The sequence below is a fragment of the Triticum aestivum genome, chromosome 4B, assembly GCF_018294505.1.
Source record: "Triticum aestivum cultivar Chinese Spring chromosome 4B, IWGSC CS RefSeq v2.1, whole genome shotgun sequence".
In the NCBI taxonomy this organism is placed as follows: domain Eukaryota; kingdom Viridiplantae; phylum Streptophyta; class Magnoliopsida; order Poales; family Poaceae; genus Triticum; species Triticum aestivum.
In genome coordinates this window covers 54,660,278-54,732,366 of record NC_057804.1, presented here as the reverse complement: position 1 = coordinate 54,732,366, position 72,089 = coordinate 54,660,278, and positions in this window count along the sequence as shown.

Sequence of the window (72,089 nt, the reverse complement as noted above, 5' to 3'; positions counted from 1 at the left end):
TATCTTCCATACTACATGCATTATAGGCAGTTCCCACGCAGAATGGTAAAAGTTTATACTCCCTCCCCACCAACAAGCATCAATCCATGGCTTGCTCGAAACAATGAGTGCCTCCAACTAACAACAGCCCTGGGGGAGTTTTGTTTAATTATATTGATTTGCTTTGATCTTTTTGGATCATGGGACTGGGCATCCCAGTTACCGGCCCTTTATCGTGAATGAGGAGCGGAGTCCACTTCTCTTGAGAATAACCCACCTAGCATGGAAGATATAGGCAGCCCTAGTTGAAACATGAGCTGCTTGAGCATACAAAACAGAATTTCATTTGAAGGTTTGGAGTTTGGCACATACAAATTTACTTGGAACGGCAGGTAGATACCGCATATAGGAAGGTATGGTGGACTCATTGGAATAACTTTGGGGTTTAAGGAGTTTGGATGCACAAGCAGTATTCCCGCTTAGTACAGGTGAAGGCTAGCAAAAGACTGGGAAGCGACCAACTGAGAGAGCGAAAATAGTCATAAACATGCATTAAAACTAATTCACACCGAGTACAAGCATGAGTAGGATATAATCCACCATGAACATAAATATCATGAAGGCTATGTTGATTTTGTTTCAACTACATGCGTGAACATGTGCCAAGTCGAGTCACTCAATTCATTCAAAGGAGGATACCATCCCAGCATACCACATCATAATCATTTTAATAGCATGTTGGCACGCAAGGTAAACCATTATAACTCATAGCTAATCAAGCATGGCACAAGAAACTATAATCTCTAAATGTCATTGCAAATATGTTTACTTCATAATAAGCTGAATCAGGAATGAAGAACTCATCATATTTACAAAAACAAGAGAGGTCGAGTTCATACCAGCTTTTCTCATCTCAATCAGTCCATCATATATCATCATTATTGCCTTTCACTTGCACGACCGAACGATGTGTATATGTATAATAATAAGAGTGCACGTGCATTGGACTAAGCTGGAATCTGCAAGCATTCAACTCAAGAGAGAAGACAAAGTAATATGGGCTCTAAGTTAAATAAACAATCATGCATATGAGAGCCACTAAACATTTTTAATATGGTCTTCTACTCTCAACCCCCAAAGGAAAGAAGAGAAAATAAAACTATTTACACGGGAAAGCTCCCAACAAGTAAAAGAAGAACAAGAAATCTTTTTGGGTTTTCATTTTAATTTCTACTACAATCATGGAAATTAAACTAACTAATTTTTTGGTTTTTCTTAAGGTTTATCAAACACACAAGAAGAAAACTAGAAAAAGAAAATTAAACTAGCATGGATAATACAATGAAAGAGTATGAGCACCGACGACTAGAATAGTGTGTGAACATGAATGTAAAGTCGGTGAGAAATACGTACTCCTCCAAGCTTAGGCTTTTGTCCTAAGTTGTTTTATGGCCAAGGGTAGCCTGGCTGATATCCGTAGTTGTAACTGGGGTCGTACTGAGATGCAGCAGTAAATGCCTCCTGAGCTGCGGCATGTTGGCGAGCCGCCTCCGCTCTCCCTTCGTGTTCAGCTGCTTCCTCCCTGGTAACAACTTATCTTCCTTTTGCCTGGTAATCAAAAAGGAAAGGAGCAGGAAGAGTAACATGGACAGAGCTATGTTTGTCAAAGATTAGTCGATACTGGAGGAATTGTTCATTCCTCTTAAGAAAATGATGTTTGACCATAGCGTCATCATCTAAATAAGCAGGAGGTAACATCATATCACCCTCTTGTGGGGCTATACCAAGATAATTTGCCAGACGGGTTGCATGAATTCCTCCAAATAAATCTCCAGCTCTACCATTTTTATGCAACCTACGTGCAACGATTGCCCCCAAGTTATAATCTTTATAACCTAACACAACACTCTTGAGGACGCAAAGATCAGGGACACACATATGCCATTGCCTCATCTTTACCATTAATGCATCTACCAATGAAGAGAGCAAAATAATGTATAACAGGAAAATGAATGCTCCCTATGGTAACTTGTGTAATATTCCTAGATTCTCCCACAGTAATACTAGCAAGGAAATCTCTAAATTCAGATTTGTGGGGATCATTAACACTTCCCCACTACGGGAGTTTGCAAGCAGTAGTAAAATCTTCCAGGTCCATGGTATATGATTTATCATAAATATCAAACAGGACACTATGAGAATTACGCGAATATGAAAATTTAAACCTTCTCACGAACGAATCAGTTAGATAGTAGTACTGAGGACACTTATCTTGCATGAAGTCCTCAAGATCGGTATTACGCACATATGTATCAAATTCATCCTTAATGCCTGCATTGACCATAAACTCTTCTGACGGCCATTCGCAAGACCACACTTTAGCTTCCCTTGGTGGTTCATTGTCTTGCTCACACATAGCAATACTGGGTCCTTTCTTTACCTAGGAACCACCTTGGTATATTTTCCTGAACATATTTCTTTTTCTGCAATATTTCTGAAATTTTTAATAACTTCAAAATAAAAGTAAATAAAACTAAACAAGATTGGTAGCAACTACTCCTACAAGTGCCTAGAGCCTATATCATGCATTGGAATTACTTGGGACCTCATAAATTTAACATGCAAACTCAAGAACAGGGTCACCAAGGCAGCAAGGATTTGCAATGAATAAAGCACTAGAACAAAAACTAATTGGACCAATGGAGGAGTCACATACCAAGCAACAATCTCCCAAAGCAGTTTTGTGAATGGAGCTTTGAGCAAGGAGATTGAAAATCACAGCAAAATGAGCTAGAACTCGTGCTTGAGATGGATAGGGATTTTTTGGGAAGAAGATGGAGTGTGTGGGTGCTGGCATAAGTGGAGTGGGGCCACCAGGGGCCCACGAGACAGGGGGGCGCGCCCAGAGGGGGTGGGCGCGCCCTCCACTCTTGTGCCCTGGTGCTTTCCCCTCCTGCAGTGATTTCAGTGCCTAAAATCTTCAAATATTCCATAAAAAATCATACTTAATTTGCAGGGCATTTGGAGCACTTTTATTTTCAGGATATTTTTTATTGCACGGGTAATTCAAAAAACAGATAGATAATACTATTTTTGCTTTATTTATTTTAAATAACAAAAAGTAAAAAGAGGGTACAGAAGGTTGTGCCCTCTAGTTTCATCCATCTCATGATCATCAAAATGAATCCACTAACAAGGTTGATCAAGTCTTGTTAACAAACTCATTCCGAATAACACGGAACCGAAGAAATTTTGAAGTGACACTAGGTCACCTCAACGGGGATATGAACATCCCCAACAATAAGAATATCATACTTTTTCTTGACAGTAGGGAGAGGAAATTCAAAACCTCCAATAATGATTGATGGAATTTTCTCAATAGAATTTATGCTATGAACTTGAGGTTGTTTCCTCGGAAAATGTACCGTATGCTCATTTCCATTAACATGAAAGGTGACATTGCCTTTGTTGCAATCAATAACAACGCCTGCAGTATTTAAAAAGGGTCTACCGAGGATAATTGACATACCGTCGTCCTCAGGAATATCAAGAATGACAAAGTCTGTTAAGATAGTAACGTTCACAACAACAACAAGGACGTCCTCACAAATGCCGACAGGTATAGCAGTTGATTTATCAGCCATTTGCAAGGATATCTCAGTGGGTGTCAACTTACTTAATTCTAGTCTACGGTATAAGGAAAGAGGCATAACACTAACACCGGCTCCTAAATCACATAAAGTAGTTTTAACAGAATTTCTTTTTATGGAGCATGGTGTAGTTGGTACTCCGGGATCACCAAGTTTCTTAGGTATTCCTCCCTTAAAGGTATAGTTGGCAAGCATGGTGGAAATCTCAGCTTCAGGTATTTTCCTCTTATTAGTGATGATATATTTCATATATTTAGAATAAGGGTTTGTTTTAAGCATATCAGTTAAGCGCATGCGTAAGAAAATATGTCTAATCATTTCAGCAAAATGCTCAAAGTTCTCATCATCCTTTGTCTTGGATGGTTTAGGAGGAAAGGGCATGGGTTTCTGAACCCATGGTTCTCTTTCTCTACCATGCTTCCTAGCAACAAAATCTCTCTTATCATAACATCGGTTTCTTGATTCTGGGTTATGAAGACCAACAGCAGGTTCAATTTCTATATCATTGTTATTACTAGGTTGAGCATCTACATGAACATCATTATTAGCATTATTATCAGGTTCATGTTCATCTCCGGATTGTGCTTCAGCATCAGAGATAGAAGTATTATTAGGATTCTCAGGTGTTTCTACATTAGGTTCACTAGAAGCATGCAAAGTCCTATCATTCTTCTTTTTCTTCTTCTTAGAAGAACTAGGAGCATCTAGATTATTATTCTAAGAATCTTATTCAATTCTCCTAGGGTGGCCTTCCAGATACAAAGGTTCCTGAGTCATTTTACCAGTTCTAGTAGCCACTCTAACAGCAAAGTCATGTTTATTATTTAGTTCATCTAGCAATTCATTCTGAGCCTTAAGTACTTGTTCAGCTTGAGTGGTGACCATAGAAACATGTTTACTAGTAAGTTTAAATTCACCCTTAACTCTAGACATATAATCACTCAAGCGTCCCATCATATAAGCATTATTTTTCAATTGTCTACTAACATAATCATTGAAATTTGCTTGTTTATCCATAAAGTCATCAAATTCATCTAAGCATGGGCTATGAAATTTAGTAGAGAGAATTTAAACTTTATCATATCTATAGAGAGAATTTACCTTCACTACCTGTGTCGGGTTATCAAGACAATGTGTTTCTTCAACAGGCGGTATATTAAGACCATGTATTTCTTCAATAGGAGGTAAATTCTTAACATCTTCAGCTTTTATACCCTTTTCTTTCACTGATTTCTTTGCCTCTTGCATATCTTCAGGACAGAGAAATAGAACACCTCGCTTCTTCGGAGTGGGTTTAGGAATAGGCTCAGGAGTTGGCTCAATTGGTTCAGGAATTGCCTCAGGAATTGGCTTAGGAAGAGTCCAATTATTTTCATTAGCAAACATATTGTTCAATAATAATTCAGCTTGGTCGACTGTTCTTTCCCTGAAAACACAACCAGCACAACTATCCAAGTGGTCCTTGGAAGCATCAGGTAGTCCATTATAAAAGATATCAAGTATTTCATTTTTCTTAAGTGGATGATCACACAAAGCATTAAATAATCGGAGAAGCCTCCCCGAAGCATGTGGGAGACTCTCTTCTTCGATTTTCATAAAGTTATATATTTCCCGCAAGGCAGCTTGTTTCTTATGAGCAGGAAAATATTTAGCAGAGAAGTAATAAATCATATCCTGGGGACTATGCACACAACCAGGATCAAGAGAATTAAACCAAGTCTTAGCATCACCCTTTCATGAGAACGGAAATATCTTAAGGATATAATAATAGCGAGATGTCTCATCATTAGTAAACAGGGTGGCTATATCATTTAACTTGGTGAGATGTGCCACAACAGTTTCAGATTCAGTGCCATAGAAAGGATCGGATTCAATCAAAATCCCAGGGTCAACAAAGAATTCATATTCCTTATCAGTAACAAAGATAGGTGAAGTGGCAAAAGCAGGGTCATGTTTCATTCTAGCATTTAGAGTCTTTTGTTTTAGCTTAGCTAGTAATTTCTTAAGATCCGATCTATCATTGCAAGCAAGAAAATCTTCATAATTAGGAGGAGAACCTTCATCATCACTTTCATCAATAATTTCATTTTCAATAATTTCATTCTCCCTAGCCTTAGTAAGTTTTTCATCAAGAAATTCACCTAATGGCACAGTAGTATCAAGCATAGAAGTAGTTTCATCATAAGTATCATGCATAGCAGAAGTGGCATCATCAATAAGATGCGACATATCAGAATTCATAGTAGTAGCAGGTTTAGGTGTCGCAAGCTTATTCATAATAGAAGGAGAATCTAGTGCATAGCTAGATGGCAGTTCCTTACCTCCCCTCGTAGTTGAGGGATAAATTTAGTTCTTTGATCTTTCAAGTTCTTCATAGTGATCAGCAGATATAAATCCCAAGTGACTCAGAGAATAGAGCTATGATCCCCGGCAACGACGCCAGCAATTAGTCTTGATAACCCACAAGTGTAGGGGATCGCAACAGCTTTCGAGGGTAGAGTATTCAACCCAAATTTATTGATTCGACACAAGGGGAGCCAAAGAATATTCTTGAGTATTAGCAGTTGAGTTGTCAATTCAACCACACCTGGATAACTTAGTATCTGCAACAAAATATTTAGTAGCAAAGTAGTATGATAGTAATGGTAATGATAGCAAAAGTAATATTTTTGGGTTTTGTAGTGATTGTAACAATAGCAGCAGAAAAGTAAATAAGCGAAGCACAGTATATGAAAAGCTCGTAGGCAATGGATCAGTGATGGATAATTATGTCGGATGTGATTCCTCATTTAATAGCTATAACATAGGGTGACACAGAACTAGCTCCAGTTCATCAATGTAATGTAGGCATGTATTCCGAATATAGTCATACGTGCTTACGGAAAAGAACTTGCATGACATCTTTTGTCCTACCCTCCCATGGCAGCGGGGTCCTAGTGGAAACTATGGGATATTAAGACCTCCTTTTAATAGAGACCCGGACCAAAGCATTAACACATAGTGAATACATGAACTCCTCAAACTACGGTGATCACCGAGATGTATCCCGATTATTGTCACTTCAGGGTTGTCGGATCATAACACATAATAGGTGACTATAGACTTGCAAGATAGGATCAAGAACACACATATATTCATGAAAACATAATAGGTTCAGATCTGAAATCATGGCACTCGGGCCCTAGTGACAAGCATTAAGCATAGCAAAGTCATAGCAACATCAATCTCATAACATAGTGGATACTAGGGATCAAACCCTAACAAAACTGACTTGATTACATGGTAAATCTCATCCAACCCATCATCGTCCAGCAAGCCTACGATGGAATTACTCACGCACGGCGGTGAGCATCATGAAATTGGTGATGGAGGATGGTTGATGATGACGATGGTGACAAATCCCCCTCTCCATAGCCCCGAACGGACTCCAAATCAGCCCTCACGAGAGAGATTAGGGCTTGGCGGCGGCTCCGTTTTGTAAAACGCGATGAAACTTCCTCTGTGATTTTTCTCTCCATGAAACGGAATATATGGAGTTGGAGTTGAGGTCGGCGGAGCTGTAGGGGGTCCACGAGATAGGGGGTGTGCCTAGAGGGGGTGGGCGCGCCCCCCACCCTCGTGGACAGGGTGTGTGCCCCCTGGTCTTCATCTTTTGCCAGTATTTTTTATATTTTCTGAAACTTGTCTCCGAGGATTTTCGGGTCATTCTGAGAACTTTTGTTTTCACATAAAACAACATCATGGCAGTTCTGCTGAAAACAGCGTTAGTCCGGGTTAGTTTCATTCAAATCATGCAAGTTAGAGTCCAAAACAAGGGCAAAAGTGTTTGGAAAAGTAGATACATTTGGAAAAGTGTTTGTATCTCTTTGATGATTTGTCCTTCCTTTCTGAATCCTTGCTTCTCCGGGATGTTCTGCATTCATAACGATCATCTCTACTCTTCCTTTCTCTTGGTGGTGATTCTTCTATTCTACTTCTTCTTTTTGGAGAATCTTCTCTTCTTTTGTAGGGAGCCGTACACTTATTGGAGTAGTGTCCGGGTCTTCCACAATTGTAGCAATTACGCTCACGACTCGAAGATCTTTTGTCATTGTAGGACCTTGACTTGGAACTTCTTTCCTTACTTCTACTCTTGTAGAACTTGTTGAAGTTCTTCACCATTAGGCTCAATTCTTCATTGAAGGTTTGTTTCTCACTTGATAATGTGGGAGCTTCACATGAGGCTTAGTAAGCACCACTTGACTTGTTGTGGAGCTCTTCCTTATTCTTGAGTGACATCTCATGAGTAACAATTCTTCCAATGACCTTCGTTGGCTTGAGATTCTTGTAATTGGGCATCATTTGGATCAATGTGCACACAGTATCATATTTTCCATCCAAGGCTCTTAGGATCTTCTTGATGATGAATTTTGTCATCTCTTCACTTCCTAAGCTGGCAATCTCATATGTGATGAGAGCAAGCCTAGAGTACATTTCAGCGACGCCTTCACCATCCTTTATTTTGAACTTGTCAACTTGACTTTGAAGCACATCCACTTTGGATTCCTTGACGGAGTTGGTACCTTCGTGCATGTCAATCAAAGTATCCCAAATTACCTTTGCATTCTCAAGCCGGCTGATTTTGTTGAATTCTTCGAGGCATAATCCGTTGAAGAGAATATCACAAGCTTGAGCATTGTATTGCAGCATCTTCAACTCTTCCGCGGTAGCTTCACGGTTCGGTTCTCTCCCGTCAAAGAATTCACCTTGCAAGCCAATACACACAATAGCCCAAACGGTGGGGTTATGTCCAAGAATATGCATTTTCATCTTATGCTTCCAACTAGCAAAATTTGTACCATCAAAGTAAGGACCTCTATGGTGGTAATTTCCCTCGCTAGACGCCATACTCTCCTAGGTTGTGAGACCAAGGCTATGACCACCAAAAGCTATGGAAATCAAAGCAAATGGAGACCAAAGCTCTTATACTAATTGTAGGATCGAAAGTATGTCTAGAGGGTGGTGATTAGACTACTTGACCAAATAAAAATCTAGCCTTTTCCCAATTTTAGTTCTTGGCAGATTTTAGCAACTTAGCACAAGTCAAGCAATCAACCTACACATGCAATTCTAAGAGTATAGTAGTAGAATGTAAACAATTGCATATGAAGGTAAAGGGAGGAGTTTGAGGAAGAAAATGCAATGGTGACACAGAGATTTTTTTATCCGTGGTTCCGATAGGTGGTGCTATCGTAAAATCCACGTTGATGGAGACTTCAACCCATGAAGGGTAATGGTTGCATGAGTCCACGAAGGCTCCACCCATGAAGGATCCATGAAGAAGCAACCTTGACTATCCCACCATGGCCATCGCCCACGAAGGACTTGCCTCACTCGGGTAGATCTTCATGAAGTAGGCGATCTCCTTGCCCTTACAAACTCCTTGGTTCAACTCCACAATCTTGACGGAGGCTCCCAAGTGACACCTAACCAATCTAGGAGACACCACTCTCCAAAAGGTAATAAATGGTGTGTTAATGATGAACTCTTTGCTCTTGTGCTTCAAATGATAGTCTCCCCAACACTCAACTCTCTCTCACAGGATTTGGATTTGGTGGAAAGAAGATTTGAATGGAAAGCAACTTGGGGAAGGCTAGAGATCATGATTTATGTGGTAGGAATGGAAGATCTTGATCTCAACACAAGTGTAGGTGGTTCTCTCTCAAAAAATGGATAGTGGAAGTGTAGGCATGTTCAGATGGCTCTCTTCACGAATGAAGAGTGGGTGGAGGGGTATTTATAGCCTCGACACAAAATCTAACCGTTACACACAAGTTACCAAACTTGGTGAGACCGAATCGTTAAACTCGGTCAGACCAATTTAGTTCATAATGTGACTGAGGGAGTCCCGGATTAGGGGGTGTCCGGATGGCCGTACTATGACCTTTGGCCGGACTCCCGGACTATGAAGATACAAGATTGAAGACTTCGTCCCGTGTCCGGATAGGACTTTCCTTGGCGTGGAAGGCAAGCTTGGCGATACGATATGTAGATCTCCTCCCATTGTAACCGACTCTGTGTAACCCTAGCCCTCTCCGGTGTCTATATAAACTGGAGGGTTTTAGTCCGTAGGACGAACAACAATCATACCATAGGCTAGCTTCTAGGGTTTAGCCTCTCTGATCTCGTGGTAGATCTACTCTTGTACTACCCATATCATCAATATTAATCAAGCAAGAGTAGGGTTTTACATCCATCGAGAGGGCCCGAACCTGGGTAAAAACATCGTGTCCCTTGTCTCCTGTTACCATCCGCCTAGACGCACAGTTCGGGACCCTCTACCCGAGATCCGCCAGTTTTGACACCGACATTGGTGCTTTCATTGAGAGTTCCACTGTGCCGTCGCCATTAGGAAGGACGCCACGTCCCGTCTTTAAAGATGGCACTCTTGCTAAAGGAGCTTTGGCTATCGGCCAAACTCTCCGGCTAGGCGGTTTCCTTACGACCGCCTGTTCGGCCGCCGCGCCGACAATGACTTCTCGGGTCATTAAAAGCAATCTCCACGTCGACTCGGAACTCGCCGAGCAGTTAGATCCGATGGAGCTCTCTTCCTTAAATGAGCTCTTGGATCGCATCGCCGCCCTGGGAGTCGCTGCAGACTATGATTAGATTGGGCTTAAACCCGATCCAAGAGAAATTGACTCTCCCCAGGTCACCCACCACGTCGAAGTGGTGGAGGAACAATGTGGCGAATCTATACCCATCTTAAGGACCCAATATGTCTGGATTCCCGATCCCCCCAAGCCGGATACCCGCGGAGGGGAGGACGTCACTCAAGCCCTGAACCTAAAGTCAGGCAGTAGGCCAGATTCATTGGACAGCATCCAAGAACCCAAGCTTCCGAATTCGGAAACTCCTTGGCTCCTGAGCCTCAGATCGGGCGAGGTTACGGACTTAACTCCACCCGCCCACCCTATCATAAGGGATCTATCCCAAGTTCGGCAGGAGCCCACGGAAACAGTACATCATTACTGGGCCAGATTCCTCCTGGTTATGAACAGGATAGAGGACTGCCGTGAGGAGGATGCAATTTCATCCTTCTGCAATAATTGCACGGACATCAAAATCCTCAACGCCATAAGTCGCCGTGATATTACACGCTTCACTGACTTGGCATCCATGGTACGAAAATACTGTGCGATGGAAAGCGTCCGGAAAACCGAAATAAAATTCTGGGATGATCCGGCCCTAAATACAACCCCAGTCCGAAATAAAAGGGCGCATTATCGCCATGCACAGGGGTTAATCACCAAAAAACAAAAACCTTCTATAGGGTATGGAACCGTAATGGAGGGATGGCTCAATGGACTCTGTAAAATTCATAGTACAGAGGGCGTCACACCAACTCATAGCCTTAGAGCATGTTGGATACTCCGGCAGGTGGCCAGAAGTGGCGAGGAGCTTCTAACTCCAGAATCCGCAGAGCACCACACCAGGAATACCAGTACGGTATCAACAGTCTTCGAGACTTTCGCATCAAACAATGTGCGGAAACGAACACTCCGCAACCTTACCGAAGTCTACCAGGTAGCAACAATAAACCCATGGAGTGACACGGCTATTACCTTTAATGCCAGTGACGAACCTAAATTCCGAACAACCCGAGCACCAGCCGCATTGGTCCTCAGTCCGATAGTGGACGACTTTCGACTTACCAAGGTACTCATGGACGGTGGCAGCGGATTGAACCTCATTTATGAGGAAACCCTTCGAAAAATGGAAATAGACTGGAGCCGCATTGAGCGAAGCAACACAACCTTTAGAGGAATAATCCCCAGTCGGAAAGCGTGTTGTATAGGAAAAATCACACTGGATGTGGTGTTCGGCACGCCGGATAATTACAGGTCCGAGGAGGTCACATTTCAAGTGGCCCCGTTTAGCAGCGGATACCACGCTCTGTTAGGGCGCGAGGCGTTCACAATTTTTCAAGCTATACCCCATTACGGGTACATGAAGCTCAAAATTCCCGGACCCAACGGAATCATCACTCTTGCTAGTGACCCGGACATAGCACTCCGCGCCGAAAACAAGACAGCCGCACTGGCCCTTGAGGCATTATCCGAAGCCCTAACGGCCGAGGAACTAACTACGCTGCGCTCCACGGTGGACAGGGACGACGTGATACTCGACAAAAGATCCAAGTCCACCTCCTTTAAACCGACAGACGAAATAGTCAAATACCAAGTCCATCCAACGGACCCTACAAAAACAGCCTCCATCGGGGCATAATTAAACCCTGATGTAGACTCCGCACTACGAGAATTCCTACGCGAAAATTGGGACATCTTTGCCTGGCACCCTTCAGACATGCCAAGAATCCCACGCAGGCTGGCCGAGCACAGCCTAAACATCCTAAAAGGATTCAAGCCTGTTAAGCAGGCTCTTCGGCGTTTCTCCGAACCTAAGAGACAAGCCATGGGAGAGGAGCTAGCCAAACTACTGGAAGCCGAATTCATCAGAGATATAAAACATACGGACTGGCTAGCAAACCTGGTGATGGTACCAAAGAAGGACAAATCCTGGCGCCTATGCGTCGATTTCAAGGACCTTAACAAGGCTTGCCCAAAGGATCCCTTCCCCCTCCCACGCATTGATCAAATCATCGACGCTACCGCAGGACACGATTCATTGTGTTTCCTTGATGCATACTCTGGCTACCATAAAATTAAGATGGCAGAGCCAGACCAAGCCACAACAGCATTTATCACCCCATACGGCCCATTCTGCTTCAACACAATACCCTTCGGGCTCAAAAACGCCGGCGCAACATATCAGCGCATGATTCAGACATGTCTGCCTAACCAGATCGGCAAAACAGTTGAAGCATACGTGGATGACGTGGTCGTCAAAACCAAGCATGTCGAAACTCTAATAGACGACTTGAGGCTCATGTTCGATAACCTCCGAACATATGACATCAAGCTTAACCCGTGTAAGTGCATCTAGTGCCCCTTAGTGATTTTGGTGTATTGAAGACTTATAGGTTAAGGGACTAATGCGTTTGTGAGTATACACAGGTCTATAAGTCTATGAGGAGTTTGATATTTACAGAGAAAGTCGACCCCTAAAAATGAAGTTCTTCAACTGAAGACTTTGATATTCTGAAGACTTTCTGAAGACTTTGAAAGTGAAGAAATTGGTGTATCCGTGAAGACTTGATATTCATGCGAGGAATATGAAGCTTGAAGACTTTCGTTTTCATAGTTTTGTTTTTCTCTTTCTTGAGTCATAGGAAACACCGTACTGTTAAAGGGGGTCGAGGAAATACTAAGGAAAAATTTCCATGTGATGCTCAACTCAAAATCCTACACCTACCAATCCCTTCGAGTGAAGCCATTGGAAATCTCATACAGTTCAGTCACTTTCTTCAGTGACAGAGACGAAGTTCTTCTGGTCGCTGATGAATTTGCTCTGACTGAGGAGTTAGGAATTCGCCAGTGCGGATTGCCTACACAGTGAGGAACATGATAGCCCTGAGGAATTTGAGAGTCAAATTTCCGACCGTTGCTGTGCTGCGCGCCAGCTGTCCCAAAATATCTTATCCACCTAACGGTCATATCATTGAGGGGCATTTATGTCTTATCATGTCGGGCTGCTCCCTAGGCTATAAATAGCCGCCCCCTACAACCACTAGCTGGTTGGCTGCTCCGAGAGAACTTGACACTTGTCATTTGAGAGCAACCCATCCTCCGAGGACTTTGAGCGAAAATCATCGAGTGAGGAAAATCCCAAAAAACCCAAACACCTCCAAACCCAAAGTGATTGAGCATCACTGAAGAAATTGATCCTGCGTGGATCCGACGCTTGTTACCTTTGAAGACTGTGCTTCTTCCAGACGGTTAGGCGTCAAGGTCTAGAGCATCCAAGAGGAATTGTGGATTGCCGAGTGACCAAGTCTGTGAAGGTTTGGAAGTCGCCTGAAGACTTACCACGAGTGATTGGACGAGATCTGCGTGATCTTAGTTCAAGGAGAATACGGTGAGGACTGGGTGTCCTGAGCTGCGTGCTCAGAGACTGGGTGTCCGGGACTGCGTGTCCTCGAGTTTAAATACCCAGCCGCTCCAACCAGACGTACAACTGAGGCAGCAATTGGAACTGGTCTACCAAATCATTGTCTTCACCAACCTAACTGGTTCTATTTCCTCAACCCTTTCATTTCCTCATTACTATGTTGAGTGTTTGTTCATATCTGTGTTTGAAGACTTTGACTGAAGACTTTCTCAATTTCTTCATTTCAATTTCTTCAGTCTGTTTGTCTTCATCTTGTGTTATCCTGTGATTACGCTTTCTGTACTCTGTGCTAGTCTTCATTTCATCATGATGACCATGCTTGTATTCTGTTATGCTTACTTGTGAGTACTTATTCCGCTGCTAATAGTTCTTCGCTTAGGAATTTCCTCACCGGCAAATTCCTCAGTGAAGAATTCATAAAAATCGCCTATTCACCCCCCCTCTAGTCGACATAACGCACTTTCAACCCAGAAAAATGCGTTTTTGACGTTCCAGCCGGAAAGCTCTTGGGCTTCATTGTATTCGGTAGAGGAATCGAAGCAAACCCAGCCAATATCCAAGCTCTGTCACAATTGGATATTCCAAAGGGCCTCAAACAAATACAAAAATTGACTGGATGCGTGGCGGCTCTAAGCCGCTTCATCTCCCGCTTGGGAGAAAAGGCATTACCCCTTTATTGCCTCCTCCGGCGCACCGAACACTTTGAGTGGACGGATGCTGCCACGGCCGGACTCGAAGAAATAAAAGCCATATTGGCAACCAACCCGGTCCTGGCCGCGCCTAACATCGGCGAACCGATGCTATTATACATTGCGGCAACTCATCAAGTTGTAAGCGCAGTGCTCGTCGTCGAACGAGAAACGAACGGACACAAATCCCCCCTTCAAAAACCAGTCTACTACGTGTCCACTGTCCTCACTCCATGCAAGTCACGGTACCCGCATTACCAAAAGATAGCGTACGCAGTGTTCAAGGCGTCCCGGAAGCTACGACATTACTTTCAAGAGTGTTCAATAACAGTAGCCTCCGAAGTGCCTCTTAATGATATTATAAACAACTGCGACGCGACTGGCCGGATTGCCAAATGGGCCATTGAGCTCCTCCCGTTCGACATAACCTATAAGCCACGGCTAGCTATCAAGTCACAAGTTTTGGCCAACTTTGTCGCTGAATGGACTGAAGCCGAACTCCCTAAAGAGTACGGCACATATTCCAACTGGATCATGCACTTCGACGGCTCCAAAATGCTAGTGGGTTTGGGGGCTGGCGTCGTTCTGACGTTCCCAACAGGAGATACAGTTCAATATGTACTCCAGATAATGTATACGGACTCTAACAATGCAACCGAATATGAGGCCCTTCTACATGGTCTCCGGATGGCAGTTTCCATGGGCATTCAACGCCTAGAGGTGCGTGGGGATTCGAACCTCGCGATATCCCAAATAAATGGACATTTTGATGCCAAGGATCCAACATTGGCAGCTTATCTCAATGCCGTCCTAAAAATGTCAGCTCGGTTCGAAGGGCTCGAATTTCACCATATAGCCCGGGAAAACAATCAGGCAGCAGACATCTTGGAACACATCGGCGCAAAGCGCGATGCAGTCCCTCCCAACATTTTCTTGGAGAGGCTATTCAAGCCTTCCGTAGAATGGGAAGGGGAGTCCAGAAATAACAACCCGGACTCAGCCGCACCACCTGACGCCAAACATTCTGACACAACGGGAGGCTCTGCCAATGAAGTAACATCCTCAGCCCACGTAATAATGGCAGTCATTGCCCCGTGGACAGAACCATTCTTAGCCTACCTAACTAGGCAGGAACTCCCCGAGGACCAAAACGAGGCACGCTGCATAGTGCGGCGATCTAAAGCCTACAAAGTCCATGAAGGAGAGTTTTATAAGAAAAGCACCACCGGAGTCCTTCAAAGGTGTATCTCCGAAGAGGAAGGGCGGAACCTTCTGGCTGAAATTCATGCCGGACTCGGCGGGCACCATGCCGCAGCCCGGCCCCTCGTAAGAAAGGCCTTCCGTACGGGATTTTATTGGCCTACGGCCCGGACAGATGCTCAGGATTTAGTCCAACGATGCGTCGGCTGCCAATTATTCGCTAACCAAAGCCATATGGCACCTACCGCCCTCCAGACTATACCCATTACCTGGCCCTTTGCGGTCTGGGGGCTTGACATGGTTGGACCCCTTAAAGGAGGAACCCACAAGCAAAAATATCTACTGGTCATGGTGGACAAATTCACCAAATGGATAGAGGCCAAGCCTGTGAAGATGGCCGAATCTGGACTGGTGATATACTTCATATCAGGGGTCATACACCGTTACGTCGTCCCCCACAGCATCATCACTGATAACGGCATGAACTTTACGGCCGACAAGGTTAAACTCTGGTGCAAAAACATGGGCATCAAGCTCGACTATGCTTCAATCTATCACCCACAAACTAACGGTCAAGTCGAGTGAGCAAATGGTCTAATCATGAGCGGCATCAAACCTAGATTAGCGCGATCCCTCAAGGAATCTCACACACACTGGGTAGAGGAGCTCGACTCCGTACTCTGGGGGCTGCGGACCATGCCGAATCGCACTACCAGATTCACACCATTTTTATGGTATAGGGCGCAGAGGCAGTCTTGCCCTGCGACATAATTCATGAATCACCTCGCGTGCGCATGTACGAAGAAAGAGAAGCCGAGCTCGATCGGCAGGACATTTTGGATGCATTGAAGGAGGAGCCCGACGTGGCAAAAGCCCGTTCCGCATTCTATCAACAACAGGCTCGAAGATATCAAAGCAGAGAAGTACGGGCCAAAACATACAATGTTGGCGAACTAGTTCTACGCCTGTCGGACATGAAAAAAGACAAACTCAAGCCCAAATGGGAAGGTCCCTTCATAATCGACCAAGTCCTGACTGGTGGAGCGTATCGCCTGCGAAATGCATCGGATAACCGACTCGAGCCGAACCCATGGAATGCAGCACGCCTACGAAGATTCTACGCCTAGCGCCGGACTCTGTGTTCGTCTCCTTCCTCTGTCTATTTTTTACACATTAGCTGTCTTTTATTTCTCTCCTTCTCCCTCCTTTTTTCTTACAAGCCTTTAAGGGCTCGCTTGCGCATTGTTCGCAGATAATTGACGCGCTACCCGTGCTCATTATACCTGGGGGCTTCTTTATCAGAGGCTTGTATATACGGGCCTCATGCCCAACACATGTGTCACACTTCCGCATGTAACTTTTACTAACCATTATATGCATCGATATGACTTAAGTTTTGGCCAAGATGGGTTGCCCGGCTCCTGTACTTACCCCTACGTTCCCGATTGTTCGGCTAGGTGGTAAAGGGAGCACCTCTACGATTGTTACTGCCGAGTCAGCCGGATGTGTACCTCAGACTGGGTGAAGCCGAAAGCTAGCGTTCTTAAGGGAATATTCGGTCGGTGAACTAAAAGATGATTTTTCACTTGTTTATTTATCTGCCCCCAGATGCTTTTCTGCCTTTTTCGCAGTCCGGACATGCACTTTAGGGCATGCCTCCCAGGGAAAGGAACCCCTAACGGAACTATTCTCCCTGGAAGATGTTTGTTACTAACCATGTAATATAACATAACTAGTTGGGCACTTGTCTGCTAAAGCACTAATGACCCCTACACCTAGTCTCCATGCATGCCCCGGTTCTTACATAACCGAGAGGGTATTCGGACACACTCCGGACTATTGGGTCCAGAGGTTGAAGCGAAAAGGTCCGCAATGACAAATGATCTACAATCCGACTAGAAGGCATTTTACATGTCGTTTTAAATTACATAGTCAATTTGACTGGGTATATTCTTCTTCAATACCATCCAACAGGCTGTCCAATTTACAGTCCTGTTGGGAATACTTGGCGGCCAACTCTACCTGGCCGTACACTAAACTGACAGGGATCTCTTTCCCATCGGGCCCCACATGTCCAACCTCGGTCATGTGGTTTGGGTCAGCCTTCGTGTACCGCGTCTTCACCATGGCCCAGGCCTCCCTGGCGCCTTGACGGCAGGCCGATATCTTCCATAATCGGAAGCGCCACCGTGCTCCCTTCAGCTTCTCTGCAAGCTCTCCAAGGCCTTCGGGCATGGAGACGGATGGCCACAGAGCCTGGGCGACGCCTTGCATCACCTGCCGAACTCGTTCGTGCAGTTGTGAGAGCTCAGGAAGAAGGTCGCCCATAGAACCGGGCATTTCTTCAGCATACCTACAGACATAACTCTGTCAATTCGACTTCCTCGCCGAACTCTTATTTTCATAGTTCGTTCAAGCATACTAAAAATGCCGCGTCGAAGCCGCCGATTCTCCTTTACGGAGTCCGACAGCTGAGCACGAACATCCTTTAGTTCCTCGCCCAGCTGGGTGTTGGCATCTTGAAGCTTGTTCTTCTCTTGCCTCACCCTCGTAAGCACGCTCTCGCCGGCCTTTAACTGGCGCAAGAGTTTCTGCTTGTCCGGATCCACGCCGGCGCCATCTACACTGTTATTGTCAGAATTGCACACATGCCGCACTTCACAACATACTTATCTTTCGAAGCGTATATTACCAGAGGGGGTCTCATTGGCCTTCCCTGTTGCGGCTAGTGCGGCCTCAAGTTGGGCTTTGCACTCTTCCAACTCCTAGGATAGCTGGGTATTCTTTTCTGTAAGATCCTACATAACAAATGATCCTTAAATCAGCTATTCTAAATGTTTCAAGTCTCGGGGGCTACTGACATATATAACCATCAAATTTTCTCACCTGTATGTCTTTTACATACTGCGCTGTGGCTCTGGCTAGACCATTTTGAGCGGCACGGAGGTACGCATCTCCCGTATTAAAGGCGTCCAACGCCTCTTGGAAAAAACAAGCGTCACGAAGAACAGTCCGGCCACGCCTGTGGTTCATGGCACTCTCCACCTCAGAATTGGTGGCAGATAGCCCGTCCGCGTCCTCTGTCGGTGGAGCGTTCGGTGCGCATCCCGTGTTCGCCTCCGCTTCCGGACCCGGCCTTGAATCCTGGCCGGTGGATATAGTCCGGCGGGCGTTCTTCTTCCTAAAGAGAGCATGAGCGTTAGTATGCCTTGAGGGCATAAACCCGGGACATTAAAGTTGCACGCCGTACCGTTGCGCCGGCGTCTCGATCCGGTCCACACTTATTTTTAGCCCGCTGGGCCTCGATGGCCCTTGTTGGCTAGCCACCGCGGGCTCTGCCCTCCGCCTCAAGGACTTCCCCTGCAAAAAACGCCATTGGTATACGGCGATCAAAAATAAGCACTGATGGATCCTCTTGAAAGTACTGGGACTTCGGTCTCGGTTACCTTTGAGGCTGGAAGTAGTCCGGGATAATCGGCCGTAATGGCCACTAAGGTGTTGTCCTTACTCAATTGATGAAACACCCCATCAATCAGCTCCACACATAAGTCCGGGTCCTCGGGTTGTGGAGGAGGGATGTTTATCTCCTTTACAGTCTGGCGTAGCTCCTGCATTGAAATTGCTAGACTAAGTACTTAACTATAGGAATATAAAAACGGATGGGCAAGTGAACGTATTCGCTTACCCATCTTGGAGGATTGTACATAGAAAATCCGCCCCGTGGGTTGACGCGGAGGAATTCCTCCTCTTCTCCCTTGTACAAAGCGGACAAGATCTTCGCTAGAGTGGCAGCCGAATCCGGCCCCTTACGGCCGCACCGGGTGGCGTCGTCCTCCCCGTTGAAATCCCACATGGGGTGGCCTCGGTATTGAAGCAGCTGCACCCCCCGCGTAATGCATATGGCCATGACCTCGATCATGGTCAGTCCGGAATGAGCTAACAACCTTATCCGGCTCATCAGGTAAAGGACGTCCCTGTCATTTTCCTTCTGAGGGCTCCGTGGGCGCCAGCTCAGGCGTTTCTTCAAGGGAGCATTATCAAACTCAGGGAGGCCGATCCGTACAGGGTCCGACAGAGGGACATCTTCTATATAAAACCATTCTGAAGGCCAGTCTTCGGACGCCTTCTTTGGGGTTCCGGATAGATATCCGGTCCCAGCGATGCGCCATAGTTCGGCTCCGCCCACTTGATATATCGACCCCTCCTGAGAACGGGGCACGAGGCAGAACAACCTCTTCCACAGAGCGAAATGGGCCTCGATGCCCAAAAACAGCTCGCAAAGGGCTACGAAGCCCGCAATATGCAATATGGAGGCAGGCGTAAGGTTGTGCAACTGGAGGCCGTAGAACTCCAGGAGTCCCCGGAGAAACAGATGAACTAGAAATCCGAGCCCTCTTATTAAATAAGGGACAAGGCATACCCGCTCTCCTTTGGAGGGATGGGGGACGCTCTTCACTTGCTCTCCGCCATTATAAGTGGCAATCCCGGCTCGAACTGGGACCATGTAAGCTGGGGGGAGAAGCCCCTTGGCTTGGAGCGCTACTAGCTCGCTGTGCGGGACGGAACACCTCTCCCAATCTCCAGGCTGAGGGCTAGGAGCATGAGAGGAGGAGCCGCATCGACTGGCCATGATGGAATGGATCTCTATCAAAAGCGCTCTGATGAATGCTCGGGAGGAAAGATGGTGTGAGTTGGATCTAAATCCCCGTCTCTTTTATGGGCAGCTCATTTATGCAGCTAGGGGGGTAAATGAAAAAACACCCTGGCTTTTCGCATTCGTTTGTCACGTGGAAGAAGGCCATTATTGGGCCCGGAAGCAAAGAAGCGCAACATTCACCAGAAGCCGGACATTATTCAACAGCTATATGGTATTTGGAGAAGAACCCGCCTTGCAATGCCGAAGACAAATCTGCGCGTCAGACTCATCGTCATTGAAGCCCGGTTCGGGGGCTACTGAGGGAGTCCTAGATTTGGGGGTGTCCGGATGGCCGGACTATGACCTTTGGCCGGACTCCCGGACTATGAAGATACAAGATTGAAGACTTCGTCCCGTGTCCGGATAGGACTTTCCTTGGTGTGGAAGGCAAGCTTGGCGATACGATATGTAGATCTCCTCCCATTGTAACCGACTCTGTGTAACCCTAGCCCTCTCCGGTGTCTATATAAACCGGAGGGTTTTAGTCCATAGGACGAACAACAATCATACCATAGGCTAGCTTCTAGGGTTTAGCCTCTCTGATCTCGTGGTAGATCTACTCTTGTACTACCCATATCATCAATATTAATCAAGCAGGAGTAGGGTTTTACCTCCATCGAGAGGGCCCGAACCTGGGTAAAAACATCGTGTCCCTTGTCTCCTGTTACCATCCGCCTAGACGCACAGTTCGGGACCCCCTACCCGAGATCCGCCAGTTTTGACACCGACAGTGACCGTTAGGCATTTTGGTGGGACCGACATGTCAACTTGGTCGGACCGATATCATTAGGGTTAGGGCATAACGTAATCTCGGTGAGACTGATTACACAAACTCGGTGAGACTGATTTTGGTAATAAGCTAACCAGAGAGTTGGTCAGGCAAACTCGGTGGGACCGATTTGCTCATCTCGGTTGGACCGAAATGTTACGAAAGGGAAACAGAGAGTTTGCATTGCAATCTCGGTGGGACCGATCGCTCATCTCGGTTTGACCAAAACGTTGCAAAGGGAAACAGAGAGATTACAATCCCATCTCGGTGAGACCGAGATCCCTATCGGTGAGACCGAAAAGACTAGGGTTTCTGGCAGTGGCTATGTCAATTGAACTCGGTGGCGCCAGATAGAAAGTTTTGGTAGGGCCGAGTTTGACTTTTGGTTTGGGACATTTGTGGATGTGAGAAAATAGTTGAGGGCTTTGGAGCATATCACTAAGCACTTTGAGCAAGCAACTGATTAAACAACACCTCACCCCTCTTAATAGTATTGGCTTTCATATGGACTCAATGTGATCTTGGATCACTAAAAGTAAACTGTAGAGTCTTGTGCTTTGAGCTTGAGCCAATCCTTTTGTCCTTAGCATTTTGAGGAGTCCACATTTCTCATCCATGCCATGCCAACCATTGAGCTTTCCTGAAATATTTATCTTGAAATAGCATTAGCTCAATGAGATATATGTTGTTATGAATTACCAAAACCACCCAGGGATAGTTGCACTTTCGCAGGGCGGCGTCCCCGTCATCCTTGGAGAAGAGGCAGATTCCGCCGGATCTCTACGACCTCTCCTTTCGGTGTTTCAAAGATGGTCACACGCGCCAGGACTGCACCAACGACCCCCTGTGCATCCGCTACGGGGGAACTGGCCATGTATCCTCATAGTGCAGGGAGGCCCGTAGCCCAATCTCGGCGGACGAGCTGCGCTGCGTGGTGATTGCGGAGGTGGCCAGGAAGGCGGCGCTCCTGCAACAGGCGCCAGCCATGTAGAGGAGGTTGTCGGATCCTAGGAAGAGCGCGCCGGTGGTGCCGCTCTTGCCAGTTGCACCCAACCTCTTTCCCATGACGTCGGGCACTCTACCAACGAGGACATCGTCGAAAATCTTTGTCCTGCAGCAGTCGGAGGGTATGGATGACCTTGAGCGTAGGCTCTAGCTTGCTGTGGTCATGTACGTTGGAGGAGCCAGGCCACCGGTCTCTTGTGAGGAGGCGGCCGTGGCGATCTCAGTGCAATTGGACATTCCAAGGTTCTACTTTTCCGTCCACAAGTCGCATCCGGAGGATTTCTTGGTGGTTTTCACTTCGCACGAGTTCAGGAACAGGGCGTTGGAGGTCCCTTTAGTTGAGCACCTAGGCTTCAAGTTGTTCCCTAGGCCTTGGCTGCGGTAGGCACATGCGACTTCCACGCTGATGTGGAGCCAGGTCGATATCTTGATCGAGGGGGTGCCGTCCCATGCGTGGTCTAGGGACACGACAGCGGAGTTACTGGGCAGTGCTTGCTTGATCGACAGCCTGGCCCCGGAGATGTCGAGCAGGGAGGACCTGTCTCTGTTCAAGCTCAGGGCATGGTGTGTCGACCTTGATGATGTTCCGGTGTTCCGTAGGCTCTGGGTGCCGGAGCCACCGGAAGTGATGGCGAATCCGGGTGGGTGCCGGCCATTGTTCGCCCAGCTGCTGGAGTATCCTACCTTCATTCACATCGGGCGGATGAGAGACTTCATGCCACTGGACCTATGGCGAAGGGCGTCAGGGTCTAACAGTGGAAGTGAGCAGAGCGGGCTGCCTGATAGCTCGAGCGGCGCTTCCATGGGTGGTGACTGGGTGGTGCAGCCATGGACACGCGGAGTTCGTGACAACAAGGGAGAGGGCCGATACCAGCAAAATCCAGCAGCCAGCACCGGCGGAGGAGCCGACCGGTCGTACCGGGCAGTTCTGGAAGGTAGGGTGGGCCCATCCAGCTGGAGGCTCCCGCACATGGGTTTGGTCAGGGAGGCTGACGAGATGGATCACGTGGGGATACAGGAAGACCGGTGAGTCGTGGTTCTGAGGCATTCAAATTAGATGACCGTGGTTCCAGCCATGCCAGATGCCATGGTGGAGACAACTGGAGGGAGGGGTACCGATACCCAGCAAGACCTAGCAACAGAGAGGATTACCATGCCGACCTTGATGGCAGATTTGGAGACCATACCGGATCCCAATGGAATTAGGTAGACGGACAAGTCAGGAGAGCCGTTGGTGGCAACTAGCGACAAGGCCAACAATAAAGGCAAAGAGGTGGTGGTGGGGCCGCTTGAGCCAGTGGTGTTGGAAGAGCCACAGCGGACGGCCCCGAATGTGATGGGCGAGGGGCAGGACCAGGTAGATCCGGTGTGCGACGACATCCAGAACCGGCATGGCACTTTGGAGGGAGCAAGCAAGGAACGGGCGCAAGGGATCCTGGATGGGGGGACGAGGGGTCGTGCGGTCATTAGTTCTAATAGGCCATCGACTGAGGGTTGGGCGCCTGTGAAAGAGCTGATTGGAGCAAATGCCATGTAGGTGGAGCCAGCTTAGGTAGACGGGGTGACCACTAGGGAGGAGCAGCAGGTGGGCCAGGAGCACATGGACCCATGGTGGATGATGGGACTATGTTGAGGGCCCATGCACCTGAGGAGCCACAACTGCATGGCACCGAGATTGTAGTGCATGGGCAGGTTCTAAACAGTACTAGCTGAGGATAGAAGCTCGTCTGAGAAGGAAGTAGAGTTGCTTAGTAACATAAAATCCTTTTGTTCTGGGATTCTGAAGAAACTTGCACCATCGTTGCTAAAGGAAATCGAAGGTGCACGGGGAGTGCGCGCGGGCCAAGACTCGTTCACACCATGGCGCACCACCAGATCGATGTGCGCGACAGGTGCATCGAAGTCGAAGGCTACGATGGCCGAGACCGTTCTACTCAAAGCTTTGGGGATTTCTAGTGATGATCTGGCGGTCTTGATGACTCGCTAGGTTAGCTGAAGGCCATTTTTAATTCCCTCGTGCAGGAGAAGCAGCTTCGAGCGATAGCAGCCACTTTGGGAAGATCATGCCCACCAACCTCATATGCGAGATGGAGCAGACGGTGAGGTTGTCTGCATAGTGGGAGCGTTTCGTGACACAGGAGTTGATCTTATCCTGATTTCATACGTACCGATGGAGATGGTGTGCTGGAATGTTAGGGGGCTAAACAACCCGGCTAAGAAAAAATGCTTAGGGGGTTTGTGGACCCGGTGCGTGTTGCCATTATCTATATCCTGGAGGCGAAACTAGAGAGGGTGGATCAATTCACCATAATGCAATGCCTTGGACCATCATATGATGGCTTTATCTATCTCCCTGCTTCTGGCACGTGAGGCGACATCTTCGTGGGATGGGATTCCACGAGGGTACAGAGCTCTAACTACGTCCGCAACACCAACTTTATTACGGGATATGTCACACCTATCGATGGGCCAAGTTGGTGGCTTTCAGTGGTCTATGGGCTGCAGGAAGATGGGCATAAAAGTCTCTTTATGGAAGAGCTATTGGATCGGCGGTTGCTATGCACGGGGCCGTGACTGGCCATAGGAGACTTTAACCTAATCCATGATGCTTCTGACAAGAGTAACAATCGGATCGATCATAGAATGATGGGGAGATTCAAATGGTTCATGGACAACACTGCACTCAAGGAGCTGTTCCTGCATGGGCGGGAGTACACGCGGAGCAGCGAGTGGGTGACGCCAACACTCACCAAGATTGATAGGGCCTTTGTTTCGGTAGACTGGGAGGTAGTACATCCAGACTATTTGTTGCAAGCCTTGTCCACATCGGTGTCTGATCACTGCCCGCTATTCCTGTCTCTTGAGGAGCATCTACAAACTAAGAAAAGATTTAGATTCGAGATGTTCTGGGTCAAGCTGGAGGGTTTTTTGGAGGAAGCTAAGGAAGCTTGAGTTTGCTTGGAGGAGATCTCTGATGTCTACTACACAACCTTCTTCTTGTAGACGTTGTTGGGCCTCCAAGTGCAGAGGTTTGTAGGATAGTAGCAAATTTCCCTCAAGTGGATGACCTAAGGTTTATCAATCCGTGGGAGGCGTAGGATGAAGATGGTCTCTCTCAAACAACCCTGCAACCAAATAACAAAGAGTCTCTTGTGTCCCCAACACACCCAATACAATGGTAAATTGTATAGGTGCACTAGTTCGGCGAAGAGATGGTGATACAAGTGCAATATGGATAGTAGAAATATGTTTTTGTAATATGAAATTATAAAAACAGCAAGGTAGCAAGCGATAAAAGTGAGCACAAACGGTATTACAATGCTAGGAAACAAGGCCTAAGGTTCATACTTTCACTAGTGCAAGTTCTCTCAACAATAATAACATAATTGGATCATATAACTATCCCTCAACATGCAACAAAGAGTCACTCCAAAGCCACTAATAGTGGAGAATAAATGAAGAGATTATGGTAGGGTACAAAACCACCTCAAAGTTATCCTTTCTGTTCTATCTATTCAAGAGTCCATTGTAAAATAACACGAAGCTATTCTTTCCGTTCAATCTATCATAGAGTTTGTACTAGAATAACACCTTAAGACACAAATCAACCAAAACCCTAATGTCACCTAGATACTCCATTGTCACCTCAAGTATCCGTGGGCATGATTATACGATATGCATCACACAATCTCAGATTCATCTATTCAACCAACACAAAGTACTTCAAAGAGTGCCCCAAAGTTTCTACCGGAGAGTCAAGATGAAAACATGTGCCAACCCCTATGCATAGGTTCATGGGCAGAACCCGCAAGTTGATCACCAAAACATACATCAAGTGGATCACGTGAATATCCCATTGTCACCACAGATAAGCACGGCAAGACATACATCAACTGTTCTCAAATCCTTAAAGACTCAATCCGATAAGATAACTTCAAAGGGAAAACTCAATCCATTACAAGAGAGTAGAGGGGGAGAAACATCATAAGATCCAACTATAATAGCAAAGCTCGCGATACATCAAGATCATGCCATAGAGAGAACACAAGAGATAGAGATCAAACACATAGCTACTGGTACATACCCTCAGCCCCGAGGGTGAACTACTCCCTCCTCGTCATGGAGAGCGCCAGGATGATGAAGATGGCCACTGGTGAGGAATCCCCCCTCCTGCAGGGTGCCGGAACAGGGTCCCGATTGGTTTTTGGTGGCTATAGAGGCTTGCGGCAGTGGAACTCCCGATCTATCTTCTCCCTCAATTTTTTAGGGTATATGGGAAAATATAGGTGAAAGAAGTCGGTCGGGGGATGGTCGAGGGGGCCACGAGACAGGGGGGCGCGCCAAGTAGGGGGGGGGGGGCGGCGCCCCCCACCCTCTTGTCTTCCTCGAAGCTTCTCTGACGTGAACTCCAAGTCTCCTGGATCATGTTCGTTTCAAAAATATCGCTCCCGAAGGTTTCATTCCGTTTGGACTCTATTTGATATTCCTTTTCTTTGAAACACTGAAATAGGCAAGAAAACAACAATATGGGCTAGGCCTCCGGTTAATAGGTTAGTCCCAAAAGAAATATAAAAGTGTATAATAAAGCCCATAATCATTCAAAACAAATAATATAATAGCATGAATGCTTCATAAATTATAGATACGTTGGAGACGTATCAACATCCCCAAGCTTAATTCCTACTCGTCCTCGAGTAGGTAAATGATAAAAGAAAGAATTTATGACATGTGAATGCTAGTAGGTGCAAAAGTTTGATCAATTATAATTTCAATCACCTTTTCTAGCATGATTATATGTCATAACAGTAGTTCATCTCATAAAACTTCTCACGGTCAAGTAACAAGCTATTCACATGTTAAAGCATAGACCATAAACTTTCTTGAAAACTAGCAAACTTCATTCTCAGTCATCAAACAATTGCAATTCATCTTATTTTCAGGAAGGGTCCATGTCAGAGCTTTGATTTGGCAAACTCCACATACTCAACTATCATATAGTCTTCTATAATTGCTAACACTCACACAATACTTATGGTTATGGAGTTTTAATCGGACAATGAGAAAGATAGGGGCTTACAGTGTTGCCTCCCAATGTATTCACCTTTGGGTGATGTCAACAATAATAGTTCATGCTAACTTACATCCAATTGGATATATATATATATATATATATATATATATCAGGATCTTTCCAACACGAGGTGCTTGCCAAAGGATAAAATGAAAAAGGGAAAGGTGAAGATCACCTTGACTCTTGCATAAAGTAAATAACATAAAGTAAAAGATAATCCCTTCATAGAGGGAAGAAGAGGTTTTCATGCACTTTTATGGTTGGATGCACAAAATCTTAATGCAAAAGAACATCACTTTATATTGCCACTTGTATATGGACCTTTATTATGCAGTCCGTCGCTTTTATTGCTTCCATAACAAGATCGTATAAAGCTTATTTTCTTCACACTAATAGATCATACATATTTAGAGAGCAATTTTTATTGCATGCACCGATGACAACTTACTTGAAGGATCTTACTCAATACATAGGTAGGTATGGTGGACTCTCATGGCAAAAACTGGGTTTAAGGATATTTGGAAGCACAAGTAGTATCTCTACCTGGTGCAAGGAATTTTGGCTAGCATGAGGGGGAAAGGCAAGCTCAACATGTTTGAATGATCCATGACAATATACTTTAGTTGAGATGTGAGAAAACATAACCCATTACGTTGTCTTCCTTGTCCAACATCAACTCTTTAGCATGTCATACTTAATGATTGCTCAGAATTATAAAAGATGTCTAAGATAGTATATTTATATGTGAAATCTCTCTTCCTTCAATATTCTTTCATGAATTGTTCAAATCTAACCTTCAATAAATTTACAACCTCTACTTCTTAGATGTGAAGTCATTACTCCCCATGGGATAAGAAAATGAGACATATATAATTTCAGATTTTTACGACATTCAACCCATTCAACCATTTACTCATAGGATATAAGTGAAGCACACGAGTAAATGACAAACTACTCCAAAAAGATATAAGTGAAGATCAATGAGTAGTTAAATAATTACATAACTATGTGAAGACTCTATCTCATTTAAGAATTTTAGATCTTGGTATTTTATTCAAACAACAAGCAAAGCAAAATAAAATGACATTGCAAGGATAGCACAACTCATGTGAAGAAGCAAAAACTTAGGTTCAACCGATACTAACCGATAATTGTTGAAGAAGAAAGGTGGGATGCCTACCGGGGCATCCCCAAGCTTGGATGCTTGAGACTTCTTGAAATATTATCTTGGGGTGCCTTGGTCATCCCCAAGCTTGAGCTTTCGTGTCTCCTTAATTCCTTTTATATCTCGGTTTCCTAAATCTCGAAAGCTTCATCCACACCAAACTCAACAAGAACTCGTGAGATAAGTTAGTATAAACCAATGCAAAGCCTTATCATTCTCTACTGTAGCAAAACATTAAAATTATTATTCAACATTGCATACTAAATGTCTCTGCATATTTAATACTCCTATCATCAAATAGAATCATTAAGAAAGCAAACATATGCAAACAATGCAAACATAACAACAATATGACAAAACATTATAGTCTGTAAAGAATGCAAGATTCATCATACTTCCCTAACTCCAAACATTATAACAAAAAATACTACGCTGTAGAAGATTTATCAGAGCTCATTATGCAAAAAGATTCAACATTATATCATTCTCTTACTTTTCTAGGGAATTTTTGCAACAGGGGTAAACTTTCTGTTTTGAAACAGCAACATGTATACTTGCAAAATAAGCATGGTAAAGGCTAAGCATGGCAATTTTACCCATGGGTACGGGTACCCGCGGATACCATACCCGCATGGGCAGGGTATGGGCACAATTTTATACCCATGGGTAGTACCCATACCCTACCCATTAAGTCATGGGTAGGGCAAGGGTATAGCCTTTTACCCATGGATATACCAATACCCTACCCGTTTATATTGACATACGGACCTTACCCGTGATTCACAAATGTACCTATGTTAAAGTTGTGTCGTGGGCTTGTGAACCTATGTTAAAGTTGTCACCCATTGTTAATTTGAATTGAGATAATTGACATGTACTCATCTATTTGTTATTGAGTTGAGACCAATGTTTTTTTGTCAAATGTGCTATATGAACGTAAAATTACAAATAACTTGTGTACTGTTTGATCTACCCTTTGGGTACCCAATGGGTATGGATACCCATCGAGTATGGGTACGGGTAAAGTTTCATACCTATGGGTACGGGTATGGGTAGAATTGTGTACCCATTGACGACATGGGTATGGGTATGGTATTGCTCTACCCGCCCATACCCTACCCATTGCCATCCTTAGTAAAGGCTATCCTTGACATTTTTATTGAAAATATAGATGAAAAACATTATTCTAAATAACAGCAAGCAAATACTCACAAAAGAAAATGACGTTCCAAGCAAAACACATATCATGTGGTGAATAAAAATATAGCTCCAAGTAAAGTTACCGATGAACGAAGACGAAAGAGGGGATGCCATCCGGGGCATCCCCAAGCTTAGGCTCTTGTTTGTCCTTGAATATTACCTTGGGTGCCTTGGGAATCCCCAAGCTTAGGATCTTTCCACTCCTTATTCCATAGTCCATCGAATCTTTACCCAAAACATGAAAACTTCAACCACACAAAACTCAACACAAAACTCGTAAGCTCCGTTAGTAAAAGAAAACAAACCACCACTTTAAGGTACTGTAATGAACTCATTATTTATTCATATTGGTACAATATCTACTGTTTTTAAACTTCTCTATGGTTCATACCCTCCGATACTACTCATAGATTCATCAAAATAAGCAAACATCACATAGAAAACAGAATCTGTCAAAAACAGAACAGTCTGTAGTAATCTGTATTATTCGAATACTTATGTAAACCCAAAAATTATGAAATAAATTGGTGGACATTAGGAATTTGTCTATTAATCATCTGAAAAAACAATCAACCTAAAATCTCTCTCCAGTAAACAATGACAGCTATTCTCGTGAGCGCTAAAGTTTCTGTTTTTTACAGCAAGATCATAAAGACTTCACCCAAGTCTTCCCAAAGGTTATACTTGGCATAAATACTAATTAAAACATGAAACCACATCTAACAAGAGTATAGACGAATTATTTATTACTAAACAGTAACAAAAAGCAAGAAACAAAAATAACATTGGGTTGCCTCCCAACAAGCGCTATCGTTTAACGCCCCTAGCTACGCATGATGATTTCAATGATGCTCACATAAAAGATAAGAATTGAAACATAAAGAGAGCATCATGAAGAATATGACTAGCACATTTAAATCTAACCGCTTCCTATTCATAGGGAATTTGTGAGCAAAGAACTTATGGGAACAATAATCAACTAGCATAGGAAGGTAAAACAAGCATAACTTCAAGATTTTAAGCACATAGAGAGGAAACTTGATATTATTGCAATTACCATAAGCATATATTCCTCCCTCATAATAGTTTTCAGTAGAAATATGAATTAATTCAAGAATATAACCAGCACATAAAGCATTCTTTTCATGATCTACAAGCATAGAAAATTTAATAATCTCCACATAAGCAAAATTCTTCTCATTCGGAATGGTGGGAGTATCATAAGAGACTTGAATACTATAAAATTTTTCCACATTAAAAGAGTAATGTTCATAAAAAGGATAATCATAATCATGACACGTTTTATAAATATAATCATCACTACTTTTTATAGCATAAGTTTCATCACAATAATCATCATAAGTAGCAACTTTGTTCTCATCATAATCGATTGAAACCTCTTCCAAGATAGTGGAATCATCACTAAATAAAGTTGACACTCTTCCAAATCCACTTTCATATTCATCACAATAAGATTCAACATCTTCCAAAATAGTGGGATCATTACTTCCTAAAGTTGACACTCTTCCAAACCCACTTTCATCAATAAAATCATAAGTAAGAGGCATGCTATCATCATAACAACTTTGCATAACAAAACTTGGGAGACTAGAAATATCATCTTCATTAAACATAGAATCCCCAAGCTTGGGGCAAACATTAATTTCAGCAAATATATTCTCAAGTATTTCATACTCGTCAAACATAGCTTCCCCAAGCTTGGGCCTTTTCATATCATAAGCATAATCACTCTCATCATTAATAGTATGGATAGCACCAATATTATAGCAATTATCATCATCACAATGAGTAGTATGAGCAACATAATTTTGGAGAGGTACCTTTCTACCTTTGCTTCTCCGTCTTTTCTTTTTCTTCTTCACATTATGTGTGGGTTCAACCTTCTTCTTTGAGCTCCTTATTGATGAGATTGGTTGAATAGAAAGCTCCTCCTCATTACCTGATTCATCGTAAGAAATAATAGGAGGATATTGGGAAGTCTCTTTCCTTTCATTAGTATTCTCTTCATCTTCCATTTGCTTTCCTTTCTTTATGTAATTGGCAATATAAGGATTTTTCAATGCAATTCACCGCACAATACTTATAAATTTCCTCTAGATCAAAATCAAAGAGTTTCTTAAGGACAAATTCAGGAAGATTCTTAGTTAAACGTTTCATTTCTTCAGAACCCAAAAGAAAACTAAGTTCATTATAATGTGCAAGGGAAATCAAATCATCACAACTTTTGGACACGATTCGATCATGAATTAATTTGCATCAGAGATGTAAATGACCACGTTCATTGCAAAGTTCACAAGTACGACAAAGGAAATGTGAATTTTCAGGGTTCTTATCTAGCCTTTCTTGCAACAAGTTAGTTTCTAAATGCTTATGCCTCTTGCAATATCTATTTTCCCTATTTGGTGTGTACTTGCAAACCCAATGCTCTCCACAAAAATTGACATGCTTATAGGAGACATTTTCATCATAACTAGTGCAATCATCATTAGTACTATGGATATTCAAGGAGGTCATACTAACAACATTGCAATCATGCTCATCAATCAAAGATTAGTGCAAAACATGTTATAGATTTCTTCTTCTAGCACTTGAGCACAATTTTCCTTACCATCATTTTCACGAAAGATATTAAAAAGATGAAGCGTATGAGGCAAACTTAATTCCATTTTTTGTAGTTTTCTTTTATAAACTAAACTAGTGATAAAACAAGAAACAAAAAGATTTGATTGCAAGATCTAAAGATATACCTTCAAGCACTCACCTCCCCGGCAACGGCGCAGAAAATAGCTTGATGTCTACTACACAACCTTCTTCTTGTAGACGTTGTTGGGCCTCCAAGTGTAGAGGTTTGTAGGACAGTAGCAAATTTCCCTCAAGTGGATGACCTAAGGTTTATCAATCTGTGGGAGGCGTAGGATGAAGATGGTCTCTCTCAAACAACCCTGCAACCAAATAACAAAGAGTTTCTTGTGTCCCCAACACACCCAATACAATGGTATTGTATAGGTGCACTAGTTCGGCGAAGAGATGGTGATACAAGTGCAATATGGATAGTATAAATAGGTTTTTGTGATCTGAAATTATAAAAACAGCAAGGTAGCAAGCGATAAAAGTGAGCACAAATTGTATTGCAATGCTAGGAAACAAGGCCTAAGGTTCATACTTTCACTAGTGCAAGTTCTCTCAATAATAATAACATAATTGGATCATATAACTATCCCTCAACATGCAGCAAAGAGTCACTCCAAAGCCACTAAGCGGAGAACAAACGAAAACATTATGGTAGGGTACGAAACAACCTCAAAGTTATCCTTTCTGTTCTATATATTCAAGAGTCCATAGTAAAATAAGACGAAGCTATTCTTTCCGTTCAATCTATCATAGAGTTCGTACTAGAATAACACCTTAAGACACAAATCAACCAAAACCCTAATGTCACCTAGATACTCCATTGTCACCTCAAGTATCCGTGGGCATGATTATACAATATGCATCACACAATCTCAGATTCATCTATTCAACCAACACAAAGTACTTCAAACAGTGCCCCAAATTTTCTACCAGAGAGTCAAGACGAAAACATGTGCCAACCCCTATGCATAGGTTCATGGGCGGAACCCGCAAGTTGATCACCAAAACATACATCAAGTGGATCACGTGAATATCCCATTGTCACCACAGATAAGCATGGCAAGACATACATCAAGTGTTCTCAAATCCTTAAAGACTCAATCCGATAAGATAACTTCAAAGGGAAAACTCAATTCATTACAAGAGAGTAGAGGGGGAGAAACATCATAAGATCCAACTATAATAGCAAAGCTCGCGATACATCAAGATCGTGCCATAGAGAGAACACAAGAGAGAGAGATCAAACACATAGCTACTGGTACATACCCTCAGCCCCGAGGGTGAACTACTCCCTCCTCATCATGGAGAGCGCCGTGATGATGAAGATGGCCACCGGTGAGGAATCCCCCCTCCGGCAAGGTGCCGGAACAGGGTCCCGATTGGTTTTTGGTGGCTACAGAGGCTTGCGGCGACGGAACTCCCGATCTATCTTATCCCTCGATGTTTTTAGGGTATATGGGAATATATAGGTGAAAAAAGTCGGTCAGGGGACGCTCAAGGGGCCCGTGAGACAAGGGGGCGCACCAGTAGGGGGGGGGGGTGCCCCCCACCCTCGTGGCTTCCTCGAAGCTTCTCTAACGTGAACTCCAAGTCTCCTGGATCATGTTCATTCCAAAAATCACGTTGCCGAAGGTTTCATTCCGTTTGGACTCCGTTTGATATTCCTTTTCTTTGAAACACTGAAATAGGCAAGAAAACAACAATATGGGCTGGGCCTCTGGTTAATAGGTTAGTCCCAAAAGTAATATAAAAGTATATAATAAAGCCCATAATCATTCAAAACAGATAATATAATAGCATGAATGCTTCATAAATTATAGATACGTTGGAGACATATCAATCTCGGACCTCTTTCATAGGCTAGATGTGCTGCTCCGTAACACTGCTAGATATCTCACTGCATGGGGCCAGAGGAAGACATGTAACATAAAACTATAGATCGTCTGCGCCAACCGGGTCATCTTGAGGTTCGATTGTGCCCAGGAGTTTACGATTACTAGACAAAGATCAAGGATCTGGTACCGGCGGGATGGGGAGGCTAAGACCAAACCGTTCTATCTGATCGCGAATGGGAGGAAGGTCAAAAATTTCACACCGGCGTTACATGTGGACGGACAGGTGGTCATAGACCAATATGGGAAGGAGGATGCCTTCTACATGGCTTTCCAGGACATGTTGGGGAAGGCCTCGGCCCGTGAGCCTACACTAGACCTGGAGTTTCTGAACATCAATCGACTTGACCTGTCGGAGCATGACCTAATATTGTCAGATCGAAGAGATGTCCTCAGATCGGACGCCGGGGCTAGACGACTTTGTTGGTATATTCTTCCAGAAGGCGTGGGCTATCGTGAAAGGAGATTTCATGGCGGCAATGCACAAACTATTCCTTGGCAATGGAACACGGTTTGGGAGACTTAACCAGGCGCTCATCACGCTAATTCTGAAGTGCCCCAAGGCATGCACTATGAAAGATTGTCAGCCTATCTATCTGGTTCACAGCATACCAAAGATCACTTCTAAGCTGTTGGCATCTAGAATTTGCCATCACATGCCAGAGCTTGTCAATGTGAACCAATCAACATTCATCAAGGGGTGTAGCATCCACGACAATTTCGTATTGGTAATACAAATGGCAAGGAATCTGCATAAAAGGAAGGCGGGGGTGCTACTCAAATTGGATATCTCAAGGGCTTTTGACTCACTGTCTTGGTCGCTTCTATTTGAGGTGTTACAATCCAAAGGCTTCTCTGAATGCTGGCTGTCTTGGATTGCGACTTTACTTCACACAGCGTGCTCTCAAGTGGTGGTTAATGGCACGACTAGTGAGAAGTTCATGCATGCTTGCGGCCTGAGACAGGGAGAATCACTGTCGCCCTTACTCTTCGTTATTGCCATGGATGTGCTCACACCATCATTATCAAGACCCATGATTCACCGCTGCTGAGCAAGATGAATGGATGTGAACCTACACATAGATTTTCCCTGTATGCTGATGATGCGGTGTTCTTTACCAAGCCCAATGCAGCAGACCTGCTCTTTATCCAAGAGGTAATGCATATCTTTGGTGAGGCGTCTGGCTTGCGTGTGAACTATGCAAAGTCCTCAACTATATTAATCAGAGGAGAAGAGAGGGATGAGCAGCTCCTACAGAACACCATGCCATGGAGGATCGAGTAATTCCCGTGCAAATACCTAGGCCTACAACTAAGCATAAGGCAACTTACCAGGTCAGATTGGCAGCCCATGGTGGACACGCCGCTAAAAATTCTCCCAGGTTGGCAAAGAGGACTGGTGATGAGGTCGGGTAGACTTATTTTGGTGAATCAAGTCATGTGGGCGAGGCCTGCACACCATTTGATCACAACGGAAGCACCTAAATGGGCCCTGGACAGAATCAACAAACGATGTCGAGCATTCTTCTGGGCTGGAACAGATGAGGTAGTAGGAGGGAAGTGCATTGTTGCGTGGAAACGAGTATGCAGGCCCAAACACCTTGGTGGGCTGGGCATCACTGATCTGCACAAGCAAGGCATTGCTCTTCGGTTGCGTTGGGAATGGCTTAAGTGAACGGATGAATCAAGACCATGGCAGGGTCTACAGGCGATTGTGGATAAGGAGGCATGGACAACTTTTAACATCCTGGTCAAATGGCACATCGGATACGGCATGAAGATACTTTTCTGGAAGGATAGATGGATTGGTGGAATGATAGTACATGAGCTGGCGCCAATCCTACTGTCTAAGGTAAAAACTCGGACGGTTAACAAGCGCACGGAGAAGGAGGGGTTGTACCTCCATGCCCGGATGTATGATATTGCAGGCGACTTGGATACAGAGGGATTGGCCCAGTTTATCAGGCTATGGGAGGCTCTGGTGGGCATGCAACCTCTCCAGGGCTCGGAGGACTCGCCGTTCTGGGCCTGGAACACCACGGGCAAGTACACGGCCTCTTCGGCATACATGATGATGTGTGAATGAGGCATCAAGTTTCAGCCGGCTGCAACTATATGGAAAAGCAAGGCACCTCTCACTTGCCAAATTTTTATGTGGCTGGCACTTCAGTACAGATTATGGATGTCAGACATGAGAGCTCTACACGACCTGCAAGACATGACTTCACCATGTTTCCTTTGTGAACAATATGAAGACACAGTGGACCACATCCTGCGGCAATGCGTCTTCGCTAGGTAGGTGTTGTATCTTTGCTTCGCAAAGACAGGGATCGATCTATCTCTGCCGGCGGATGGCAACGCCTCAGTGCAAGAATGGTGGATGACGACCTGTACGACAGTGCAGAAGACTATGCGCAAGCACTTCGACTTGTTTGTAATGCTAATCTGCTGGTGTCTATGGAAACAGAGAAACGATAGTGTTCGGCATGAGCGACACTAGAAATGAGTTAGGCACTGTTGAGTGCATATTCAAAGAGCGTAGTCTCTGGGCGCTAGCTAGTAGGAGAGGGATGTTGCATTTTTGCGAGTAGTCTCTTAATTCCCATTTCAGAGTGTGGAAGGGTGGACACAATTTTGATGTGGATGCCATATTATAACCTCTTATAAATATTTTTGTGTCTTCTATAAAGCTAAGGTATGCCGGTGGCGTACTCTCAAAAAATAATATTTGAGACCCGACAAGTTTTGGGCTGATAATAGCTACGTGTTGAGCTTGACGAAATCACTAGTTGAGGAGCGCTCCGCACAAAGGTTAGCCGGGGAGCGCTTCACGAGCGACAAGTGTCACGTGTGGAGTGCTCCACAAACTTTTTTCGGGGCTCTCCGCGTGCGACACTTGTCACACGGAGGGGCACTCCCGTGATTTCCGGTTTCCATTTTTCCTTTCTGGTTCCCCCTTTTTCACTTTAGTCCTTGAACTTTTAGTGTTTTGTACTACACTTTTGATCTATTTCTGAGATCTGTTTCTCTCTCGCCTCGCTGACCTACCTGGGTTCATTGCTGTGCTCACCACTCATCGCGGTCGTCGCTATTATCGCCTGCTTACTTGGGCCCTTCTTTACCGTCCATGACGCTTCTCTTTTCGTGTTTTGTTGGTTCCCTGTTTCCTATTTGTTTTCCTTTTTTTCGTTATATTTCCGGGCAATGGAGATTTATGGGGTGGTTATGGGTGGGGGCTTCAACACTATCAATGTCAACTTTCAACTCGGTTATGCAATCAGTTCTTAATTATCATTGTGTTGTTTGCAGGTATGGCTTGTCCTTTTTGCTATATGTTGGGTGACCCTTGTTCTCTTTTGATTCTTCTGTTGATGTGTTCACTGTGGTGCTTGATTGGCGTTGTTCGAGGCGTGTTGTAAGAATAACATTTTATAATTAATCAATTTTCGGTGTTAAAAAAATTGTGGTGGCACACATACTTATTTCTTTTGGTGCTATTGATGTTGTTTTGAATGAGAATTATTCTAGGTATTGTTTTTTTTGATTATGACGTTGGTTTTGATTCGATTTTGTAGTATGGTCCATGTAGTGTTAGAGCTCATCTTGCTCGTTACATTGAGGAGTGTAGGGCTTTAGCCATAAGGAGGGGTGACAAAGATACTGATCTTGCTCTTCACTCTAGTGAGGGTGAATTGTATGGTGTTCTTTTTAGCGATGGTCGGGTGAGCAACAAATTCCATGGTTCTTCCTGGGAATGATTGGTCACTGATTATGGTCTTCGTCATGGTGATATAATGACTATTAGGCTTGAGCACTATGGAACGTTGATTGGTGTTCATTTTTATCGGGTGGAGATATGTTGTCCCCTTTATCTTCTGTTGGTAAGGTTTATTTTTAAGGAAGTTTTTAGCTTGTTTCATTTCACATGATTTGATTTTCCCTTGAACCTGTGAAATTTGATTTTGTAGCCCTTGAGGATCTGAGCGACTCTGAGAAGGAACTTGTTGGCACTTGTTTTACACCCGTGGTGTCAATCTCAATTATCAGCAAATGTAATTCATGTCGCGAAGACTCTTTGATGACAACTACACTTTGTTGTCCTTTTGTTCACAGGATTAATTTCATGTATGTTAATGGTCATCATATGGTCAGATTTATTTTCACTATTTTTCTTCGTTTTATTTATTTATTATTTCATCTCTTTATAGTTCTTAAATTTTGCTTTATTTATAATACCTTGATGTTTTTGACAGGTTATTCCTAGGATGGTTGTGAGGAGTTTGAAGGAGTTTGTGACATTTCCTAAGACTGGTGTTTTAACTCTTGAAGTTACTTTGGATTCTCACGATGATGATATATATGGGAGCACTCCTTATTCCTACTTCATTGGCTTGGGTGGTAAAATGGTGTTCAAAAAGGAAGGGTTCATTGATTTTCTTCAGGCACCGTCTATTGAAATAAACAACTTGGTGCTCATAACCTTCAAAGAGCATGACAGGAGGCTTGTTGTTGTCTTGAGTCTTCTGCCATAGTGATATTAGTTATAGGTTGTGAAGAGAACATGTGTTATTTAAATATCTATGCAAGAGTATAATCTTATTTAGATATAGTATTATTTGCATATATAAAACCGATATGAACCTACCTGTTCATTGTTATACTGTGGATGTAGAAGAGGCAGGGCTGTGCATCTCTTTTTTAGATGTTTTTTGGGACAAATGTCATTTTATGAGAGGCATAGTTATACATAAATTAGAGGCGCGTATGTGCCTTTATTTTCTCTATGTTTCCTCTGACATGGTAAGTCAGAGGTGCTCATGCGTGTAGGTAATGGAGGCACTGTTATGCATAAATTAATAGCATTGGTGTGCTTCTTTGTTTTCAAATGTTTCCGTTTGGTACGTATAGACTAAGAATCACGGTCACTGATTATGGTCTTCGTCATGGTGATATAATGACCGTTAGGCTTGAGCACTATGGAACGTTCATTGGTGTTTATTTTTATCGGGGTGGAGATATGTTGTCCCCTTTACCTTCTGTTGACAAGGTTTATTTTTAAGGAAGTTTTTAGCTGGCTTCATTTCACATGATTTGCTTTTCCCTTGAACCTGTGAAATTTGATTTTGTAGCTCTTGAGGATCTGAGCGACTATGAGAAGGAACTTGTTGACACTTGTTTTTACACCGTGGTGTCGATCTCAATTATCAGCAAATGTATTTCATGCCGCGATGACTCTTTGATGACAACTACATACTCTGTTGTCCTTTTGTTCACAGGATTAATTTCATGAATGTTAATGGTCATCATATGGTCAGGTTTATTTTCATTGTTTTTATTTACTTATTATTTCATCTTTTTATTTTTTTCAGTTTTGCTTTATTTCTAATACCTTGATGTTTTTGACAGGTTATTCCTAGCATGGTTGTGAGGAGTTTGAAGGAGTTTGTGACATTTCCTAGGACTGCTGTTTTAACTCTAGAAGTTAGTTTGGATTCTCACGATGATGATATATATGTGAGCACTCCTTGTTCCTATTTCATTGGCTTGGGTGGTAGAATGGTGTTCAAAAAGGAAGGGTTCAGTGATTTTCTTCAGGCATCATCTATTGAAGCAGACAACTTGGTGCTTATAACCTTGAAAGAGCGTGACAGAAGGCTTGTTGTTATCTTGAGTCTTCTACTGCAGTGATATTAGTTATAGGCTATCAAGATAACATATGTTATTTAAAAATCTATGCTAGAGTATAATCTTATTTAGATATAATGTTTTGGATATATAAAACTGATATGAACCTACCTGTTCATTGTTGTACCGTGGATGTAGAAAAGGCAGGGCTATGCATGTCTTTTTTAGATGCTTTTGGGACAAATGTCAATTTATGAGAGGCATAGTTATTCATAAATTAGAGGTGCATGTGTGCCTTTGTTTTCTCTATGTTTCCTCGGACGTGGGAAGTCAGAGGTGCTCAGGCGTAAGGTAATGGATGCACTGTTATGCATAAATTAGAAGCATTGGTGTGCTTGTTTGTTTTCAAATGTTTCCATTTGGTACGTATAGACTGAGAATCACGGTCATGAAGATACTAGAGGCACGTTTATTCATAGATTCAATCCGTGGTCATTCTTTTGTGTTTGAAAATGTACACACTGAGTATTTTGTTTGGTATTGCTGCTTGTCCCTTGCCTCTGTGTTTCGAATGTTTTTTTCATCAACATTTCCATTGAGGGAGGCACTGTTGTGATGCTGGAGGAGGCACGGTGTTATACTATGAAGAGTCACACGCGTGTGTTTGTTATCTCAATGTTTGTGCGCTAAACAGATTTCGTCGGAGAGGCACAGTTCGTCAACGTAGTGGATGCACGTTCCTATATTACCAAGAGGCATTGTTGTGCCTGTATGTTTCAGTTATTTCAGTTGACACGTTTACTATGAGTGGCACGACCCTGAACCTAGTCAAGGCACGGTGGCAGATGCAACAAAGTGGCGGGTGTGGACGCAGTATAGTCATGGTGGTAGTTTAGCAGAGTCACAATTTTATATGCATCAGAGTCACAGTGTAGATGTAGAAGAGTCACGGTCATGCCTCTGCCTTGTAGTTCAGGCGTGCTCCTATATTTAGGCAGCGTTTGATGTGAAATGGTGTCTGTGTGATTTTAATTTATTTTCAATGCACTAAGACTTGGAAGTGCTGTCAGTGTTTACTGCAATGGAATATCAAATTTGTTTAAGACCTCATATTGTTTCAGAAAAGCTTTACATGGATATATTGAAATTCCTCAGAAATATTTCTGAAATTGTTCACGCCAATGCGTACTCAAGGTGTAGTGGGGAAAGCGACTTCCACTCCCAGTACTGGTGCTTCTCCCTTGGAAATGATTTTTTCATGTCCTTGTAGGAGGAGTCGATGATGGACTCCGCAAGGTCACCCATGGAGCCCCTTTCTCCACCATCCTTGATACAGAACTACCTCTGGATGTCGATGTGGTGCTCCTCTAGAATTCTAATCCATGCACGGGCAAGCATGATCTTGTCGCTCCTGGTGTCAACGCTAGCAAAAGTTATCGCTTTGCATTGTCGGAATTCAAGCAACGCCTGGGAGCACTCGGACCTACAATAGTGGTACACGAGGACATGCTCGTGCATGGCAAGTTACATGATGGCGATCCCTCGATGTCTGTAACTACTCTTACGTGTGTACTCGAGGTCGAGGCCGACAAACTTATTCTTCTCCTCCTTGTACATTTTGATGATTCGCTCGACCGTCTTTGGGTCATTGCTGTATACCACCTCCAGCATGGTTGTGCCATGGGTAGTGACTTGTTTGGTGTCTATTGTCAGTATCTCGTTGTCCATGGCTGGAGATATGCGGTGGTGAATTATGGCAGCCAACGAGAAATGACCGACGAATAAGAGGGAAATGGATTCGGTATGGGATCGTTACTTTCTCGTGCAAAAAAGGTAACCGACAAAGAGCAGTTGCCACATGATACGGTGGTTCCAGGAGTTACGGGAACAGACGTTTGTTAGATCAATGTTTTTAGGTTTTCACTTATTTTGTTGAATGAAATGTTTTATTCGTCACGTGCTGCCTGCGTATTCCATCTGTTTTGGATGATGTGTGTATTCCATCTTGGCGTGTGAAGGTAGTTGAGTCACAGTGGAAAATGAAGTAGAGTCACAGTCGTGCCTCCGTTGTCGAAATGTTTATTTTTCGGTTAACAATATCCCTTACTGAATGAGGCACTGTTATTATGTTATTGGGTGCATGATTGTATGTTTAAAAATAGTCGGTGAAGAAAACATAGTGAAGTTGTAACATGGGGTGTTGATTGGTGTTTAATTAAGATTCGTTTGAATAGATGGTTTGAAGACGGAAATCCAATTCGGCTCTTGGGGGCACTTGCTCCTACCCATGAAAAATGTTTATTTTAAATGTATTTTTTTTTGAAAAAAAAACAGATGTGATAATTGTCACACCAAAACGCTACCTTCAAAATTTTAGGAGGAAAGCTTAAGTTCCGTGCAAAAAAAAACAAGTCAAATGACAAATGTTACCTCTAAATGTTACACTTATTTTTATTTTTTTCACCGACGAATCACCGTAATCCTGTTTCGCATGAAAATTGGCAAGCACTCTTGGTACAATAACAAGAACATCTACAAAAAAATTCAGAATTTTTAAATTTTATTTACTATTTATTTTGAATTTAGCGTTCATTAAGGAGCATATGCTCCCAAGTAAGTAAACAGCCCTCCCGTTTGAAGAACTTTAATGAGACGCTTTTGTTATAGTTTTTGATGGAAAAAATATTTTGATTTGTTTGATTTTTGACTCACAGTTGAAGAAAATATGATTTCTTTGTTTTTTGAATTTTTGAATTGTTTAAATTCAAAAAATATCATTTCTGAAAGATCATTCGCATAGTCCAAATAGCGACTAAGTCCATAAGAGCTACATTAGTACCATCATAATAACCAAACTAATAGTAACCAGTCATTTGGGCCTTTGAGTCATCATCATGATATGACGACTGAACATCCCAGGAGAGGCACCATTGCGTATATTTTAAGTGCTGGTACTAATAGAATCTACGAAATGTGCTGAGTGATGATGGACACGGAATGATCATTGTGCTCTTTGAATGTGATCAGAACATCGTTCTTTCAGCTGACAGGAAATCTCTGAAGGAAGGCTTTTGGATTACCATCCTGCCGTGTTTTTTGCAGATGGAGTATGACGAAGGAGTGCTGACATGGGTAGGTTCATTAGGAGCTTCAAGGGTCACTCTGACATTGGTAGGCGAATCAACCCATCTCTTTAGGGTCGAGACAACACTCTTCGGAATTTTCTAAAACAAACAAAATTAAAGAGAAACCAAAAGTGTTGATTTGTCACTTGAACATGCAAAAAGAAATACAGAATACGGCGAGTGCGCAATCATAAAAAAAATCACATGGAAACTAATATGTTTCTGAGCGCGTTCAAGTTCGCGATTAAGCAGATAAAATGTAAATTTAGAGAGCAAACAAAGTTTTGTTGGTTTAGTATTAATAAATCATTTCTTTACAATTTTTTATATAAGCAAGATTAACTCAATACGTAGTAGAATATATGTACACATATGAAGCAAAGTATGTTTGGTGTTTTAACAAGGACAAATGTAACGAATCATGATGCTGTCTTTGGTATTAGTGGCAGTTAACACATGGATAAATGGATGGAAATAGATGAAAATATCTCGGAAAAGGCGTTGTAGGAAGAACCGTGTTTGGTCGTAGGTAAGTTCAGTATCCTGAGAGTAGACACAACATTGAACGTGGTCAAAATCATTAGAAGAATGATCATCGAGAGCTAGAAAAACACCAAGGATTCAAAGTTAGAAAAAGATATATTTCCAACATGGGGTTAACATTATTTAGCATCAGGCATGTATATAAAAAAGCAACGAAAAAATTTATTTGGAATATTAAATACCTACCAACGTGAGGTAATGGAAGTAGTCTTTTCTCACCCTGATATGTTTGTATCCCCAGATTCAGTCCCTCATATGGTAGTTCAAATTCTATGCGGTCTCCAGCACGTAGATCATAATCATCGGCAAAGATGCACCAATCGTGACCACTGAACTTGATGTAGTTAGCCCTATGCTTAAACAAAGCATTGTAGGACCATCCTTCATGGGTAAGAAGGGTTGGCTCTAGCTTCTCTCTACATAATATTCTCACATCTTCCTTCCTCTCATCAATGTATTCAGCGAGAAAAGCGCTGACATTACAAAGTACATACTGGAAAAATAGTAAATATAACAAGCTGTAAGTATAAATTGAAACTCATCAAACATTAATGTTAAAATATTTCTTAGATGGCAATTGAATATTTGGTAACAATTAAAGATAACAACATAATGTTATGATAAATTAAGGACTATAGATTTTGGCATAGATGGACTATTTTTAAGTGAAACTAAATAGACACTAAAATTAATAAGGCATAAACAGGCAAACTAACGTAAAAAACAGAGTACACGTACAAAGAAGTGATAATAGGGGAACCTAGTGTAGGTGCAAAGGGATATGAATAACAGTGACGATTTCTACCGTGTTGTAAGCAACTAATAGTTGTAATTCTACCAAGCGACTACTGTTTAAGATAAAAGGATAACTATGGTAAACATGCTTACTAACCATGCGCCTCCAGCAATTCTCATCAAGAATAACCTCAAACTACTGGAGAGCTTCAGGATGTGGTTGGCAAGGGTCGTGTGGATGGGGACAAGTAGGGCAAACCATACCTAAATAATTTAGAACAACTTTGTTAAATCAATAAGAAATATTATAATTTCAAACATGCTTCAGCGTCGACCAATTTAAAATATGCACATGAGAAGCTTCAGGATATAAGTATGAAGGTAGACAACAACTACAAATTGACCAGAAATCGACCCATCTACTCCCTCCATAGAGCGGTATGAGAGTGTTTAGATCACTGCTTCAGTTATGTAAACACTTTTACAGTTCTTTATAGAAGGAAGACGTTGTACCAGATCTAATACTTCAATAACTAACAAATGCAACATAAAGACAGATCGAAGCATGCTGACGCATATGTTTTATACCAGCGGAAGAAGACCAGTAGCCGTCGACCAACGGGGATGGACTAGAGGAAGTTGCAAGCACTGGCAACCAATCTGTGAGACAAGTATGACTTAGAAATTAATCCAGAAACCCACTAAAAACCATATAATAACTAAAGGGGAAATCAGATTGCATGCGCCAAGAAGCATGAACCCTATAAGCAGACGATTAAAAAGTCAGATGGGTAGCAATGTGGCTTAGGGAGTCAGAGCGAATTGAAATATACATGAGACTTGTGAGAGCAAGAGAAGTAATGAATGCTGGTTTTTTTGTCCATGAAATGGAATGAATGCTGGTTTAAGAGGGTGCGTGCATTCCGAGGGGTTATTACGGGGACACGAGACCTTTGACTCGTCCATCTGCCTCCCACAGTCCCACTGGAGTCGTCCAGCTGAGCTGCCTCCCATAGGACTCGCCCAACTGCCTGTCGTGCCTTACAAAACTACACGAGGCACGGTTCTAGGAGACGATAAAGCATGGTCGTGCTTCTATGATTTAGATGTTTTTAATCACATGTTCAATCAAATAGGCTTGGGTGTGTCTTTAGGAGAGGTACGTGTCGGATCCTGGGCTCCGCAGACCCAAGAAAGGTTCAAACTCAGGGGCATGTGCGAAGAACTCAACCTCTCAAGCCGATCGATCTGCTGCTCTCATGACCTAGCTCGATGAACACGACAGAGAAAGACACAATAGTTTACCCAGGTTTGGGCCACCTTGCGGTGTAATACCCTACTCCTGCTTTGTGGTGGATTAGCCTCGTGGGGGCTGAGGATGAACTAGTACAAGTGGAAGAACAGCCTCAGGAGGCTTGTTCTTGTGATGAGCTCTCCGCGGTTCGATGAGCAGATTACCTGATGAGTCCATCCTCTCTATGGTGGTGGCTAGGCTATATTTACAGTGGCCCTGGTCTTCTTCCTCCAAAACTTAGGCGGGAAGGGATCCCATAATGGCCAAATTTGAAAGGGGACAAGAAGTACATCCAATCCTGACGAAAAGTGGTCTTCGCGTGCAAAGCCTCTGAGCGTGGCGTCGCGGTGGGCTCGGCGATGACATCCTTCCGGCTGTTCTGGCGGTCTTGGTCTCGTTGCATGCAAATGGAAACCTTTGGCTGATTCTTTGGGACTCCACCCTATGCTTGTCTCCGTTGCACCAAAGAGGAAACCTGCTGCTCTGCACCTGGACTTGGTCGTCATGGCTGATGTCATTTCAACCTTGTGAGGCTGGGTCTTGCATATAAATATCCGCTATGCCCAGGAGGCCGCCTGAGGAGGTCGCTCCTTCGGGAGGTCTTGATGTCGCCCGCCTCGCGAGGCTTGGCCCCTCGAGAGGGTGTTGTCTTGCTGTGTCGAAGCTGGGCCGTACCAAGCCATCGACGAAGCCATGTCGTGGGCCGCAATGTAACACCCCAGATGTAACATGTCCCAATTTGGCAATATATCAACTTGACCTTCATCCAATTCTTGTGGGGTTTTATCATGTTTGGCCTCATCTTGTTTGGTTATGTGGTTTACTCTTTTCATTCTCATGCTCACTTTACCATATTGCATTTGTGCCTCTTGTCATTTTGCATTCCATCCTCATCATGTGCATGTTGTGATCTCATACATATTATGTTGTTGCATGTTCAATGCATAAATCTTGCATCACCACCTCCTCCTTCCCTCTACTTCCTTCTTTTGCCAAGTGCCATTTTCCTTTCTCTTTTAATGTTCATCTTCTCCCTGTAAATCTTGCTCCATGTCCTAAACCTCTCTGCCAAATATCTCCTTATTTGAAGTTGTTTTGGTCAGGTTCAAAAATGACACAAGTTTGAATTATATTCAAACTTGTCTTATTTTTCTACCTCTAAAAATGCCCAATGCAATTTATTCAAATAGTGGATAATTCCAGGAGCTTGAGAATATTTTATTTATACTCAAACTCCTCTCCTTTTACCCTGTGCTTTTCTGTTTCTATTCCTGTTTGAACAAATAGAAATAGAAGAGCAGCAGCCAGCAGCCCCAGCCTAGCCGAGGCCTTTTCTGCCCGCCAGCCCAGCCAACGCAGCCAGCCAGCCCGCTTGCGCGCTCACCTGCTCCCGCTTGCGCGCTCGCCGTTTCTCACCCAGTCGCCCCGCTACCCAGGAGCCCGTACGCCCACGTGTCCCTCGTGACCCCACTAGCCAGCCTCTGGCTACAGCTCACCCGCCCCTCACCTTTTCGTCAAGCTTGTGCCGGGCTCACACATGGTCACGGCCGCGTCGACGTCGTGCTCCACCCGTCGCTCTGCCCCCCCTTTTAACCCCTCTCCTTGTCCACACACCCCCTAGGGTTTCCCTCTTCCTCTCATCGCCGCCGCCAGGTGCGAAGAACCACCAGATCCACCGCAACCGCTCCGTCTAGAGTGCACCTGAGAGCGCGACCTCGTCGCCGGCGTGCTCTCCGGCCACCCCCACCCCGTAGATCGTGTTCTTCTTCCTCCTCGTCATCTTCTTCATCCACGACGTCAACTACGATGCCCCAGACGACAAGTTCCTCGACGTCCTCTGCTTCCATCTTCCTCTCGGTCAGGACCGCGCCAAGGTTCAGAGCTCCACTTCGTCGTCGCCGGCTCGTCTCCATCGACCGCATCGTGTCCTTGGGTGAGCTTGGTAATGCACCTCCCTCTCCCATCCATCCCATGGCATGTAGGCACCCGTAGGATGCATCCGATCCATGTCTTCCCCACGCTCGCAGTGCTCCGGCGATCTCTGAATTTATTTGTGTGAAGTGCTGTTCTACCGTAGCGTGCTTGCGTGTCCCCGCTCTGGATCCCCTCTGTCGCGCTCCCGCAGCTCGCTCGCGCCACACGTTCGCGTCTCGCGCGCGCCCTTCAAGCCTCCCGCAACTCCGACGAGCTCCTCTGTCGCTCGCTACGCTTGGCACAGTCTCTGTTCTGCTCGTGCCCGAGCACACGCGCACGTGCGACACCATGAGCAGCAGCCACGCGCTCCCGCGCCTTCACATGTTCCCGCACACCCGTCGGAGTCCCTGTGCCCCGCTGGTTGCCGCCGTTTCCCTCGCCGGCGCCGTCGTAGGAGCTCGATCTGGTGTCTCTCTAAAAGTGGCCGAACCCCTTTTCTTATCAGTAGCACCTAGCTAGCCCAGTGGTTGACTATGCAAACCCGCACCGGGAGACCCGGGTTCGATACCCCGCGGGTGCATAAATCCTTCCTCCCTCTTTTTCTGTTTTCTTTGCACCGTGTGTGTGTATGACAGGGTGGCCCCACCAGTCATCCTCCCATAGCCCCTTGTTTTCCTTTTCTTTTATTCCCAGCGAATATTCCATTTCTGGCAGATGGAATCTATCCATTTCGGGCAAGTCCATTTCTAGACGTTTCCAAATAAGGAAAATGCCAAATCTGTCATATTCCATTTAGGGCAGGTTTTAGCTTAGTGCACTTGTGAATATTTTTCTACAGCAACCCCAACATATCATATATGTTTTTGGGGTAGAAAAATCCCACCAATCCAGTGGTGGCATTAGTTTCTGCATTTGAGCAAGTTCATGAACTTGTCATTTTACTTCATGATGCTGTTTTGTCTTTTTCACGTGATTTATTTGAAATATGCTATGTGGTTGTTTTGCACATGGATAGCTTCATTTTCATGCGTACTCCATGCTAGTACTTGTCACATGCCATGTCATGCCTGGTAGTGAGTTAATCAAGCTTGTAAAGATGCCATGTTGAATCTATTTCTGCTATGTCTAGTATTTTCTCTAAGTCTGTAGAAACTGTTATCTTTTGCATTATTGCCATGCTGTTTTAGTCATGCTCTAATGGTTTATAGATTGAGCTAGTGTTCATGTTTCGAAGAGCATCTCCTGTACATCACTTCTATGCATTTTGTTCATATGTTTGGGTGCTATAGCTTATTTATACTTTGCATCCAAGTGGCCATGTTGCTGTTTTAAGCAGTTTGCATCATATCTTGTCTTGCTTGTCATTTGCAAACCGTGCATCTGTTGTCGGTGATCCTTATATCGATCTCAACCGAAATCATCTCATCTTTCCAACGGCATACTTGGTTTGCCAAATTGATGCCTTGTTCATCATCTTTCCTTCCGAAGCACGCATAGGCATTGCATATCACATCTCGCATATCATGACATGTATTGCATCATGTTGCTTGTGCCTTGCACCGTGATTTATTGTGGTTCCTTGCTTGTGTTCTTGCTTTGGGTAGAGCCGGAAGACGAGTATGCGCACGAGGAACCTGTTGAGTATGCTAACGAGGATCAAGCCTTCGACAACTCTGAGAACCTTGCAGGCAAGATGACCATACCTTTGATAACACTTCTATCTTTGCTTGCTAGTACTCGCTCTATCGCTATGTTAGCTCTACCTGCCTTTGTTTATCATGCCTCCCTATTGCCATGTCAAACCTCTAACCATCCTTTCCTAGCAAACCGTTGTTTGGCTATGTCACCGCTTTTGCTCAGCCCCTCTTATAGCGTTGTTAGTTGCAGGTGAAGATGAAGTTTGTTCCTGGTAGGAACATGGATATTTTGGGATATCACAATATCTCTTGTTTAATTAATACACCTTATATACTTGGTAAAGGGTGGAAGGCTCGGCCTTATGCCTGGTGACTTGTTCAACTCTTGCCGCCCTAGTTTCCGTCATACCGGTGTTATGTTCCTTAATTTTGCGTTCCTTACACGGTTGGGTGATTTATGGGACCCCCTTGACAGTTCGCTTTGAATAAAACTCCTCCAGCAAGGCCCAACTTGGTTTTACCATTTGCCACCTAAGCCTTTTTCCCTTGGGTTTTCGCGAGCCCAGGGGTCATCTTTATTTACCCCCCGGGCCAGTGCTCCTTCGAGTGTTGGTCCAACCTGTCAGCCGCCGGTGGCCACCAGGGGCAACTCTGGGCTGGCCTATCGGAAGTTTGGACAATCCGGTGTGCCCTGAGAACGAGATATGTGCAGCTCCTATCGAGATTTGTCGGCACATTCGGGTGGCTTTGCTGGTCTTGTTTTACCATTGTCGAAATGTCTTGTGAACCGGGATTCCGAGGCTGATCGGGTCTTCCCGGGAGAAGGTATATCCTTCGTTGACCGTGAGAGCTTGTGATGGGCTGAGTTGGGACACCCCTGCAGGGTATATTATCTTTCGAAAGCCATGCCCGCGGTTATGAGGCAGATGGGAATTTGTTAATGTCCGGTTGTAGATAACTTGACACTTGACTTCATTAAAATACATCAACCGTGTATGTAGCCGTGATGGTCTCTGCTCGGCGGAGTCTGGGAAGTGAACACGGTTTGAGTTATGCTTGACGTAAGTAGTTTCAGGATCACTTCTTGATCACTACTAGCTTTCTCGACCGATGCGTTGCTTCTCTTCTCGCTCTCACTTCGTATGTTAGCCACCATATATGCTTAGTGCTTGCTGCAGCTCCACCATATTACCCCTTTACCTACCTATGAGCTTAAATAGTCTTGATCTCGCGGGTGTGAGATTGCTGAGTCCTCGTGACTCATAGATTCTACCAAAACAGATGCAGGTGCCGAGGATACTGGCGCAGATGGCGCAACTGAGCTGAAGTGGGAATTTGATGAGGCCCTTGGTCGTTACTATGTTTCGTTTCCAGATGATCAGTAGAGGAGCCCAGTCGGGACGATCGGGGATCTAGCATTTGGGGTTGTCTTCTTTTCATTTGAATTTGACCGTAGCCGGTCTATGAGTGTATTTTGAATGATGTATGATCTTAATTATGTATTGTGTGAAGTGGCGATTGTAAGCCAACTCTCTTTATCCCATTCTTGTTCATTACATGGGATTGTGTGAAGATGACCCTTCTTGCGACAAAACCACAATGCGGTTATGCCTCTAAGTCGTGCTTCGACACGTGGGAGATATAGCCGCATCGTGGGTGTGACACGCAAGTAGGCAGGTCTAGGTACTCTGGTTCCCAGAACAGCGACAGGAGCCCCGGGGCCCAAGGCGCGCTCGCACTTGGCTTCGAGGCGAAGCCAAAGGGCAAGTGCGGAACACCACGGGCCCCAATCGCTTGCAGGCCACGTCGATGCATGGCGCTTGATAACACGTGGGCGTCTGCGCTTCCTCACATCGCATCGGCAACTGTTCGGCTTGACAACTGACTGTTGCATGCAGGGGAAATCATCATTACTGAGGATTGTGGGAGGCCGATGATTTTCCTTCTCCGGGCTATAAATGGGGGAGCGGGTGGAGCCCCCTACCCATCTTCGTCTTCTTGCTGCTTGGTTCTTCTTGCTTCGTCATCTTGCCATCACGTCCATGGCGCCGATCAGGAGGTTCTCCGCAGCGGAGAAAGGGAAAGGCCCTCAGGTGTAACCCGAGATGCTCCCGCCAAAGAAGAGGTTGGATCACTCCCGGGGCAGTACTGACGAGGCCGCAATGATGCGGCCTTGGCACGAACGGGCCCCGCCAGGCTTTCCGATCCCCTTGTACGCCCGCGTGCAAGGCCCTGCACACAATGGCCGGCGCTGCGAGGAGCTATGGAGGAGGGAAAGCAGCAGCCGTGTGGCTGCCTCCTTCGCAGACCCACACCAAAGGCTCGGCCCGGGAGTTCATGGTGTGGGCGGCGACGCTGTCGCACACGTGCATTCGCCTCCCGAGGCCCTTTGCGGGGAAGCTTCCGCGAAGGAGGCCCGTTGAGCTGTGGCTGCAGCATGACGGATGCTACAGCCAGGTCGTAGAAGCCGGGGTCGAGGTTGTGGACGCCTGTGACGGCTTCATGACCTGAGGGTGGGGCATGATTACTCGCGCGTGCCACCCAAAAGGGGCCCATGCCATCCACTTCGAGTACGACATGACATCGACGCTCTTCTTTAGGATCTTCGATGAGGAAGGACGATGTCTGAGGTGCTGCTATGAGGGAGGTGGCTGCAGCGACAGGGCAGCCGGGGGTGAACTTGCCCTTGGCCTTGCCAACGACTCCTCCGACAGCGGCAATGCCTCTTCGGACAGCAAGAATACTTCTTCCGAGCATGACTCAAGCTACAATGTTGAAGGAAATATGCCCTAGAGGCAATAATAAAGTTGTTATTTTATATTTCCTTATTCATGATAAATGTTTATTATTCATGCTAGAATTGTATTAACTGGAAACTTGATACATGTGTGAATACATAGACAAAACACCGTGTCCCTAGTATGCCTCTACTTGACTAGCTCGTTGATCAAAGATGGTTAAGTTTCCTAGCCATAGACTTGTGTTGTCATTTGATGAACGGTATCACATCATTAGGAGAATGATGTTAGCTTAGCATAATGATCGTTCAGTTTTATTACTACTGCTTTCTTCATGTCAAATACATATTGCTCCGACTATGAGATTATGCAACTCCCGGACACTGGAGGAATGCCTTGTGTGCTATCACAAATCACAATGTAACTGGGTGATTATAAAGATGCTCTACATTTATCTCCGAAGGATTTTGTTGGGGTGGCATAGATCGAGATTAGAATTTGTCACTCCGAGTATCGGAGAGGAATCTCTGGGCCCTCTAGTAATGCACATCATATGAAGCCTTGCAATCAATGTGACTAATGAGTTAGTTGCGGGATGATGCATTACGAAAAGAGTAAAGAGACTTGCCGGTAACGAGATTTAACTAGGTACGAAGATACTGATGATTGAATATCGGGCAAGTAACATACCGATGACAAAGGGAATAACATATGTAGACATAGCGGTTCGACCGATAAAGATCTTCATAGAATATGTGGGAACCAATATGAGCATCTAGGTTCCGCTATTGGTTATTGACCGGAGAGGTGTCTCGGCCATATCTACATAGTTCTCAAACCCGTAGGGTTCGCACGCTTAACGTTCGATGACGATATGTATTATATGAGTTATGTGTTTTGGCGACCGAAGGTTGTTCTAAGTTCCGGATGAGATCACGGACATGACGAGGAGTCTCTAAATGGTCAAGAGGTAAAGATTGACATATTGGAAGGTAGTATTCAGACACCGAAATGGTTCCAAAGTGTATTGGGTACATACATGAGTACTAGAGGGGTTACCGGAACCCCCCGGGGAAAGATATGGGCCATATGGGCCATAGTAGGGAGGCTAATCAGCCCACAACAGGCTGGCGTGCCCCCCACAAGGGAGGAGGCCGAATTGGACAAGGGGTGGAGGCGGTGCTATCGGTGTCAAAACCGGCAGATCTCGGGTAGGGGGTCCCGAACTGTGCATCTAAGGATCGAAGGTAACAAGGAGGCAGGGGACATGATGTTTATCTAGGTTCGGGCCCTCTTAATGGAGGTAATACCCTACTTCCTGCTTGATTGACTATGATGAGTATAGGGGTTACAAGAGTTGATCTACCTCGAGATCGTAATGGCTAAACCCTAGATGTCTAGCCTATATGACTGTGATGTTGCCTATGGACTAAGCCCTCCGATTTATATAGACACCGGAGGGATGTAGGGTTGTACACAGTCGGTTACAAAGAAAGGAAGGTATACGATCTCAACACTAAGCTTGACATCCACGCAAGGGAGAGTCCCTTCCGGACACGCGGGAGGTCCTTCTACCTTGTATCTTCACGGCCCATCAGTCCGTCCCATGTCACATAGGACGACTCCTCGAGGACCCCATAGTCCAGGACTCCCTCAGTAGCCCCTGAAATGGGCTTCAATGATGATGTGTTCGGCGTGCAGGTTGTCTTCGGCATTGTAAAGCAAGTTCCTTCTCCGAATACTTCAACGCAGTCCTCCACGCAGAACAACTGTATCTGGCTTTATTAAATGGTTACAACCTTAAGCCTTAAGGGCAAAAAAACATTTGAAATGAAATAAGCCACGTTCATAGGAGAATTTTCCGGTGAGGCGTTATGTCCTGGCCTTGTTAGCATTCTGAACCGTTTCACAACTCGTTTCGTATTTTGAGGCACAGCCATTGACACGTCTTGTCAAAGCAGAGATCGTGTCCCCTTATCACGGGATTTTCATAAATAGGAGTTTGGGTTCCGTCCACACGTCTCCTTGGGAATAGGCGAGATTTAAGGCTTGTGAGGGGGCGCTTGACATCCACTGCCTTTATAAGAAGATAAGGATCCTCCTTTCTACCCCACGCATTCTTCCTCCTCTGACCATCTTCCATTCGAGCTCCAACGCCCAAGTCTCAATCCTTTCCATTGCCACCAAGCGCTCTTAGCCATGTCAGGATCTGGAGCGCAGGGCAAGTGGATGGCTTACTCTGTTACCGAGGAGAGCATCACGGAGCTCCGGGAGACTGGGTATCTGGCCACGGACATAGTCATCGGCTCCCTACCAAAAAGAAGATAATTCCCACTCCAGAGCCCAACGAAAGGGTAGTGTTCATCCCTCATTTCCTTCACGGACTAGGGTTTCTCCTTCATCCTTTCGTTCGCGGTCTCATGTTCTACTATGGGCTAGATTTTCATGATCTAGCCCCGAATTCCTTCCTCAACCTCTCGGTGTTTATCGTCGTGTGCGAGGCATTCCTCCACGTCCCTCCCCACTTCGGCCTATGGCTCAAGGTCTTAAATGTGAAGCCAAAGGTGCTCGAGGGCCAACACGCGGAGTGCGGTGGCGCCATGGTGAGTAAACTCCCCAATGTCAACTGGCCCATGGGGACCTTTGTGGAGAGCATCAAAGGATGGCAGCAGGGGTGGTTCTACATCACGGAACCCCGCGACGCCACATGGGCCGCCGCCCCTGAGTTCAAATCTGGGCCCCCAATGCGGCTTACATCCTGGCTCAACAAGGGCCTAGATTGGGAATCGCCTGACGAGGTGACTGTCGGTGTCAAAACCGGCGGATCTCGGGTAGGGGGTCCCGAACTATGCGTCTAGGCGGATGGTAACAGGAGACAAGGGACATGATGCTTTACCCAGGTTCGGGCCCTCTTGATGGAGGTAAAACCCTACGTCCTGCTTGATTGATATTGATGATGTGGGTATTACAAGAGTAGATGTACCACGAGATCAAGGAGGCTAAACCTTAGAAGCTAGCCTATGGTATGATTGTTGTTCGTCCTACGGACTAAAACCATCCGGTTTATATAGACACCGGAGAGGGCTAGGGTTACACAGAGTCGGTTACAATGGTAGGAGATCTACATATCCGTATCGCCAAGCTTGCCTTCCACGCCAAGGAAAGTCCCCTCCGGACACGATACGAAGTCTTCAATCTTGTATCTTCATAGTCTTGGAGTCCGGGCGATGATGATAGTTCAGCTATCCGAACACCCCCTAGTCCAGGACTCCCTCAGTAGCCCCCGAACCAAGCTTCAATGACGACGAGTCCGACACGTATATTGTCTTCGGCGTTTGCAAGGCGGGTTCTCCTCCATATTCCATGTGTTTGCCGAATAGTGTCCGGCTTCCTCATAAATGTTGCGCTCCTTGGCTTCTACGTCCAATAATGGCCCTCTTCCACGCGTCGTACGAATGCGAAAAGCCAGGGTATTATTACGTTTTACCCCCTAGCTGCGCGAATAAGCTGCCTATAAGAGAGGCGAGGATCCAGATCCGAATCACACCATCCTCCTTACGCAAGTACTCATTGAAGCGCATCTGACAAAAATCCGCTCCAACATAGACAGTCGACGCGGCTCCTCCTCTCGCGCTCCGAGTCCTCGGAAAGGAGATTGGAGGAGATGTTTAGTCCCGCATAGCGAGTTAGTGACGCTCCAAGCAGAGGGATACCTTCCCCCAACCTTTATGGTTCCGGTTCGAGCCGGACTGGCCACCTACAAGGGTGGGAAGCAGGCGGAGAGCGTTCCCAATCCCTCCAAAGGAGAGCGGGTATGCTTCGTCCCCTACCTAATAAGGGGACTCAGATTTCCCATACATCCGTTTTTCTGGGGGCTCCTGGAGTTCTATGGACTCCAACTTCACCACCTCACACCTGCCTCCATCTTGCACATCGCGGGCTTTGTAGCTCTTTGCAAGCTGTTCTTGGGCATCGAGCCCCATTTTGCGCTATGGAAGAGATTGTTTTGCCTCGTACCCCGTTCTCACGAGGGGTCGATATATCAAGTGGGAGGAGCCGAAATATGGCGCATCGCCGGGACCGGATATCTATCCGGAACCCCGAAGAAGGCATCCTAAGACTGGACTTCGGAGCGGTTCTATATGGAAGACGCCCCGCTGCCGGATCTAGTTCGGATCGGCCTCCCGGAGTTTAGCAACGCTCCTCTGAAGAAACGCCTGAGTTGGCGCCCGCGGAGCCCTCAATGGGAAGATGATAGGAGCGTCCAATATCTGATGGGTCGGATAAGGTTACTGGCCCATTCCGGATTGACCATGATTGGACTCATGGCCACATGCATTATGCGAGGGGTGCAGCCACTCCAATATAGGGGCCACCCCATGTGGGATTTCAACGGGGAGAATGACGCCACCCGTCATGGCCGCAAGGGGCCGGGATCGACCGACGATCTGGTGAAGATCCTGTCCGGCTTGTACAAGGGGGAGAAGGAGGACTTCCTCTGCACGAGTCCATTGAATGGATTCTCCATGAATAACCCTTGGAGGTGGGTAAGCGGACGTTTATATATCCGATCCGTGCTTTCAAAGTCAAGTGTCTTACTTTATGATTTTGACGCAGGAACTGCGCCGGGATGTGGAGGGCATACAAAGCCCGACTCCACCACCCGAGGATCCGGGAAGATCCCTTGATCCGGCCTCCGGAGAGGATCCGGACATAATGGTGGAACTGATTGACGGGGTGTTCCACCAACTCAGCATAGACAATGCTCTAGTCGCCATTATGGCTGAGTACCCTGGTTTATCTCCGGCTTCCCAGGTGAGTACGATCGAAGTCCTGACGCCATTACTCTTTTAATGCTTATTTCTGACCACCGTGTACCAACGGTGCTTCGCAGGAGGTGCCTTTACGGCGGGAAGCCGAGCCCGCAGCGACTGACCAACCAGGGTCAGTGCGGCCTAGCAGGCGGAAGAGGAGTGCGACGTGAATCGAAACGTCGCCGCAAAGGTATGGCGCACCATTGTCTTTAAGGGAAAGACTCCTGGGAGGTATATTAATGCTCATGATCCCTCCAGGAGAAAGAGCGCTCGCCGGACTGTTCCCGGAGAGGTTGCCAACCAAGCCTCCGCCAGCCAGGCTCCAACACCTGGTCCGGAGGGGGAGGCAAGCACGAGGCGCGAGCCGGATGCTCCTCCAATGGAGGATGCCGACAAGTTGTCCACCACCAGGTCTGAGGTGGAAAGCGCCATGAATCACAGGCGCCGTCGGACAGTTCTTCGTGACGCGTGTTTCTCCCCAGAGGCGTTGAATGCCTTTAATGCGGGAGACGCGCACCTCCGTGCTGCTCAAGATGGTTTAACCAAAGCCACGGAGCAGTATGTGAAAGACATATGGGTGAGGAATTTTAATAGTTATATATGCCAGTAGCCCCCGAGACTTAAAATAGTTAAACTAACTGATTTAAGGATCATTTGTTATGCAGGATCTTACGGAGAAGAATACCCACCTGTCCCAGGAGCTTCAAGAATGCAAGGCCCAACTTGAGGCCGCACTAGCCGCCGCCGGGGGAGCCACAGAGACCCCCTCTGGTAATACATATTTCGAAAAGATAAATAGTTTATGAAGTGCGGCGTGTGCGTTTAGTCTGACAATAATAGCAGAGGGTGCCGGACTAGATCCAGACAAGGGACATCTGCTGCGCCAGCTGAAGGCCGGCGAGAAGGTGCTTATGAGGGTGCAGCAGGAGAGGAACAAACTCCAAGATGCCAACACCCAGCTGGGCGAAGAACTAAAAGTTGTTCGGGTCCAGCTGTCTAACTCCGTAAAGGAGAATCGGCGGCTTCGTCGCGGCATTTACAGTAAGTGCTTGAGCAAACTCTTTTGAAAAGAAGAGTTCGGCGAGGAAGTCGATTGACAGAAATGTGTCTGTAGGTGTGCTCACGGGTCGTCCGGCGGAGGAAATGCCTGGTTCCACGGGTGACCTTCTTCCCGAGCTGCTGCAACTGCACGAACATGTCCGGCAGGCGATGAGTGGCGTCGTTCAGGCCTTATGGCCTTTCGTCTCCCTACCCGAGGGTCCTGGAGGGCTTGCTGAGAAGCTTCAGGGAGTACGGCAGTGCTTCCGTCTGTGGAATATATCGGCCTGCCGTCAAGGCGCCAGGGAGGCCTGGGCCATGGTGAAGACGCGGTACACGAAGGCTGATCCAAACCACATGGCCGAGGTCGGACCTGTGGGGCCCGATGGGAAGGTGATCCCTGTGAGCCTGATGTATGGCCAAGTAGAGTTGGCCGCGAAATATTCCTAACGAGACTGTAAACTAGACAACCTGTTAGATGGGATTGAAGAGGAGTACAATCAGTCAGTTTGACGATGTAATTTAAAATGACATGTAAAATGCCTTCTAGTTGGATTATAGATCGTTTGTCTTTGCGGACCTTTTCGCTTCAACCTCGGGACCCAACAGTCCGGAGTGTGTCCGAATACCCTCACGGTTATACAAAAACCGGGGCATGCATGGAGACCAGGCGTAGGGGTCATAAGTGCTTTATCAGACAAGTGCCCAACTAGCTATGTTATATTACATGGTTAGTAAGAAACATCTTCCAGGGAGAATAGTTCCGTTAAGGGTTCCTTTCCCTAGGAGGCATGCCCTAAAGTGCATGTCCGGACTGCGAAAAGAGCAGAAAAAGCATCTAGGGGCAGATAAATAAATAAGTAATAAATCATCTTTCAAGTCACCGATCGAATATTCCCGTAAGAACGCTAGCCTTCGGCTTCACCCAGTCTGAGGTACACATCCGGCTGACCCGGCAGTAACAATCGCAGAGGTGCGCCCTTTACCTCCTAGCCGAACAATCGGGAACGTAGGGGTAAGCACAGGAGCTAGGCAACCCATCTTGGCAAAAACTTATCGATGCATATAATGGTGAGTAAAAGGTAGATGCAGAAGTATGACACATATGTTGGGCATGAAGCCCGTATAAATAAGCTTCTGTTAAAGAAGCCCCCAGGTATAACGAGTGCGAGTAGCACATCAAGTGTGTGCGAACAATGCGCAGATCAGCCTTCAAAGGCTTTTATTGAAAGATGGAGGAAAAAGGAGGGAAACAAAAGACAGCGAAAAAATATGAAAAGTGGACGGAGGAAGGAGACGAACTCTGAGTCCGGCGCTAGGCGTAGAATCTTCGGAGACGGGCTGCGTTCCATGGGTTCGGCTCGAGTCGGTTGTTAGATGCGTTGCGTAGACAGTATGCACCGCTGGTAAGGACTTGGTCGATGATGAAGGGACCTTCCCGTTTGGGCTTAAGTTTGTCCTTTTTCTTGTCCGACAGGCGTAGAACTAGCTCGCCAACATTGTAAGTTTTGGCCCGTACTTCTCTGCTTTGATATCTTCGAGCCTGCTGCTGATACAATGCGGAACGGGATTTTGCCACGTCGCGCTCCTCCTCTAAGGCGTCCAAACTGTCCTGCCGATCCAACTCGGCTTCCCTTTCTTCGTACATGCGCACGCGAGGTGAGTCATGAATTATATCGCAGGGCAAAATTGCCTCTGTGCCGTATACCATAAAAAATGGTGTGAATCCGGTAGTGCGGTTTGGCGTGGTCCGCAGCCCCCAGAGTACGAAGTCGAGCTCCTCTACCCAGTGCGTGTTAGATTCCGTGAGGGACCGCACTAATCTGGGTTTAATGCCGCTCATGATTAGACCATTTGCTCGTTCGACTTGACCGTTAGTTTGAGGGTGATAGACTGAAGCGTAGTCGAGCTTGATGCCCATGTTTTTGCACCAGAGTTTAACCTCGTAGGCCGTGAAATTCGTGCCGTTATCAGTGATGATGCTGTGGGGGACGCCAAAACGGTGTACTACCCCGGATATGAAGTCTACCACAGGTCCGGATTCTGCCATTTTAACTGGCTTGGCCTCTATCCATTTGGTGAATTTGTCCACCATGACCAATAAATATTTTTGCTTGCGGGTTACCCCTTTAAGGGGTCTAACCATGTCAAGCCCCCAGACCGCGAACGGCCAAGTGATGGGTATAGTTTTGAGGGCGGTGGGTGGCATGTGGCTTTGATTAGCAAAGAGCTGGCAACCAACGCATCGTTGGACTAAGTCCTAAGCATCTGCCCGGGCTGTCGGCCAATAAAATCCTGTACGGAAGGCCTTGCCTACAAGGGCTCGGGCTCCGGCGTGGTGCTCGCCGAGTCCGGCGTGAATTTCAGCCAGGAGATCTTGCCCTTCCTCTTTGAAGATACACCTTTGAATGACTCCGGTTGTGCTTTTCTTATAAAGTTCTCCCTCATGGACCTTGTAGGCTTTAGATCGCCGAACTATGCAGCGGGCCTCATTTGGGTCTTCGGGAAGTTCCTGCCTAATTAAGTAGGCTAGGAATGGTTCCGTCCACGGGGCAATTACTGCCATTATTTCGTGGGCTGAAGGTGTTATTTCATTGGCTGGGCCACCGATTGTGTCAGAATGTTCCATGTTGGGTGGTGCAGTTGGTTCCGGGTTGTTATTTCCGGACTCCTCTTCCCATAATATGGATGGCTTAAAGAGCCGCTCCAGGAATATGTTTGGAGGGACAGCATCGAGTTTTGCGCCGATGCGTGCCAACACGTCTGCTGCCTGGTTATTATCCCGAGCTATATGGTGGAATTCGAGTCCTTCAAACCGAGCTGAAATTTTTAGGATGACGTTACGGTAGGCTGCCATTTTTGGATCCTTGGCTTCAAAGTCTCCATTTACTTGGGATATTGTGAGGTTTGAATCCCCGCACACCTCTAGGCGTTGAATACCCATGGAGATTGCCATCCGGAGACCATGTAAAAGGGCCTCGTATTCGGCTGCGTTGTTGGAGTCCGTGTACATTATTTGAAGTACGTATTGGACTGTGTCTCCGGTTGGGGACGTCAATATGACGCCAGCCCCCAAGCCGGCAAACATTTTGGAGCCGTCGAAATGCATGATCCAATTGGAGTATGCGTGGTACTCTTTAGGGAGTTCGGCTTCGGTCCATTCGGCGATGAAGTCAGCCAAAACTTGCGACTTTATAGCTCGCCGTGGTTTGTAGGTTATGTCAAATGGTAGGAGCTCAATGGCCCATTTAGCAATCCTGCCCGTCGCGTCGCGGTTGTGGCCACTGTTATGGAACACTCTTGAAAGTAGTGTCGCAACTTCCGGGATGCCATAAACACCGCGTACGCTATCTTTTGATAATGTGGGTACCGGGACTTGCATGGAGTTAAGACAGTGGATATGTAGTACACTGGTTTTTGAAGAGGGAATTTGTGCCCTTTTGTTTCTCGTTCGACGACGAGTACCGCGCTGACAACTTGATGTGTTGCTGCGATATATAATAACATCGGTTCGCCCAGGTTGGGCGCGGCCAGGACCGGATTTGTTGCCAATATGGCCTTAATTTCTTCGAGTCCGGCCGTGGCAGCATCCGTCCATTCGAAGTGTTCGGTGCGCCGGAGGAGGCGATAGAGGGGCAGTGCCTTTTCTCCCAAACGGGAGATGAAGCGGCTTAGAGCCGCCACGCATCCAGTTAATTTTTGTATTTGTTTGAGGTCCTTTGGGATATCCAATTGTGACAGAGCTCGGATCTTGGCTGGGTTTGCTTCAATTCCTCTATCGGATACAATGAAGCCCAAGAGCTTTCCGGCTGGTACGCCGAAAACACATTTTTTCGGGTTGAGCTTAATGTCATATGCTCAGAGGTTGTCGAACGTAAGCCTCAAATCGTCTACTAGAGTTTCGATGTGTTTGGTCTTAACGACCACATCGTCTACGTATGCCTCCATCGTTTTGCCTATCTGGGTAGCCACATGTCTGAATCATGCGCTGATATGTTGCGCCGGCGTTTTTGAGTCCGAAGGGCATTGTGTTCAAGCAAAATGGTCCGTATGGAGTAATGAATGCCGTTGCGGCCTGGTCTTTTTCCGCCATCTTGATTTGATGGTATCCGGAGTATGCGTCGAGGAAGCACAATGAATCGTGCCCTGCGGTAGCATCGATGATTTGGTCGATGCGGGGGAGGGGGAAAGGGTCCTTTGGACATGCCTTGTTAAGGTCTTTGAAATCGACACAAAGGCGCCAGGATTTGTCCTTTTTTGGTACCATTACCAGGTTTGCTAGCCAGTCCAGATGTTTTATATCTCTGATGAATCCGGCTTCTAAGAGTTTGGCTAGCTCCTCTCCCATTGCCTGCCTTTTGGGTTCGGAAAATTGCCGAAGAGCCTGTTTGACTGGCTTGAATCCCTTTAGGATATTGAGGCTGTGTTCTGCCAGCCTGCGTGGGATTCCTGTCATATCTGAAGGGTGCCAGGCAAAAATGTCCCAATTTTCCCGAAGGAATTCTCATAGTGCGGCTTCTACATCAGGGTTTAATTGTGCCCTGATGGAGGCCGTCTTTGTGGGGTCTGTTGGATGGACCTGGAATTTGACTATTTCGTCTGCTGGTTTAAAAGAGGTGGACTTAGATCTCTTATCGAGTATCACATCGTCCCTATGCACCATGGAGCGCAGCGCAGTGAGTTCTTCTGCCGCTAGGGCTTCAGATAGTGCCTCTAGGGCTAGTGCGGCTGTCTTATTTTCAGCGCGGAGTGCTATATCTGGATCACTGACAAGAGTGATGATTCCATTGGGCCCGGGCATTTTAAGCTTCATGTACCCGTAATGGGGTATAGCTTGGAAAATTGTGAATGCCTCTCGCCCTAACAAGGCGTGATATCCGCTACCGAACGGGGCCACTTGGAACGTGACCTCCTCGGACCTGTAATTGTCCGGTGAGCCGAACACTACATCTAGTGTGATTTTTCCTGTGCAGCGTACTTCCCGACTAGGGATTATTCCTCTAAAGGTTGTGCTACTTCGCTCAATGCGGCTCCAGTCAATTTCCATTTTTGGAGGGTTTCCTCGTAGATGAGGTTTAATCCTCTGCCGCCATCCATGAGTACCTTGGTAAGACGAAAGCCGTCCACTATCGGACTGAGGACCAATGCGGCTGGTGCTCGGGCTGTTCAGAATTTAGGTTCGTCGCTGGCATTGAAGGTGATAGCCATGTCGCTCCATGGATTTGTTGTTGCTACTTGGTAGACTTCGGCGAGGCTGCGGATTGTTCGTTTCCGCATATTATTTGATGCAAAAGTCTCGAAGACTGTTAATACCGTACTGGTACTGTTGGGCTCGTTACCCAGGGCTAGAAAACCTTCGCCACTTTTGGCCACCTACCGTAGTATCCAACATGCTCGAAGACTATGTGTTGGAGTGGTGCCCTTTGTACTATGTATTTTATAGGGTCCGTTGAGCCATCCCTCCAGTATGGTTCCGTGCCCTTTAGGGGTTTTTTTCTTTTTGGTTCTTAACCCAGGTGCTTGAGTATGACGCACCCTTTTATTTCGAACTAGGGTTATGTTCAGGGCCAGATTGTCCTAAAACCTAGTTTCGGTTTTCCAGGCACTCTCCATCGCACAGTATTTTTGTACTATGGTCGCCAGGTCGGCGAAGCGTGTAACTTCGCGACGACTTATGGCGTTCATGATTCCCTTGTCCGTGCAATTGTTGCAGAAAATTGAGATTGCGCCTTCCTCACGGCAGTCCTTTATCCTGTCCATAACCAGGAGGAATCTGGCCCAGTAATGATGTACTGTTTCATCGGGCTCTTGCCGTATTTGAGATAGATCGCTTATGTTTGGGTGGGCGGGTGGAATTAAATTCGGAGCCCCGCCCAATCTGAGGCTCAAAGGCCAAGACGTTTCCGGATTTGGAAGCTTGGATTGCTGGATGTTATCCAACAAATCTGGTCCGATGTCTGACGTTAGGTTCAGTACTTGATTGACGTCCGTCCCTCCGCGGGAATCCGGCATGGGGGGATCGGGAATCCGGACATAACTAGTTTTTAACATAGAAGAAGAGTCTCCGCGTTGTTCCTCTACCAGAACAACGTGGTGGGTAGCCTGGGGAGAGTTAATTTCTCTCAGATCGGTTTTAAGCCCAATCTGATCGTAGTCTGTAGCGACTCCCAGGGCGGCGATGCGATCCAAGAGCTCATTTACGGAGGAGAGCTCCATCGGATCTAGTTGCTCGGCGAATTCCGAGTTGACGTGAAGATCGCTTTTGATGACCTGAGAGGTCATTGTCGGAGTGGTGGCCGAATAGGCGGTCATAAGAAAACCGCCTAGCCGGATAGTTTGGCCGGTGGCCAAAGCTCCCTTGATGACGGCGCCATCTTTAAAGACGGGAAAAGGCATCCCTCCTGATTGCGACGGCACAGAGGAACTCTCAATGAAAGCACCAATGTCGGTGTCAAAACCGGCGGATCTCGGGTAGGGGGTCCCGAACTGTGCGTCTTGGCGGATGGTAACAAGAGACAAGGGACACGATGCTTTACCCAGGTTCGGGCCCTCTTGATGGAGGTAAAACCCTATGTCCTGCTTGATTGATATTGATGATGTGGGTATTACAAGAGTAGATCTACCACGAGATCAAGGAGGCTACACCCTAGAAGCTAGCCTATGGTATGATTGTTGTTCGTCCTACGGACTAAAACCATCCGGTTTATATAGACACTTGAGAGGGCTAGGGTTACACAGAGTCGGTTACAATGGTAGGAGATCTACATATCCGTATCGCCAAGCTTGCCTTCCACGCAAAGGAAAGTCCCCTCCGGACACAGGACGAAGTCTTCAATCTTGTATCTTCATAGTCTTGGAGTCCCGCCGATGATGATAGTTCGGCTATCCGGACACCCCCTAGTCCAGGACTCCCTCAGTGACCATGCCGGAGAGCCACGTCAAGGGCGTGATAAACAAGAACACCATCCTCGCCAGCATGATCCAGGTGATGCTTTTTCGCCGGATTCTCCCTTATCAATGCCGGACTCAATACATGTGGGAATTCAACCCGGCCGGTCCTCGGACCCTGCAGCGGTTCTTCGTCACGATGCATGAAGACATATGGAAGCTGCTCTTCAAGACTCAAAAGTTGTGGCCATAGACAACCGAAGACCGCAGCCTCGACCACGCACACCCAGCTCCTCCCATCAGTTTTTATGATAACCTTTATTTGCAAATTCAAGGCGTATACTGAACTTTCTGACTCTCACAGGGCTGGACATAGAAGGAGAAGCACATCAAATGTCCGGCTCCGCTACCCGAGGACCAGACTACTCCCTTGCTGGCCAAGATGCTGGTTCCGGCACCGTATCAGGCACCGGAGAAGAAGGCCAAGAAGAAGGGCAAGGAGACAAGAGGTGGTCTCCATCTTAAGGGTACTTCAGACGCCATGAACGAAGACTCCGAAGCCTCCTCCTCCCATGACGAAGACGTAGAGGAGGAAGAGAGTAACTCTCCCCCCAAGGGGGGAAGAAGAAAAAGGAGGGCTTCCGCAGATCTGGAGGTGGAGGCGGCCAAGAAGGGAAAACCCTCATTTTCGGATGAGTCCAAAGCGGATGCCGATGCCACCCCAAAGCCGCGCCCCAGGCTGAAGCCCTCGGCTAAATCGTAAGTTTCTGAAGACACCGTATAAATATATGATTTTATGCCTTATTATTCTATTGTAACAGCCTGGATTTTGGCCCTTTTCTTTTTCTTTTGATTTATTTGGTTTTTGCTCCGTTTTTCTTTTTGGAGTGGTTCTCTGGCCTTGCCACCTGGGAAATCATCCTCATTTGCCCTCCCAACTGGCTAATCATTCTCAAAACCTTGCCAAGATCATGTCACTTCACTCCTTGACTAAACCCGAAAAATCTTTTCTAGGGAAAATTCCTTATTCATTAAAGGAATAACCCTATCTGCCCTAGGTTGTGAAGCAACCTATATTTCTATCCATCCAAAAAATCAAAATTAATTCTCATAATTCCTCTGGGTCATATATAGCTCAAATATGCCCAAACATTTCCTTGGCCAGTTCAAAAATAATTCCCCAATAATTATTCTTCATTTCTGTCCACTGTGGTTTTCTGTGAAGGAAGTGCAACCTATCTTTTCTTGATTGCTCCCAAACTCCTTGGGAATGCTTATATGTCCAAATATTGCCTCATGCACAATTTCAACTTTATTTGCCTAGCCAATCTTCCTCAGCAATTTTTCAAAGTTTCTGCCAAACAGAAGCCATTGTGAAGGAAGTACTAGCTAGGAATATCCAAATAACTTGTACTTTTGCACACTCCTTAATGTGCTCATATTAACCCCCTCCACCCATTTGCAGCCCCATCCAATCATCTACGTGAGCACATGAGCAAATCTTAGGTTCTGGCAATATTTTCAGGTTGTGAAGCAAGTGTATTTTATATTGCTTCAAAAATCCCGATAAATTACCAGATCATTCTTATACCCATAAAACATATATCCACCCATTTTGGGCATATTTCATCAAGCCATTATCCCTCTAAATTTTTTGCAAGTTTCTGTCCAGAGGAGATGCTTGTGAAGGAAGTACCGTCTTGGTTTATCCAAATGGTATGAAAACTTTCTCATCATCTTCATATGATCAAATAACTGTGCTTTGCCCAAGTTGAGATTAAGTTGATTCTCTATGTGAGAGCATCATCGTGATCTTCATTTCTGGACCAAACATGCAGTTGTGAAGCAACTATACTCATTCTTGGTCCATTTCTCCCTAAACTCCCCAGGATTGTAGTCCTTCCTAGCCTAAACATCCTAGACATAACACTTGACCCATAGAATCTCCCTGTTGATCACACTTAGATGATCAAGGTTACTGCAGTAAACTTCAGAGCTCACTTACCATTTAACCAAAGCATTTTTAACCAAGCGACCACCACAGTTGAAAGCTACCCTGGAAGTACTAACCCCTAGACATCATTTGCCAGCTGTTTGCCTCCCACACATGCCAGTACTGGTGGTGACCACCGTTTTGGCATGCAATGGCCGCGTCCAGAACGTCTTCTCGCTCGGGCCCCTCCTCTGCTCGTCGTCTCAGTGAGCACGGGCCTGTCCAGCGTGTTCCCCGCGTCGTCGCCGTCCTCCTGGAGCCATCTTCCCCCTCCATAAGCCCTCCGTCATCACTTGTCGCCGAGCGCCCACGGGCGCACTGTGGCCGATCGAGCACTAATGGCGCTGTGGACGTTTCCCCTCTATTCCCTCGGCCGCTCTTGCCCTGTGCACCTCTGCGGCTCATCCGTTGCCTCCCTCGTCGCCTTCCCGCGCCCTCCCATGATTGCTGGCCATCGCCAGAGCGTTGGCTGGATCCCCGCGGTGACACCCGAGCCGGCCTCCCTCGCCCGGCTATAAATAGCCATCCCCGGCCTCGTCCGAGCTCACCACCTGCCTTGCCTCGCTCCACTACTCCTCCCCGACCCCTCCCCTGAGCTCCAAGAGCTCCCGAGCCCGCCATTGCCGCCACCCCCTGTCCACCTAAATTCGCTCCGAGGCGAGCTCTTCCCCTCCCCATAGCACCACCAGTGGAATCCCTCAACCACAATGAGGTTTCCTGTGCCTAGAGGATCTTGTTCCTCCACTATAGCCCCGTCTCCAACTTCGCCGGAGCCGCCATCCGCCTCAGCCGAAGCTCCGCTTGAGCCGTTGCTCTCCGGTGGCCGTGTCCTGCTCCAGCGGATGCGGTGGTCCACACCGAGTCCACCGGTGGTCGGAGCGCGGAAAACGATGGTCGGAGCCACCCGGACGAGCGTCGGCGCCGGCCCCGTCCTCTGCTCCGTCGGGCGAGCGACGAGGAGAAGAAGAAGGAGGCGGGAGGAGGGCGTTGACCAGGTGCGTGGACCCCGCGGTCCCACCTGGTAGTGAGATAAGCCCCAGCCCCGCCCTCACTGACGTGGATTAGTGGAAACGTTTTCCGCGGAATACGTTTTCGCTGACCGAAAGCCTATTTATAATTTTGCGCCTCTGCCTTATCCACTCACGGACTTGTTTGTGATGATATTTTTGCAGAAAAGTCCCTGATCTTCTACACCTCACAACTTTTTGCTCGTAACTCCAAATGAGGTGAATCCAAAGCCCACTTCTTCATTTCATAAAACCCGTTCTGATGGAACCACCTTCACCATGTTTTGAAATTCTGAAAATGACCATTTTGCCCCTGCCCTTAATAAGCCCCCTCCGAGAGAGAACGATTTCCGGCGATTCTTTCCGCGAGTTTCTCGCACTTTCTCCCGGTGATGTCTTCCGCCCCAGGCAAGCCACACCCTCCATTTGCATCACTGTAATCAAGTGACATGGTTTAATCTATTTGAACTTGTTTAAAATATTGCTTTAGCTACATGACTTTGTGCATGTCATTTTCTCAGAGTATTATTTTGATCTTGCTGTTGCCATGCTATTGTTTGGATTACTAGGAGTTATGTTTGCAGTTGATGAGTATCATGTTGCCATTGGAGTATTAGTGGTTGATATTATTATTGTTTTCATGATGATATCTAGCATTATATTTTGGAGTATTACTTTGATGTCATGCTGCCTTTGGATTATTAGTGGTTAGTATGATTATTTTCATGATGCTAGTTGATCTTCTGTTTCTGTTGCTTGGAGTATTAATTTAATAGATAATGGTTACATGTGGATAGCTTTATTCTTTTTATTGGAGTAGTAGGATTATTGTTTTCGGATTCATCATGACAGTCGTGTTGTGCTACCCTTGGAGTATTTTGAGATGATGATATTATGATTGGATTATTTGTTGGATATTGCTATGACTTGGATTATAGTTTGATAGTTGATATCAGAGTATTAGTTATCATAGTTATATTTTTGGGGTTAAATTGATCCATATATTGATCTAGTCTGACCGGCTCTATTATCCAGGTCCTGTCGTAGGTCGTAGATGTATCCTACAGCTTCTGTCTCTCTACCTTTATGGTGGGGTGGTGCAGGCGGGTGTTTGGCTTGAGTTGCCGCTCTGTCCCGGCCACGTGGTGGTCGGCCAGGTCAGTTAGCAGCGTTAAGCCTTGGCGGTATAGGCTCTGGGCCTCATCGTCGAATTGGGGCAGCAGTTTGCGCTTCGGGTAACTCTTGGTTGGTTGTTTGAAGCCGTATTCCTCGGCTGCCAGGACATAAGTCCATCTGTTATTTAGCAGATCTTGATCAGCTTGAAGCTGCTGCTACTTCTTTTTCAGGATTCTTGCCGTGGCTATCAGTCGGCGCTTAAAGCGCTCTTGTTCGAAGGGTTCCTCTAGCATGATGAATTCTTCTTCGCCGAGGCTCTCGTCCTCTTCGGAGACCGGTACCTAGTTGCTATCCTCCAATCCCTCTTCCTCAAGGGGGTCGTTGGGGTTTACTTGCCCTTCCTCCCAATCATCTTGTTTGGATGTTGGTTTCGATAGGGGCTTCTTGGTCTTCGGTGTTATCCGTAGTATTGTTGTCTCCGGTGCTAGTATTGCTGTCTTTTTCTCGGCGCGTTTAGAGTGGCGCCGCTGACGGCGATACTTTGGTGGTGCCACGGGAGAATTATTCTCGACTGGGTCCTTCCCACCTTCGCTGTCATTCTCTTGGGGTGTGTCCACATATACACATCATATGGGGAAGTAGTCGTCCAGCGTCAGGTAGGCGGCGGGTTCTTGCTTTGCTCTTCTCCGGCATCGTCGTCCATGCCGTCGATGTCCTGGGAAGCGTAGTCGAGCATGTCGGTTAAGTCCTCGACAGTGGCTATGAAGTGGGTGGTGGGTGGGACATAAAATCCCCCGCCCTCAGCCCCAAGTGCGTGCTGGGCATAGTTCGGTAGCGATCCTTCTATAATGGCGAGAGATCGCATTAATTCCAGAGCCTCGTTTAAGAGTGTGGTCTGGAGAGGGAAGAGAAAATCATTGGAGCGGGGCGGGACAAGAGTTCCCTGGCCGAGCTCGTATAACATGTACCTCGAGAGTTCGGAGCTGGTGCACGAAGGTGAGTCCGGCTCGATGAGGGTATAGGGAGCCTGGAGTGATTCGGGGCCGACCGGTGAAACGATCCCCTCCCTATCTCCGGTGTTGAGCTCTGTGGCTACGGAGAGTCTGGCGGGCTCTAAACTCCCGTCTTCGGACTCAGTGAGGAGTTCCGGATCCAAGGCCGGAGCTGCAGTTGAGGTCGCGAACCCTTGGAAGATCAACTCTCATCGGATGTCAGCGATGTAGTTTAGGTTTCCGAAACTGATCTGATGACCAGGGGTGTAGCTGTCGATCTGCTCTAGATGGCCAATCGAATTGGCACGCAGTGCAAAGCCTCCGTATACGAAGATTTGGCTAGAGAGAAAAGTCTCCCTCAGGGCGGAATTGTTGTGGATGGTTGATGGAGCCATCAAGCCTTCTCGTGATGACACAGTGGAACTCACAATGAAAGCACCAATGTCGGTGTCAAAACCGGCAGATCTCGGGTAGGGGGTCCTGAACTATGCATCTAAGGATCAAAGGTAACAAGGAGGCATGGGACATGATGTTTACCCAGGTTCGGGCCCTCTTAATGGAGGTAATAGTCTACTTCCTTCTTGATTGACTATGATGAGTTTAGGGGTTACAAGAGTTGATCTACCTCGAGATCTTAATGGCTAAATCCTAGATGTCTAGCCTGTATGATTGTGATGTTGCCTATGGACTAAGCCCTCTGGTTTATAAAGACACCAGAGGGTTCTAGGGTTGTATAGATTCGGTTTGAGAGAAAGGAAGGTATACAATCTGAACGCTAAGCTTGCCATCCACGCAAGGGAGAGTCCTATCCGGACATGAGGGAGGTCCTTCTACCTTGTATCTTCACGGCCCATCAGTCCAGCCCATGTCACATAGGCCGACTCCTCGAGGACCCTATAGTCCAGGAATCCCTCGGGCGCCCCCCCTTTCCTTCTCCTACTCGCTCTCATTCCTCCTTTCCCCCTCTGATAAAAGGAAAAGGGGGTGGGGCTAATCCAACTAGGAGTCCAAGTGGGACTCCTCCCACTTGGTGCGCCTAGGGCCGGCCTCCTCTCCCTCCCTCCGTTATATATGGGGGGGCGCCCCTATGAGTCACACCAATTTCTCCAAGTTGTGTGCGGCGCCCTCCTCCACAGTTTACGCCTCCGGTCATATTCTCGCGGTGCTTAGGCGAAGCCCTGCGCATATCACATCACCATCATCGTCACCACGCCGTCGTGCTGACGGAAGTCATCTACTCCTTCGACCCTCTGCTGGATCAAGAGCTCGAGGGACATCATCGCGCTGAACATGTGCAGAACTCAGAGGTGCCGTATGTTCGGTACTCGATCGGTCAGAACGAGAAGAGGTTCGACTACATCAACCGCGTTAAGCAAACGCTTCCGCTTGCGGTCTACGAGGGTACATGGACATACTCCCCCCTCTCGTTGCTATGCATATCCTATATAGATCTTGCGTGAGCGTAGGATTTTTTTTGAAATTGCATGCTACATTTCCCAAAAGTGGCATATGAGCCAGGTCCATGCGTAGATGATATGTCACGAGTAGAACACAAAGAGTTGTGGGCGGTGATCGTCATACTACTTACCACCAAAGTCTTATTTTGTTCAGCGATATTGTTAGATGAAGCGGCCTGGACCAACCATACATGATCACGTTCATGAGACAGGTTCCACCGATAGACATGCAACTAGTTTTGCATAATGGTGGCTGGCGGGTGTCTGTTTCTCCAACTTTAGTTGAATCGAATTTGACTACGACCGATCCTTGTGAAGGTTAAAACAACAAACTTGATAAATAACCGTTGTAGTTTTTGTGTTGTAGGTAAGAATGGTTCTTGCTAGAAGCCCGTAGCAGCCATGTAAAACTCGCAACAACAAAGTAGAGGACGTTTAACTTGTTTTTGAAGGGCATGTTGTGATGTGATATGGTCAAGACATGATGTGATATACGTTGTTTTATGAGATGATCATGTTTTGTAAAAGTTATCGCCAACTGGCAGGAGCCTTATGGTTGTCGCATTATTGTATGAAATACAACCACCATGTAATTGCTTTACTTTATCACTAAGCGGTAGTGATAGTCGTAGAAGCAATAGTTGGTGAGATGACCACGACGCTACGATGGAGATCAAGGTGTCAATCCAGTGACGGTGAAGATCATGATGTTGCTTTGGTGATGGGGATCAAAAGCAGAAGATGATCATGGCCATATCATGTCACATATTTTGATTGCATGTGATGTTTATCTTTATGCATCTTATTTTGCTTAGTATGGTGGTAGCATTATAAGATGATCCCTTACTATAATTTCAAGGTATAAGTGTTCTCCCCGAGTATTAACCGTTGCAAAAGTTCTTTGTGCTGAGACATAACGTGATGATCACGTGTGATAAGCTCTATGTTCAAATACAACGGGTGGAAGCCAGTTTTGCACATGCGGAATACTCGGGTTAAACTTGACGATCCTAGCATGTACAGACATGGCCTCGGAACACTAGAGACCGAAAGGTCGAACGTGAATCATATAGTTGATATGAGCAACATAGAGATGTTCACCATTGATGACTACTCCATCTCACATCATGATCAGACATGGTTTAGTTGATTTAG